Below are 72,089 nucleotides of genomic sequence, written 5' to 3' on the forward strand. Positions count from 1 at the left end.
GACGCCCCGGAGGGGCAGAGCATCGCCCCCTGGTGGGCAGAGCATCGCCCCTGGTGGGCGTGCGGGGTGGATCCCGGTCGGGCATATGCGGGAGTCTGTCTGTCTCTCTCCGTTTCCAGCTTCAGAAAAATACAAAACAAAAACAAAAAAATCCCCTAATTTTTACAAATTGGGGATACTAGTTCATAGATAGGCAATAACTGCAATTTTGTTAGCTGCATCCTAATGTTCTACACACTACTGCTCAAGAAAAGAAAATATAAGAGACTGCCTCATTTTACTGTATTGTCTTCTCTCCTTTCCCATAAATTCTGAAGCTATTTAGTAATAAAGTTTTACCAAGGGATTTTTAATTCCAGAAAACGTGGATGACAGACACCAGGTCTCTAGAACTCAGCACAAACATCTATACATAGAAAGCCATGGTTTAGAAAAATTAAAGAGGAGGGAGAAAAGACTTCTTACCTGGTACAAGTTGCTAATTCACAGCCTGGAACTTTAGTTATTGGGTATCCTGCTTAAATGGTTGAAATAACACAGTTTTTTTCTAGTAGAAAGTGGTTAAAAATAATACAAGAATAAAAGTTCTATTGTTTTCTGCCTTCTTACAAAAAGGTAACTTCATTCAACCCATTCCTATTCCCTCTCTTCTTTCATCCTTATTTATTCTCTTTCTCTCTGTCTCTGTCTCTGTCTCTCTCTCCCTCCCTCTCAGAAAACCAGTTTAGATGCAGAAGGAATGTTCAAAGGAGGCACATTTTCGTATTAACCACTTCCTACAGTATACTAGCATGATGTGATGTGCGTACTGTACAAGATTGCATTAAATAAATATACATATTAGCCAAACCAGAGTTCCAGTCTCTGTCTTTTCTATCACAGAATGAATGAGCTTCCTTTGTAATGAACTGGAGCACTGTTCTCTTACAAAATCTGCTCAGTGTGTTAATAACTACCTTTGTGGAGAAAGAGACATGAAGATATTTTGAATCCATAAAAGCAGATCTTTACTTTTCCTTTTAACCCAGATGTTGGTGTCACAGAAAGATATATATTTTCTACACCTAAATGTTTCTCAAATGTGGCAATAATTTTTGCATGTGAAAAATCACTGACATTTGTGTGGTGTTTATATAAGCTGAATTTCTAACAATAAATCTTATTATTTTTAATAATCATCTCTCATAAAAAGTTTAATTCAGAAAACATCAATGCTCAATTAAGCCTCATGTATAGAAAATACTTATAAGAGTAAGAAGAAAAATAACTTTTTCCTCAAATCTTGGTGAAAATTTAATATGTGCAAAATCTGAAACATTGACATGTAAGTTGAAAAAGCCTTCAAATTCATTCTGATAGTTTTGAACAAGTTCTAGAAAAGAATAACTATCACGATTTTAACTTATGAAACACCTTTGTTTGCTGGTGTTATGGTCTGAATGTTTGTGTTCCCTTACAATTCAGATGTTGAAGCCTTAATCCCCAATGTGACAATATTTGGTGGTAGGAGCTTTGGGAAACAATTAAGTCATGAATGTGAAGCTCTTATGAATTTTATTAGTACACTCCATTTCCACCATTTGAGGACAGAACAAGATGGTTTCTTATGAACCAGGAAGCTCAACCTCACCAGACACTACATCCACAGGTGCCCTAATGGTAGACATTTTAGCCTCCAGTCCTGTGAGAAATAAATGTTGGTTAATTAAACCCAGTCTATGGTATTTTTGTTACAACAGCCCAAATAAACTGAGACAGATGGCATATATTAAACTTTCAGATGTAAAATAAAAGTAATAAATAGTAATGTGTAAAACACATATGATTGAGAGGACAGCCAATATCATACTCCCAATATATTTTAGAAGATATTTAAATATGAATACTATGTCAAACTTGAAATGATGAATTATTAAAAAAGTAAGTACAAAGAATTAATTTAAGCCCTGGCCAGTGACTCAGTGGATAGTGCATCAGCCAGGTGTATGGATGTCTTTGGTTTGATTCCTGATCAGGGTACACAGGAGAAGAAACCATCTGTTTCCCCCCTCCCTACCCCCCTTTTCTTCCTCTTCCACTGCAGAAGCCAGTAACTCAATTGGTTGAATATGGCCCCAAGAGCTGAGGATATGTCCATTGTAACACACCAGCCTCATACACTAAAAAGTACTTGATATTGGAGCATCAGCCCCAGATGGGGTTGCCAAGTGGATCCCAGTGGGGCATATGTGGGAGTCTGCCTTGCTATCTTCCCACTTCTCACCAATAATAATAATAATAATAATAATAATAATAATAATAATAATAATTTACATAGACCAGGCACATAAATGATACACAAAATTATTTGACATATATTTCAGTTATAACTGCACTTAATCTTGATTTTTTTCTAACACAATTTTTGTTACTATTTTTTAAGGATTGTTACTTAAACTTCCATTTTACTCTGAGCTGGCAGGCTAAAACCACTTTTTGACATCTCAGCTGTGATATAGCCAAGAGAACAATTAAATTTATTACTGAAGCAATGTATAAAATAAATAATTATTCCAAAATCCATTTGAAGTTTCTTCATTCTTTTTAAAAGTACTTTTCCAAAGTTAGAAGCGGGGAGGCAGTCAGACAGATTCCAGCATGTGCCTGACTGGAATCCACCCAGCATGCCCACCAAGGGGTTATGCTCTACCCATCTGCGCCGTTGCTCCATTGCTGTAGGAGCTATTCTAGTGCCTGAGGAGGAGGCCATGGAGTTATCCTCATTGGTCGGGCCAACTTTGCTCCAATGGAGCCTTGGCTGTGGGAGGGGAAGAGAGAGACAGAGAAGAATGAGAGGGGGAAGGGTGGAGAAGCAGATGGGTGCTTCTCCTGTGTGCCCTGGGCGGGAATCAAACCTGGGACTTCCACAGGCTGGGCCAACATTCTACCGATGAACCAATGGGCCAGGGCTTAATTTTCTCCATTTTTATATCTATTAAAGCCTTGGAAACTGAGACTTCACCTATAACCAAAAATACAATTTAATTCTATTAACTTGTAAATTTTTGTAGCCAGTTCCCATCATCTATCTTCTCTCAGACTCATACAAAGTAGGGTGTGCGGCAAACACATAAGAATGACATATGTTCAGTTCCTGAACTTTAATAATATTGATATATTTTTAATGTGTTTATTCTTTTATAATGGGCCTGCTTTTCAACTATGACACATCATAGGACAGACAGACACTAATTGAGCATCAGATAGATTTACACTAAAAACATGTAGAATTGGTCCCAACCTAACAATAGTCAACTCATAATTTCCAGAGCCTTAGTGTAGTACTTTCTCTCCAAACTCAATTTATAAACTTTAAAATTTGAAAATGCCTCATAAGATAAAACACTTTCCACTGTAGTGAGAATACAGTCCAATGATGATGATAATATGATAGGACATTCCCAGTTTGAGTCTTACATAAATAAAACCTAACAGTTAGCATTTTCTTTCACTACATATTCTCAGAATGATTGTGTAACCAGTTGATGATTAACACAAGCTACAAATAAAAACAAGGATCTAACCTCTGCATCAATCCTTCAGTGAAGAAAATGATCGTTATTGTTCAGTGGCTAAAGGTTACATCTTAGATTTTTGAAGATTTTATCTATTGATTTTACAGAGAAGAGGTGGGGGACACAAGAAGTAGCTGCCTCACTCTAGCTATTCATTGGCCACTCATTTTATATGCCTTGATCAGGCAAGCCCAGGGCTCAAACCAATGACCTCAGCATTCCAGGTTGATGCTCCATCCACTGAATCACCAAAAGGCAGACCTAGTTTTTCATCTGTTTGTTTTCTGTTGTTTTTGTTTATTTATATTAATGTTACTTCACCAGTGCTCAAAAAAATTTTGCTATAAATAATCAGTAGGTAGCATAAACAACTCCTTTTGTGTTGCTTTTTACCTTTAGAATCACATATTAAATTGAATTCTAGAAAACTGCTGCTGCTAACTTGCAGATATCTCTTGATAATAATTACTTAAGACACTTAAGCTAGTAGAATCAATATTTAGACAAACTGACCTATGTGAGGGTGAAAGGCTTTCTTAATGCCACTATAAACACTACTTTACAGAAAGGTATGTCTCCATTAAGAGTTCTCAGGAGAGAAAAATATATAAATCTGGGTTATTTCTAGAAGCTGCTTTATGTGGAAAGAAAACTTTAACTAACAAAGCTTTAAAAATTGTGTTTTATGCCATGTTTTCAGCAGTAGTTAGTAAAAATGGTAGCAAGACAAAAAAAGGTAAAGAGAGTCTGTTGTACATATTCATGCAACCTGCTATTCTTCAAATTCTATGAGAAGCATACATTTTGAGTGAAAAAGCAGTAACACTTAGCTGCCAAAAAAAAAAACCTTTACAGACATCCATGCCAAAATATGTTATATATTGACATTGAAAATGATGCCAGCTGTGCAAACATCTTTCTTGAACTTTAACTCAGAGCTATGATTGAATTTAAGACTTGTTTAAAGTTGAGTAACAACAGCAGATACAGGGATTCATAGGCTCAATGATTAAAAATCTGGCACTTTTACAACAAGTCTGGAAAGTATCCATTAGAATTGACAAATACAGAAACTTAACTGCAAATTTTATAGCAATTTTTTCTAATTTAATGAAGACAGAGGAAATTTGTTCATTATATCAGACAAATGTATATTTCACAAAATTCCCAGATCAAGTCATCATTATATTTAGATAAGGATAAATGAAAAGGCATTTAAGCTTTTTACTTTACTTAATTAAGATTTATACTCCACTTATTTCCCAATGACTTCATGATGCTCTATCATAATTTACAATGCAATCAGCAATGACAAAAGCATAATTGGAAATCTGAATACAAGACATATAAGAAAGAAGAAAATTAAGAAATACATAGCTTTACTTTATTTTTATTTTTCAGAAAAAACAAAAGCAAGAAAATGACTAGAAAGATAGTTTTTTATTAATTTAATATCTACTTTTATTGAGATATTATTGATATAAAACATAACTTTAGTTTTAAGTGTACACAATAATGATTTTACATATGTAACAATTATAAAATGATTACCACAATAAGTTTAGTTAACATCTATATTATGCAGTTATAATATTTTTGTGTGATGAGAACTTTAATAAATAATCTTTTAGCAACTTTCAAAAAATAATTAACTTATGAAAAATGATCACCATGTTCTGTATTATATTTCCAGGACTTATTTAGACTATAAGTGGAATTTGTGACTTTTTATCATCTTCACTCATTTGGCCCATGCATTCTCTTTCTTTCTGACAATCACCAATCTTTACTCTCTTTCCAGGAGTTCAAGGATTTTTATAGTTTTATATTCCATAAAGAAATGATATTATACAATATTTGTCTTTGTATAATTTATTTCACTCAATGTATTGTCTTTAATGTCTGTCCAGGTTGCTACAATGGCAGGATTTTCTCATTTTTTTATGGCTGAATAATATTCTAGTATATATTGCCATTCACCCATCAATGGATACTTACGATATTTCCATGTCTTGGCTAGTGTAAATGATGCTGTAATGAACATGAGAGTACAGATATCAGACTTCGTGGAAGCTGGATTCTCAAGCAACATTATGCAAATTTACTTCTTTCAGGGAAGAGATGTTTGTTTCTGTGTTTTCCTTCTGCACTGAACCCAGGAGGGATAGCCAATTAAGAATTGCTTGCTAACTGCCATTCAGTTGAACCTGTGAACACAAGTCTCATTGACCAAACTATTAAGGAATATGTTTTCTGGGCAGCAGCCACAAAATTCAAGACACTAGAAAAATGCATAAAATCTTTTCATAAAGACACTAGTGGCCTGGGGTTGTACAGAAGGAGAACTCCAAAACAGCAGCCACTGACCTCACTAGTCTCCAGAGAACATTGCATTAATTTTCTACATGTGTATTAAATAAAAAGGGTAACAAGTCACATATTTTAGCATATGCATCTTTTATGAAAATAAGAACTGAATATTTCAGTCTCCTCTCTCTTCTGGGTCCTGAAGGGTTTATCCATGGTGAGTTCTATGAATCCATTAAGAACTGTCTCTTTGTTTGCTATAGCCATGTTCGGGGGGGGGTGAGTCTCATGAACACACATTCTGTTGGTTTTCAGGGCTAAATATCTTGAGGGCCTGTCTGTTAGGTGGAACACTTAAAAGATGGGATATTAGGTCTGACCTGTGGTGGCGCAGTGGATAAAGGCATCGACCTGGAACACTGAGGTTGCTGGTTCAAAACCCTGCACTTGTCTGGTCAAGGCACATATGGGATTTGAAGCTTCCTGCTCCTCCCCCATTTCTCTCTCTCTCTCTCTCTCTCTCTCTCTCTCTCTCTCTCTCTCACCTCTCTAAAATGCATAAATAAATAAAAAATTTAGAAAAAGATGGGATGCTAGATCTTGGAAAAGCTGTAAATTTCAGTTCTCTCCTAACTGTGTGCTACTGTGACATGGGTGGGTTTTTTGCTGAGACTCTGTCTCAAACTCTTCTACCCAATTCAGTGCATATATTTCATTTCTCACCCATAGTATAAAAGTACTCATCTAGTTTTTTTAAATTTATTTTCAGAAGTAGTTGTTCTGTGTGCAGTTCTAGATTTTGGGTATCCATGAAGCGAGGTTAGTTCAGGAACGTATTTTATCATTATCTTGAACTGGAAACTCACACAATTATTCATTTCTCTTAACTAAACTCAAGGAAAAATTTATTATTTAGGATACTGGATAAGGGTATTCTATAACACTCTGAGTGATAAAAACATCAAGTTAGAATTTTATTAAATTGAAAATGAAAAATATTTTTGAATCATTTACAACTTTATAAAAGTGAGTTATATTTCTTTCTATGTATGCCTGATTTGTGGCTAAAATTTTATTTCAACTATTTTATTGTGTTGCGAATACAACATGAGATTTATTTTCTTAACAAAATTTTAAGTTTACAGAATTATCAAATATAAGCGCTATGTTGTAGAGCAGGCCTCTAGAAGTTATTCATCTTACATAACAGGAACCTTATACCTTTTGAATAGTGTCTCCCAATATGTGCCTACCTTAACCCTTGACATCCACCATTATACTCTCTGTTTCTATGAGTCTGATTATTAAAAATATAGTAGAATCCTTTTATAATAACCACTTTGGTTCCCCATGCATCTGAATTAACAGACAAATAAGAGAGTTTTCGTGTTTGGGATGATTGATCCAAGGAAATTTACCAAGGGACAATTGTACTACAACTTCACAATAAGGATAAAAAAGATTATGTCTGGAACAGAGAAGATGCCTTATGACAGTTTTAATACTACTATGCTATATGATTAAGGTCAATGGAAAACTAAAACAACCCAGTGCAAGCACTGCTAATGGCCCAAACCCATGGGGAATGAAAGTTTGGGTTAGCCTGGCAGGTAAAGAATCATGACAAAATGGTGTGTTTGGTGCAGACTAGTGAAATGAAGACTGCATTGTTGAAGAAGGTATTTAAAATACCAGCTATAACTACATCATTACTTGCAAAAATGACAATTTAAGTATCATAATATTTATTCCCTACTTTTCTATAATGTGTATGTTTTTTCTTAGTTATCTACTTATCATGTAATGAAAAATATATTGTTTATATTATAATATTTAAATATTAATTTTGTTTCATAGCATTTAAGTCATAAATATAAACAAGAAAAAAATATCAATTAAAGTGATGCTGGTAGAAATTGTTAACAAAGGAATACCTATACCAGAATTTTAAAATTCTTTTCTCATGAGGCTCAGTAAAATTTCAGACAAGTTTAAGAATGAGGAAAAGTCAGGGAGAACAAGATGATCAGCCTTTCTTCTTGGAAATAATTAACTCCTTGCATGTGGTTTATACCTTTTATCCAAAGGGACAATTTAGTTTAATCCAAAATTACGTAGTACTGGAAGGAATGACTAAGAGATTGCAGTAGATAATTCAGGTGTTCCATTGCTTTGCTTTTTAAATTGTATGGCTTTTTTTGTTGTTGTTCTTTCAAATTTTTCCTATGCATTCTTTTGAAAAAAATTTATGTTCACTGATTAAAAAAGACTACTGACTACTCAGTTTCCTTATTTTCAGGAAGATAAAATTATCTGATTTCTAAAGTGTTTTTCAGTTCTAAAATACTATAATTATAGGTTGATAGATATATTTTGAATCCACTATTCAGTGTAAATCTTATTATTTCTTAATATCATTTAATCTTTCAGTTAATTCAGTTCACAGAAAAAAAATGTGTGAACAAGAGATACAGTTGACTGGATTTTTCAATTTTCACTTTTCAACAAGATATATTTATATCATGCTGATACACTTAAAAAGAGAAGTGAGTAAAAATAATTATGTTAGATGGGATAATCTTTGCTGAAAAATTATACATATAACTTCATTATAATAATATATAACATTATATATATAATTATATGTGATGTTCTTTGTATTTAATTATATATGACATATATAAAATCCAATTCATTCTTTTTTCTTATCTTTGATGATATCCTTAATGCTAAAATAATTTGGGCTAATGCAAGACAAATTTGAAAATATAGATAAGCAAAAAGAGACTAAGAGGGACTGAAAGAAGAAAACTGTATTTTTTGGGCAGATAAAATATATTATGCTCACTTTGTTAAAGATAGTGCTGCCCACATGGAAGCCCGTAGCCCAGGTTATTGTTTGGGATGGCTGTGATTGTATTAACGTGTGTTGGGGGCAGACTGTGGGCAGGCAGGATCCTTGTAGCCGGGGGCTTGGTTTTAGGACTAAGCCTTTCCCACACTTTTTGATGTGGAGTGGACTTTGTATCAGAGATTCCCTATTTTATATATTGGTTTAAAGGTTTTGATTTCTACACTATAAAGTGGGGCAGACCAGGAGCTTGCTCTCTTGGTTCCTGAGATTAGCATAAGAGAGCAGGTTGGAGAGCACAGTATGGCCATGAGGAGGAGGCCAGGAGAAGGAGCCAAGATGGCAGAGTGTTGAAGGAAAAGCCAGTTTGTGCAGAGTTTGTGCAGAGAGGAGATGAGGAATAGAGGTGAATGAGACTGGTGAGGTTAGAAAGCTTTGATTCTAGGAAACCCGGATAAGTCAGTGGCTTTGTGAGCACTTAATGAGTGGGTTTTGGAGCCCAGTGTGTGCTTTTACTTGCCTGCCAGGTGCAAGCTAGGATTAAAGCTAATGGCTCACCAGTTCTTGGCTCCATTGTTTCATTACCATCAGTCCGAATCCAATGCGAATCTGTATAGGCCAGGCTGCTATGACAGTGGCCGTGCCTTTTGGCCTTACAGTATTTTAATTCCAAATTTCAGAGATAACCATTATTGTTTTATAGTGCATTTTCTCTAATTCTTCTATTTGTTATACTCCCTACCTCTGGATATACTATACATGCAGTTTTTTTTTTTTTTATCTTGGTTAATTATCTCAATACTTTATTATTAAATTTCTCATGGTAATAAAGTGAGATGTCATTCTCATGTTTCTTCTACAAAAGTCCTTTGATTTTATGCACCATTATTTCTTTAATTAATTTTCTATTTTTGATACCTTAGTTTTTCTCATTTTTTTTTGTTCACATAAATACAGCGGTAATGTATTTTTTAAAAGAGCTGAAAAAAGAATTCTGATATTTGTCCCCTGTAAATTACTATTTAAATCTATATAGAATATATTTGGTCATGCCAGGTTGGCTCAGTGATAGAGCATTGGCCCAGCATGTAGAAGTCCCAGTTCAATTTCTGGCCATGGCACACAGGAGAAACGCCCATCTGCTTCTCCACCCCTCCCCCTCTTCTTTATCTCTATCTCTCTTCCCCTCCCCTCCTGCAACCAAGGCTCCATTGGAGAAAAAATGCCTTGGGAGCTGAAGTTAACTCCATATCCTCCGCCTCAGGCACTAGAATGGCTCTGATTGCAGTGGATCAATGCCTTAGATGGGTAGAGCATTGCCCCTTGGTGGGTTTTTTGGGTGGATCCTGGTTGGGCCTCCCTGCTTCTCACTTCAGAAAAATACTCCCCCAAATAAATAAAATTAAAAATCTATATAGAATATATTTAAGTATAAAGTAAACATATAAACATAGTTAAAGAAAAATACATATTTCCTAAATGACTATTAATTCTAACATACCTAACTGAATACTAACCTTTTTTATTAACATTTCAATTTGATATGCTCTATTTATCATATACCCAAATAATTATCTTCTCTCTTTCTTTCTGTAATTGCAGTTTTGTTCAATTAATTTGTATATACATACTTTCACTGGTATTACTCATTTTTTTATTATAGCTTTATGCCAATTGATTTTACATTGTGTAGACAATTGTTATAATTGTTAGTGTATATATTGCAGCAGGAAAAATCAACCATGATAAACAGTTCATATCTATGTTATGTGATAGTGAAGATTGGTAATGTACTGACAGACAAACTGATAACTAGCAAATTTGTTTACTTTAATTCATTTTGATGTGATAGTTTTTACTGAAGATCTCTGTACTGGTGTGTGACTTGGGCTGCTCCTCTCAATTAAGAATGACAAGGAAGAACCGTCTCACTAGATGTAGAAATGCAATTCTTTGGAGATAACTCTGATGGTGAATTAAAGCTCAGTGAGTCAAGAACATGTTTTTTTATTCACTAGTCAAACCATGGATAGCCTGCAAAACAAAAATCTTTAAATATTTTCATATGACTGTTTTTTTTCTGTTCTTGGACTATAATAAATGTTAATATTCTTTAGTTTGGTTCAAATGTATGGCATCAAAGGCACTCAGAGGTATTGGACAGAAGGCATTATTTTCAACCTTGTTATTCTATGATAAATAACAGAAGACTGGGAGATGGATAATAAAAACAGAGACATTATAAAATAATTTCATTATTCCACTAAGCAAAAAGACATAATTACAAACAATTGAAAATTTTCTGTTCCTTGAACATGACAGAAATATAAAAGACTTAATAAGATGTGATCTTAACATATTTGTTCATAGGGAAAATATGAAATATAGTGTGACCCTAATTTTTTTCACTAAAAAAAGAGCTCTTCAGACTAATTACAGCTTATAAATATGACTTAAAATTTATTTTTTGTCCTTTGTAACCCAACAAAAATATCTTTAATGGCAAAAGAGAGAACAAAAGAGAATAATTCAAAAAAAAAAACAAAAAAACAGAGAGGTTACTTTTGTCCTTGAAAAATTGGAGAAATGTAAATAGTGCATTACATTTTACTGGACTGGATGGTAGTATATACAGTTTTACACTAATTTTCTTAAATATAAAATTGTCTGTTATAAGCCATTTTAAATTCATTAGTATTCCACTTAAACATGAATAATTTCTTGGTTCTTACAGCTCATTGGAGATTCAATAAAAGGGCAAATTTTTTTTCAAAAAAGGGTAAAATGTTCAAGGGTTTCATTTGACAAATCAAACAAAGAATAAAATTTAGAAAATATACAAATAATAGGCGTGCTTTTTAAGGATAATGGAAACATTAAATCTATAATAAATAATTTAAGGTAAATAACCATGTTTGAGCTCATAAATGTATACATTAATATTTTTATTATATGTAGCAGAATTTCATAACATATTCCTTTTAAAATACTGTCTTTGGAAGTTTGAGTAACTTCAACTGTTAAGTATTTTTCTTTATTATTAGTTGCTTTATGTTGGTCTCAACCTATGGATAATATTGCTATTGGCTAGGAATATCTGAGGCATTCACCGGGATCCATTCATTTGCAGAATGTTCCACAGACATTTTCTGAACCAGAGCCAATATTGTGGTGGGGCAGACCCTTGTAGTTCTTATTATAATTTCAAGATGCGCATCAACAAAAAACTATCAAGGAACTTTGAAAGAAATAAAGATCTATTACTCACAGTATACATGTCATTCCCAAGGGCCACACAGTGATGTTTAAAGTATCAAATGAGAGAAATCACTGGGACCTGGAGCTTGCCTTTATTGAGTCTTAGAGGAGCAGTGCCTAAGGCTTTAAATGTTTACTTTTTTTTGCTGGCAAATTTAAAACATAAGAGTGTGAATTAAGGTACAAGAAGGGAATAAGCCATGTCACTCAATTGGTTATTTATCTAAGAAGAACTTCATGAGTGGAACAGCTTAGTTTCTTATATAGTTGTTTTACTAGTAGTTGTGTCATACAACTGGCAATGTTTACTTGAGATGGATGTCTTTGAAATGGAGGACTAGGCAATAAAAAGCTTAGTATCTGTCACTTACATTAAATCATAACGGTTAATGTCAGGCACTTACACTACTGAAGTTACACCAATGAGGCAATGCCACCTTTGCAGAAAAGACATTAAAAATAGAGCAAGAGAAGGACATTGGCATTTTCAAGACACACACCATTCTCTCTTCCATTTCATAGTTCTCATTCCCATTGAAATTCTCTCTAAAATCAACTTTAATTATGAACTGTCCGGCTAACTCTCTTTTGTTGGGTCCTGATGCCTAGGTATTAAATTTTAACTCATTGTGATAGCACTCAGCTGATAGTCCAATATAATGAAATATTTTGATTACCTAATAGCTTGTTTAGTTTCATACATTTATGTCATTTTCTAGCTCTTCTGTTTATCAAAAAATGTGTTTTTTTCTTTATCCTTGATGAAATTTAAATTAGGGGCAGATAATATTTTTATTAATATGTCTAGGTTTATTCAATTCCTTTCTGCAGAACTAAAACTGTTACAGTGGGAGCCATGAGACCTTGATTCCTGTCTTTAGATAAAAAACTTCAATTAAGAGACAAAATGCAGCAAGCAAAGTAAGAATATTTTGGTCATGCAGGAAAAAAGTCAGAGAAAATGGGACTTTGGAAGCAGGTTCAGGAGGTTTGCCTGAGATAAGCTTTTACTGCCCACTGCTCCCCTGTTTGCAAGTCTCCTGTGAGAAAAATGTATCTGAAGAAAGAAGGGAGGGGAAAGGAGGATGAGGAAGGATCAGGCATGCTCCAGGCTCCCAGATGAGAGAGAACTATGGGACGTCAGTCTTATGTGATTATAAGGGTGGGGATTTTAGGGGAGGACTCAAGGTAAGATCTCAATAAAATATTTATCAGCTTTTCAGGTATATCTTTTAGGGCCATTATGTTTATTGATTGATCAGTGCCAAGGCAGGAGGATATTAGTTGATACAGCTGGTGCTGAGGTAAAAAATGGTTTTCCTTCACCTGGTTTTGCTGTTTCTCTGGGCCCGGAGCGGAAAAAAAACTGAGGCCTAAATAGTATCTCTAAGGGTTAATGCTTTAACGCTATTCTCCAGTTTTCTTATTTGTTCTTCCTCCTCTAAGGGGGTCTACAACTACATGACTAGTGATATACTAGGGGAAAAAAGGTCAAGAAAGGACCCAAATCCTAAGACCAGCAGTATGAAACCAGGGAGTCTAAACTGCATGACCAGTTAAGGGAGGAAGGATCACCCTGAAGGCAAGGTCTTGTTCTCCCAGTTTTACCCATTCCTAAGCACCTGGGGCTTTCTGCTTTGGTGGTCTTCTGTTCCTGAATTACAGTCCTGGCTCTGCTTATGTCTGTCTAACTGCCTACCAAAAACCCATTTGCTTGTGCTATCATAGTATTGTGTTTATACCTTTAAGTTGAATGCTTCATAATCTAAATTTACTATAATTTGTCACACTCATTTCTGCACTTGCCACTAGATAGTGAGCACATTGGGAAATGGACTATAATGTATACATTTTTGTAACTTGACAAACAAAGTGGATTGTTGTACAAAGAAGTATCATAAGTTTACTAAGTAGACTGTAAAGTTGATAATATAATCAGTTCTCATTATAATATGACAGACTATGATATGGAATAGAATAAGATAATCTTCCACCTAAACCAAGTGTCTTTATTACAAAAGAATCCTTAGTTATCAAAGACCAAGTATTGACATTCTTCATACAAAATTTTAAACTAAAAGCATGTTGTACATCATCTTTATAACATCAACAGGACATAGCACAGGGTTTAGAATATAGTAGATGGCTAATAAATAATTGTTGGTGCCAGACCAGGTAGTGGCACAGTGGATCAAGCATCTGACTTGGAAGCAGAGGACCCAGGTTTGAAATCCCAAGTAAACAAAAAAAGGTCACCAGCTTGTGTGTGAGCTCATCTGAATTGAGCATGGGCTAACCAGTTTGAATGGAGGGCCACTGGCTTGAGCATGGGATCATAGACATGACCCCATGGACCCTGGCTTAAGGCCAAAGGTCTCTGGTTGGAAACCCAAGGCTGCTGGCTTTAACCCAAGTTTGCTGGATTGAGCAAGGGGTCACTTGCTTTGCTGTAGCCCCCTGGTCAAGGCACATATGAGAAAGCAATCAAAGAACAATTAAGATGCCACAACAAAGAATTGATGTTTCTTATCTCTATCCCTATCTGTCTCTCTCTCTGTCTCTTTCTGTCTGTGTCACAAAATACTTTTAATTAAATAATGCTTGATAATTGCATTATTTTCTGTTCAACTTATGGAAAAGTAAAATGAAAAAAAAATGAGTGCATGGACTAAATGAATTGAATAATTCACCTAAATAAAATATAATTAGATCACTATTGTTTTTCAAAAGTAGTCATTCTTTCAAACATTATAATAATTAGAATATATAATATAAACATATATTATGGGATATAAAAATTATACCTGGTATTTTTATTTTTATTTTTTTGTGTGACAGAGACAGAGAATAAGAGAGAGGGACAGAGAGGGACAGACAAACAGAAAGGGAGAGAGATAAGATGAGAAACATCTATCCTTTATTGTGGCTCCTTAGTTGTTCATTGATTGCTTTCTCATATGTATCTTGACAAGGAGGGTACAGCAGACTGAATGATCCCTTGCTCAAGCCAGTGACCTTGTGCTCAAGCTGGTGTGCCCTGCTCAAATCAGATGAGCCCACGCTCAAGGTGGTGACCTTGGGGTCTCGAACCTGGGTCCTCCACATCCCAGACCGATGCTCTATCCACTGTGCCACCGCCTGGTCAGGCTATACCTGGTATTTTTATAAAAAATGATTTAATATAAGGAATTAAGTGCTTAAAACCATTTAAAGTATTGGCAGTTAGTTGTGGAACAACAGTAGGTTTCAGATTCATTATTGCAGTTACAGTCAAGAAAGTGTAAGAAAACAAACTAAAATGGTACACGTTTCCTGCATCTCTGACATATGTGACTTAATGAGGAAAGATAGAGTCTGGCTTATTGTGACAATTAGTCAAGTCTGGCAAACCCAGTTTCAACAATTTCTATCAATTATAATAAAGACAAATTACTTCTATCATCCATCTATTTCTTAAGACTCTCTGAGGTACATCCTATTGGTAGAATTTAAATTGTGCCTAGAAATTTAATGGTAAATATGTAAAAATATTTCTTCAGTGCTCATATCCAGCCCTTGCATAATAATATAGTGGCAACTGTATCAACATTTTCTCATGATGTTTTTGTACTTTAATAATTTTTTTACACTTTTTATTTATTTTAATTTCTTGTGTTAACATGAATTTAAGTGACCCACTCAGTATAATCCCATCACCCTCACACTTTTGTCCCAATTACCCAACCCTCCCTCCTTTTCTTTGTAATGGCAGTATTTCTCAAATACTTAAATAAATATTTAAATAACAGCTTCAGGTCTCTTTTTCTAATTCCTTTCTGCCACTCTCACTTACATATTGTCTTTAATTTTCTTCCTTGACTGACTCATTTGTTAGATAAATATATTTAGATCCTATTTATTGATTTTTTTTAAAACTAGTAACTATGTAAGATTTTTTTTTTACAGTAAAAAAAAAAAACTTTCATGAGAAAAAGTGTCTTTTGCTTTCACCGTTTCAGTAATGAAAATCTACCCCTGGAAATTATTCAGTCAATTCTATTTGTATATTGCATCCTCATAAATCCTATCACAAACTGGGAGATTATTAAGTCACATGAGCATATGATGATTCCCATTGTAGTTGTGTCAAATACATGTAAAATAATTTAATCATTTTAATGTAATTTAAAATTTTTTAAACTTTATTTCCAAAAAGATTCTGTCAGTTATTTTACAATAATGGTATGACAAAATATAGTACTTCTTTTCTTTTATTGTCATAACTTTGGTTGGATTTCAAAAATAAAAGATGAAAAGATAATCACAACATTTGAAGTCAATATTTCTCCAGTTAATTGAATAAAGAGAGCTTGCTTATACTGGGAATTCTATAAGAAATAGAGAAATGAGATATAAGCCACCTTCGTAGGAAAGTTCTAGAGTATCTAATTTCTTCTTATTTGTATGCTTCACAAAATAACTTCCAACGATATTGTGCACATTAAACTAAGACTTTTGTAGTTAAATACTTAAAGACTTATAGAACTTTATTCAAATAGACAGTATTATATTAGTCTTCCTACTTCAGTACACTAAAGAAAACATATTTTCCACAAAACAAAACAAATTTTATTTAAACAGTATTTTTTTGTGACAGAGACAGAGAGAAGGAAAGGTAAGGACAGACAGGAAGGGAGAAGATGAGGAGACTCAATTCTATGTGTGGCACCTTAGTTGTTCAGTGATTGCTCTCCCATATGTGCCTTGACCAAGGAGCTATAGCAGAGCAAGTGACCCCTTGCTCAAGTCAGCTACCTTGGATCCAAGCCAGTGATCTTAGACTTCAGCCTGTGACCTTTGGGCTCAAGCCAGCAACCATCATGTGGTTCATGTCTATAATCTTACTCTCAAGCCAGCATCCCCACGCTCAAGCAGATGATCCCGACTTCAAGCCAGCCACGTTGGGGTTTCAAACCTGGGTCCTCTGTGTCCCAGTCTGACACTCTATCCACTGTACCACTGCCTGGTTAGGCCAAAATTACATTTCTATTATTAACATACTTTACACATTTTGTTGGTTTTATAGTTAGTACAGTATCTAGAGACCAGCAATGTTCATTAAACAACTACTGTAAAAAATATTTGATGACTGAATATAGTAACAAAATATTTCCAACTAGACTGCTTTCATTTATTCCAGGTGATAAAGACAGATGTTCTTAATTCTCTTGAGCAACAATACCTGATTTCATAAAGAAAACATGGACTACAGCATGAGATCATAAGAGTTATTATAAGAATTAGTAGATGGTATTTTTCAAGATTAGAGCAATAAATAAAATTAAACTCTGCAGACACCTTCTTTTAGTTGTTTCTGAGAAAGGGAATCTACTTGACATATTAAACTGAAGCAAACACACACACACACACACATACACACACACAGCTATTCCTGTGTAAATATTTCAAATAAAATTAGTGTTTAACCTGACCAGGCAGTGATGCAGTAGATAGAGCATCAGACTGTGACTCAGAGGACCCAAGTTTGAAAACCCAAGGTCACTGGCTTGAGCTCAAAGGTCACTGGCTTGAAACCCAAAGTCACTGGCTTGAGCACAGGGTTACTGGATTTAGCAAGAGATCACTTGCTTTGCTGTAGTCTCCCAATTAAGGCACATATGAGAAAACATTCAATGAACAACTAAGGTGCTGCAACAAAAAATTGAAGCTTCTCATCTCTCTCGCTTCCTGTCTATCTGTCCCTATCTATCTCTGTCACTGTCTCTCTCTCCATCTCTGTCACAAAAATAATGAAATTATAAAAATTTAGGATAATAAGATAATATCAAGAAGTTAAAAATAAATTCCATTCTCAACTTAGCACACACACACAAAAACACACACATACACACACATCTTTTACTCAAGAAACACAGAAATAAAAGCAATGTCCTAATGTTTAAAAATATATATTTTATGCTTAAGGAAAGAACAGTGAATGAATATAAAGATTAGAAATAGTGCTTGGCCTGACCTGTGGTGGCGCAGTGGATAAAGCATCGACCTGGAAATGCTGAGGTCGACGGTTCAAAAAGCCAATTCAAAACCCTGGCTTGCCTGGTCAAGGCACATATGGAAGTTGATGCCTCCAGCTCCTCCCCCCTGTCTCACTCTCCTCTCTCTCTCTGTCTCTCTCTTTCCCTCTCTCTCTCCTCTCTAAAAATTAATAAATTAAAAAAAGAAATAGTGCTCAATGTTTTACTGTATAATAAAAAAGCCTAGTTCCATCTAAACTGATGAAACTAAAAATGATAAACATTCAACAACTACCACTTTAACAGTAAAGACATAAACAATAAAATCAATAGAAGAAATAGTGTATGAAAATTTTAACCTATTTTATATAACTCACATATGGCCAGGCATTCTTTCAGTGAGATTCAAGATACTTTGTGTCTTTTTCTGACCTGGCCCTGAGCTTGATGCAAGTGGAAGCCATACTTGGCCCAAAGTTCTTATGTGTACTCAAGCTTAACAGAAGAAGACAAAAACAAATTAAACAACTATAACACAGAGAAGGAACCCCAGCTGGGCTCACAAGTGTACCTGAAGGATTGATGCACCAAATGAGCTATAGGAGAAACGAAGAGAAAAAGGGACAAAAGATAAAGTGCATTTGCAGTGCACTTTGGACAGAAGAGGAGACAAATCTAGAATGACTGAGTTTTTTTTTCTTTGCTAGACTATGGAAAGGAAGGAAGCTCAGGCTCTCTGGATGTTGTCTGAGGGATACAAGGTGGAAAACTCAGAGTGACTGGGTCTGTTTCTGCTGGATGGAGCAGTGAAACAGATGGACAGAAGGGGAGATAAACCAAAGCAATCAGAGTTCAGGGTCACAACCAGTGCTCCCATGATCAACTTGCAGCCCACACTCAACAGAGAAAGAGAAAGCTAAAGTGGGGTCCCCCAGCTTCCCAGATCTTGCCTTCTACATTCTTGCAGTTTGGAGAGTGGCAGAGGCGAACTCCACAGCTAGCTCTCAAGAGTCACTCTCTCCCTTGAAGAACAGAGTTGCTCCATGTCTGGTCCCCAAGTCTGTTGAGGCATAGGAAGGAGTGTGCAGAAGCCTCAGATCACCATAGAAAAGTGTTAAACCTGCAAAGCTAAAGCGATAAACCAAAGTCTTAAGGCCAAAGCCAGAAAGCCCTCACAACATACCCTGTCCACCAAAAAGACTGCAGTGTGCCTACATCATTGCGACAGCAACATCTCAGGAATTTCTGAAAGTAAAAAGTTGTAATTCAGAGATACCTACTAAAAAAAGCTTTGGAAACTTAAATCTATTTTTTTTCTTTTTTTCCCATTTTTTTTCTTAATTTTTTTTTCTCTTTCATTTTTGAATTTCATTTTGTTTAATTTTATATTTTTTATTCTTATTTGTTGTAGGGGATTTTTTTGTTTTGTTTTTTTGGGTTTTTTTGTTTGTTTATTTGTTTGTTTTTTGCTTGCTTTTGACATTTTTTTTCCTTTGGTGTTTGTTCTTTATTGCCATAATTTTTTAATTATATTTTTAACATTTTTTAATTTTTTAGTGGGTTTTATGTTAGCGTTCTTAACTATACCACTCTCAAATGTCATCAATTAAGGAAAAAATATAAACACCATGGCTACACAAGACACAGACTTAGTTTAGAAAGAAAATAAGAATTCTCCAGAAAAAAAAATTTGTCACATGGACGTCTTAGAGTTAAATGATAGAGATTTAAACATTGAAGTGCTGACAATACTTAACTAAATGCAAGAAGACACTAATAAGAGATTAAATGAGCTCAGAAAAAAATTAATGAGCAGAAGTAATATCTCACCAGGGAAACTGAAATTTTAAAAACAGAGATGAAGAACTCAATACATGAATTTAGAACTGAGGTAGCAAGTTTAGCTAATAGAATAAACCAGATAGAGTAAAGAGTCAGTGACATCAAAAGCAAGCAACTAGAGATGCTACAGAGAGAAGAGGAGAGAGATTCAAAAATTAAAACAAAACAAAACAGAGAGCTCTACAAGAAATATCTGACTCCATCAGAAAGAGCAATATAAAAATAATGGATATATCAGATGAAGATGAGAGAGAGAAATGGAAAACCTATTTAAATAAATAATTGATGAGAATTTCCCAATTTGAATCTAAGAGAGATTTGAATCTAAGAAGCAAACAGAACACTGAGTTAATGCAACCCAAATAGACCTACTTGAAAGCATATATAATAAAAAATTTCAAAAATCAATGACAAAGAGAATCTTCAAGATATATAGGAAAAAGAAGTACAAAACATATAAAGGAAAGCCAATTAGGTTATTAACATACTTCTCTGCAGAAACTCTACAAGCAAAAAGAGAGTGGATCCATACATTCAGAGTATTGAAAGAGAGGAATTAAGAACCAAGAATACTATATCCATTAAAGCTATCCTTCAAATGTGAAGGAGAAATAAAAACTTTTTGAGATATACAGAAGTTGAAAAATTGTATCACAAGAAAACACCCATGGCAGGAAATAATCAAGGGACTTATTAAAATAGACAGAAAATAGACACAAATACAAAACAAATCAAAACTACAAATAAAGCTCCAACAGGATCACAATAAAAAGAAGGATAATCTGTGACAACAATAACATAAAAGGGGAGAGGATAAAGATATGTAGTAGCAAAGGAAGATGTAGTGCAGAAGCATTCATAAGAGAAAAAAAATTTGTACATATGAATATATATTTTTAAATTAATGGTAACCACCCATGAAAAAGCCTGTAATGAAACACACAGCTTAAAAAAGAAGAAGCAGGGGGAAAATTATAAAATACTACCAAACAAAAACAACTGACATAAATAAAAAACAGAAGAACCAAACAAGTCGTAGACTCACCAGAAAAAACAAACAAACATGAAATTAGTATAAGATTTCCTCAAGAGTCAATACTTATCTTAAATGTAAATGGGCTGAAGTCACCAATAAAGAGTCACAGAGTAGCAGATTGAATCAAAAAGCAAACACCACCATATGCTGACTTCAAGAGACACATCTAAGCTACAAGGACAAAATAGATTCAAAGTGAAATATTGGAAAACAATTCTCTAAACAAATAATATCCAAAGAAAAACAGATATAGCCGTACTTATATCTAACAATGCTGACTTCAAAAACAACCTAGGTGCCTGACCTGTGGTGGCGCAGTGGATAAAGTGTCAACCTGGAAATGCTGAGGTTGCCGGTTCGAAACCCTGGGCTTGCCTGGTCAAGGCACATATGGGAGTTGATGCTTTCTGCTCCTCCCCCCTCCTCTCTCTCTCTCTCTCTCTCTCTCTCTCTCTCTCTCTCCCCCTCTCTATAATGAATAAATAAAATCTTTATAAAAAACAAACAAACAAAAAAAAAAAAACAACCTAGGTAACCAGAGAGAAAAATGTACATTTCATAGTGATAAAGGAGATATTGTATCAAGAAGGCATAACACTTCTTAATATATATGAACCACACCAGAGAGCACCAAAATATATAAGACATCTACTGACTGGTCTAAAAATAGAAGTAGACAACTGCACAATTATACTTGGAGACTTTAACATCCGATTGAAGGCTTTATATCTATATCATTGAAGCAGAAAATCAATAAAAAAATATCGCCATTAAATGACACACTCTGGACCAAATAGAAATAATAAACATTTACAGGACATTTCATCATAAAATATCAGATTATACATTCTTTTTCAGTGTACATGAAACATTAAAAAGAATAGGCCATTATTGTGCCACAAAACTAATTGTTAACAATTCATAGAGATTGAAATTAAACCAAGCATATTTTCAGACCATAAGGCTTTGAAATTAGAATTTAACTGCAAAAAGGAAGGAAAAAAAAATTACAAAAAATGAAGGAATTAAGCAATTACTTTTAAAAGAAGAAATAAAAGCAGAGATCAAAAACATATAATATATAGACAAATAAAATGATAGTACTACATTCCAAATTTCTGCAATGCAGAAAAAAGCAGCAATAAAAAGAAAGTTTATATCATTACAAGCTTATATCAAGAAACAAGAGATATCCCAAATAAACAATTAACATTAAACACCTTAAGGAATGAGAAAAAAAAGAACAAAACCAACCCAAAGTCAGCAGAGGAAAGGAAAGTAAAAATTAGAGCAGAAATAAATGAAAAAGAGAATAAAAAATCATGGAAAACATTAATACAACAAAGGGCTGATTCTAGAAAAAGATTAATAGAGTTGCCAAACCACTGGCTAGACCCACTAAGGAAGAAAGAGGAAGAACTCATATAAACATAAGAAATGTAAAAGAAGAAATTATCACAGACATTACAGATATAGAAAGATCATACAGCTAGTGCTCGACTTACGAACACGACTGGTTCTGACAGACTGGTTGAAACACAATTTGGCCGTAAGTTGAGTAGGCTGTATGTACAGTACTGTGAAATTATGTTATAAAAATCTTTAAGTCAAAGACAAAGAAAATTTCCTCTTGGTAGACATCTTGGGAAGGGTTTGATGAAGAATATCCAAGACACAAAACACAAATTACTGTACCGAGTCTGGGGTAACAGTTGAAATGGTGCATGCAGAGATGGTAGTGCTGCTGGAAGCTGGTCTGCACTGTTGTACGCCAAGCTGGGCAACACTTGCACTGCCAGACATGGAGCAGTCACAGCTAGTGATTGTGGTTGTAAAGTCGAATGGCCATTTCGAATGTAAGTTGCATAGGTCGTAAGTTGATCAATACCTGTAATAGAATATTACGAAAGATTATATGCCACCAAATTCAATAACCTAGAGGAAATGAATAAATTTCTAAAACTACACAATCTTCCTAGACTGAGTAACTAAGTAGTAGGAAACCTAAGTAGATCTATAAGCAGGGAATAAATAGAAACAACTAATTAATCTGCCCCCAAAACAAAAGTCTAGGACAAGAAGTTTACACTAGTGTATTTTACCAATCATTTAAAGAACATTTGGTACTGATCTTTCTTAAAGCCTTCCAAAACATAGAAGACCAAGAAGCAATATTATCCAACACATTTTCTAAGGACAACCTTACACTCATACCCAAAACTGGCAAGAACAACACAAAAGAAGAAAACTACAGACCAATATCTTTAATAAATACAGAAGCAAAAATCCTAAAAACAATACCAGCAAATCAAATAAATAAGATATTTAAAAAATAACACATCATGAGCAAGTGGAATTCATTTTAGGAGCAAAAGGATTGTTCAACATATGGAAATCATTTCAGGTAATACTCCACATAAACAAAACAAAGAACAAAAATAATATGGTTCTATCAATAGATGCAGAAAACAAAATTAACAAGACACAACACTTCTTTATGGTTAAAATATTCAATAAATTTGGAATAGAAGAAATCTAACTCAAAATGATAAAGGTTATATATAACAAACCATCAGCTAATATCATAGTAAATGGTGAACAAAATAAAATCAGAAAAAAAAACATGGCTGACCTCTCTCTCCACTCTTATTTAACATAGTTCTGAAAGTTTTGGCAATAGTGATAGAGGAAGTGTAAGAAAGAAAAGACATTCATTGCAGGAAAAAAGAAGCAAAGGTCTTTTTTTTTTTTTTTGCAGAAGACATGATTCTGTATATAGAAAGCCCCAAAAACTCTACCAAAAACCTCTTAGAAACAATATACCAATACAGCAAAGTCACAGGGTACAAATTCAATATAAAAAGTCTTCTGCGGATGATGTCAGAGTAATGGCAGGGTAGGAAGCGATACTGATAAATCTCCCCCAAAACTCAACAAGATCTTGAACCAGAAACAGAAAAACCTATCCTTGGAGCCTCCAGATGTTTCGAAATACACCCGAAGGTATGGTCGAGCGAAAAATTGGCTAAATATATAACCAAACCCCAAAGGAAATAGGGAGTAAGAAATGCTCCCCTTTCCTCACTAACCTAAAAAGGGCGGCTTTCTCTGGGATTAGTGAATATAGAAACTGAGGCGGGCAAAGGGGGTGAATAGATCCAGGCCGTGGCACAAACGGCCGAACCAGGCTGTGGCACGGAGATCCAAGCCGAGGAAAAACTGATCTTGTGGCAACCGGGTAATACAGCTAACACTCCCGACAAACCCAAACAAAGAAAGACAAGTGGGGCAGCCATTTTACCCGATCTCCTGGTAGGCATGCGCAGATAGTGGGCGAGAGATTTCTTCCTAAGCCCCGGAAGTGGGTGCCCGTGTTACCCCACAGAGAGGCAGAGTCAGAGGCCTTTCTGTGGGCCGAAAGCAGAATCTGTGGGAAGACCCAGCGCCCTGGGAAAGCCGCACAAGGGAGGGACCGAGAAATAATTCCAACGGTGGAACTTTTCCGTGCTGGTATGGGATTCACTCAGAGGAAAACGCGGCCGGCCTCATATCCTGGTCTGCGCGCGCAGATAGTGAGCGAGAGTTTCCTCCAAGCGCCCCGGAAGTGGGCACCCACCTGTGTTACCGGACAGAGTGGCAGAGCCAGAGGTCTTTGAGTGGGCAGAAACCCCGCCTGATTATGCTAGCAGCTCTGACTGACTGAGCCTTACCCAGAGCCCTGTGCTGAGTGGAAATAGAGTGGGGAGTTGCCAGCTCTTTGAGCCTCTTATTATCCAGGCAGAGGCAGCAGCAACCCCATAGCTGGATTATCAGGCTACTAATAGAGGAAGGAAAGACTAGGAGAAAGGCTCCAGGAACATGGAATCTCTCACTGTAGGAGCCTATAAATGCTAATGAGCCTCGACTGCCAACGAGACTAAAGCACAATACATGACATTGCCATAGAGCCTTATCAACTGCAAACCTCTACCTGAGCGTGCCAAAGGGGCAGAACCCAGGGTACAGAGTCACCAACCAGAAAGAGGGAGAGAAAAGAAAAAGCAAAAAAAATAACCTCTCTAAATCAAAAATAATCTGCAGACTTTATAACTTATCCCATCTTATTATATTTGTTCGTTTGTTTCTCTTATCTTCATTCTTGATATATTTTTTCCTCCTCCAATTTGGCCGATTAACTCTCTGCCAGTCTTATTCTCTCCTCTCCTTGAACTACACTACCCATAACTGTTACATCTCCCATTATCTTTTCTCTCCTCTTCCTTTCTCTCTATGAGGGTTGCACTCCAAAACCCTTAACTCTCTCTCTCTCTCCTCTTTTTTCTTTTTTCTTCTTTTAGTGGTTCCCTCTTTTTTTCTTTCTCTCTCTTTCTTTTCTCCCTCTATATTAGTTTCTTCCTTTCTCCTTTACATCTCCTCTCATTCAAACCTCAATAACAAACAAATTATCTTATCTGGGACTCAAACTTATGTTTGTGGCATTTTGGGGGGTTTTTACTTCACCTTTTTAACTCACTAGCAGTACTCCCATCCCTGGCTCTCCATTTTATCTAGTTCTTGTTTGACTAAATACAATAGTAATTTTTGAATTTGTCACCCCATTTTTCTGTTTTCCTCTTATTACTCTCATCATAACTCTTAGTCAACCAACACCTAAAAGCAAATCATTTTATTCTTGACACAAATTTTTTCCTTATTTGCTTTTTGTGGGTCCATACTCCATTCTTTTTTTTTTTCTTTTTTTTTTTTTTTTGCCCCTTTATTACTTTTCCCCAAATCAGGCCCTCCATTACAGGCATTGTTTCTTATAATTCACAGTTCACCACAAGATATTCTCAAGAAAGAGGGGAGAGGAGAGGAGAGGAAAAAAGGAGGGGGGGGGGGAATAATTTCCTTTTTTTAAAATTTTTATTTTATTTTTCTTTATCTCATTATTAATTTTTTTTAAAAAAACAAAACAATTCTTCGATTTTTTATTTTTTTAATATTTATTCTTTATTAAATCTCATTAATACTATCAACAAAACCACCCTCAGATGCCATTAAGGAAGAGAAAATTGAATATCATGGATACAAAAGAAAGAGAGGTAACACAGCTAGATGAGGAAAAATCTATGGAGAAGAAATTTAATATATTGGAAACCTTGGAGGTAAATGACAGAGAATTCAAGATAGAAATCCTAAAAATCCTCCGAGATATACAAGAAAACACAGAAAGGCAATTTAGCGACCTCAGAAAACAACTCAATGAACACAAAGAATATATGTCCAAGGAAATTGAAAGTATAAAAACAAATCAAACAGAAATGAAAAACTCAATTCACGAGCTGAAAAACGAAGTAACAAGCTTAGCTAATAGAACAGGTCAGATAGAAGAGAGGATTAGTGAAATAGAAGACAAGCAACTTGAGGCACAACAGAGAGAAGAAGAAAGAGACTCAAAAATTAAAAAAAATGAGATAGCCCTACAAGAATTATCTGACACCATCAAAAAGAATAACATAAGAATAATAGGTATATCAGAGGGAGAAGAGAGAGAAAATGGATTGGAGAACATACTCAAACAAATAATAGATGAGAACTTCCCAAGCCTGTGGAAAGAACTAAAGCCTCAAGTTCAAGAAGCAAACAGAACTCCGAGTTTTCTTAACCTCAACAAACCTACTCCAAGGCATATCATAATGAAATTGACACAAACCAACAGCAAAGAAAAAAATTCTCAAGACAGCCAGAGAAAAGAAGAATACAACATATAAAGGAAGGCCCATTAGATTATCATCAGATTTCTCAGCAGAAACTCTACAAGCTAGAAGAGAGTGGACCCCAATATTTAAAGTCCTGAAAGAGAGGAACTTTCAGCCATGAATACTATACCAATCAAAGCTATTCTTCAAATATGAAAGAGAAATAAAAACATTCACAGATACAGAAAAGATGAGGGAATTTATCATCAGAAAACCCCCACTCCAGGAATTAATAAAGGGGGTTCTCCAATCAGATACAAAGAACAAAAAAAAACAGAACCACAAGTAAAAGCTCCAAGAAGAACACAATAAAACCAAATTTAAACTGTGACAAAAACAAAAAGAAAGGGGGGGGGGGAGAAGATGGAGATTAACAGTAGCAAAGGACGATGGAGTGCAAAAGTACTAACAAAATAGTTCCCTACAAAGAACAGGGTAGGGACCCTTTTCATTATTCAAAGGTAACGACCATTGAAAAAACCACCACAGAAGCACATGAGATAAAAAAGATAGCAACAGAGGAAAGATGTATGGAATACAACCAAATAAAAAAAAAAAGAGAAGGATCAAACAAGACACAAAACTAACAGAAAGCAATCTATAAAATGGCAATAGGGAACTCACAAGTGTAAATAATTACACTAAATGTAAACGGATTAAACTCACCAATAAAAAGGCACAGAGTAGCAGAATGGATTAAAAAAGAGAATCCAACTGTATGCTGCCTACAGGAAACTCATCTAAGTAACAAGGATAAAAACAAATTCAAAGGGAAAGGCTGAAAAACAATACTCCAAGCAAATAACATCCCTAAAAAAGCAGGTGTAGCAATACTCATATCGGATAATGCTGACTACAAGACAGGAAAAGTACTCAGAGACAAAAATGGCCATTTCATAATGGCTAAGGGGACACTGAATCAAGAAGACATAACAATTCTTAATATATATGCACCAAATCAAGGAACTCCAAAATATATAAGACAGATACTTATTGATCTTAAAACAAAAACTGACAAAAAAGAATCAAATTGGAGAACTCAATACAATGCTGACGGCTCTAGATCGGTCATCCAAACAGAGAATCAACAAAGACATAGTGGCCTTAAACAAAACACCTGGATATGATAGACATCTACAGGACATTTCATCCCAAAGTGACTGAGTATACATTTTTCTCCAGTGTACATGGATCATTCTCAAGAATTGACCATATGTTGGGCCACAAAAACAACATCAGCAAATTCAGAAAAATCAAAGTGGTACCAAGCATATTTTCTGATCATAAAGCCTTGAAACTAGAATTCAACTGCAAAAAAGAGAAAAAAAATCCCACAAAAATGTGGAAACTAAACAACATACTTTTAAAAAATGAATGGGTCAAAGAAGAAATAAGTGCAGAGATCAAAAGATATATACAGACTAATGAAAATGACAATACGACATATCAGAATCTATAGGATGCAGCAAAAGCAGTGATAAGAGGGAAGTTCTATCACTTCAGGCATATATGAACAAACAAGAGAGAGCCCAAGTGAACCACTTAACTTCCAACCTTAAGGAACTAGTAAAAGAAGAACAAAGACAACCCAAAACCAGCCGAAGAAAGGAGATAATAAAAATCAGAGCAGAAATAAATGAATTAAAGAACAGAAAAACTATAGACAAAATTAATAGAACAAGGAGCTGGTTCTTTGAAAAGATCAACAAAATTGACAAACCCTTGGCAAGACTTACCAAGGAAAAAAGAGAAAGAACTCATATAAAAAAAAATCCAAAATGAAAGAGGAAAAATCACCATTTACACCGTAGATATACAAAGAAATATTGTAGAATACTATGAAAAACTTTATGCCACTAAATTGAACAACCTAGAAGAAATGGATAAATTCCTAGTACAATGCAACCTTCCTAGACTGAGTCAAGAAGAAGCAGAAAGCCTAAACAGACCTATTAGTAGAGAAGAAATAGAAAAAAACCATTAAAAACTTCCCCAAAAATTAAAGTCCAGGCCCTGACTGCTATACCAGCAAATTTTATCAAACATTCAAAGAAGACTTGGTTCCTATTCTACTCAAAGTCTTCCAAAAAATTGAAGAAGAAGCAATACTTCCAAACACATTTTATGAGGCCAACATAACCCTCATACCAAAACCAGGCAATGATGGCACAAAAAAACAAAACTAAAGACCAATATCTCTAATGAATACAGATGCTAAAATACTAAACAAAATACTAGCAAATCGAATACAACAACATATTAAAAATCATGATCAAGTGGGATTCATCACAGAATCTCAAGGATGGTTCAACATATGTAAAATGGTTAACGTAATACACCATATCAACAAAACAAAGAACAAAAAGCACATGATCTTATCAATAGACGCAGAAAAAGCTTTCGATAAAATACAACACAATTTTATGTTTAAGACTCTCAACAAAATGGGTATAGAAGGAAAATATCTCACCATGATAAAGACCATATATGATAAACCATCAGCTAACATCATATTAAATGGCACTAAACTGAAGGCTTTTCCCCTTAAATCAGGAACAAGACAGGGTTGTCCACTCTCTCCACTCTTATTTAATGTGGTACTAGAGATTCTAGCCAGAGCAATCAGACAAGACAAAGAAATAAAAGGCATCCATATCGGAAAAGAAGAAGTAAAGGTATCACTTTTTGCAGATGATATGATCCTATACATCAAAAACCCCAAAGAATCCACAAAAAGACTACTAGAAACAATAAGCCAATACAGTAAGGTCGCAGGATACAAAATTAACATACAGAAGTCAATAGCCTTTCTATATGCCAACAGTAAAACATTTGAGAACGAACTCAAAAGAATAATCCCCTTCACGATTGCAACAAAAAAAAAAATAAAATACTTAGGAATAAACATAACAAAGAATGTAAAGGACTTATATAATGAAAACTATAAACCATTGTTAAGGGAAATCGAAAAAGATATAATGAGATGGAAGAATATACCTTGTTCTTGGCTAGGAAGAATAAATATAATCAAGATGGCTATATTACCCAAAGCAATATACAAATTTAATGCAATTCCCATCAAACTTCCAATGACGTTTTTTAAAGAAATAGAACAAAAAATCATCAGATTTATATGGAACTATAAAAAAACCTGAATAGCCAAAGAAATCCTAAAGAAAAAGAATGTAGCTGGGGGCATTACAATACCTGACTTCAAACTATATTATATGGCCACGACAATCAAAACAGCATGGTATTGGCAGAAAAATAGACACTCAGACCAATGGAACAGAATAGAAAGTCCAGAAATAAAACCACATATATATAGCCAAATAATTTTTGATAAAGGGGCCAACAACACACAATGGAGAAAAGAAAGCCTCTTCAATAAATGGTGCTGGGAAAACTGGAAAGCCACATGCAAAAGAATGAAACTGGACTACAGTTTCTCCCCCTGTACAAAAATTAACTCAAAATGGATCAATTATCTAAGCTTAAAACCTGAAACAATTAAGTACATAGAAGAAGACATAGGTACACAACTCATGGACCTGGGTTTTAAAGAGCATTTTATGAAATTGACTCCAATGGCAAGAGAAGTGAAGGCAAAAATTAATGAATGGGACTACATCAGACTAAGAAGTTTTTGCTCAGCAAGAGAAACTGATAACAAAATAAACAGAAAGCCAACTAAATGGGAAATGATATCTTCAAACAACAGCTCAGATAAGGGCCTAATATCCAAAATATACAAAGAACTGATAAAACTCAACAACAACCACTCCAATAAAAAATGGGAAGAGGATATGAACAGACACTTCTCCCAGGAAGAAATACAAATGGCCAACAGATATATGAAAAGATGCTCATCTTCTTTAGCTATTAGAGAAATGCAAATCAAAACTGCAATGAGATACCACTTCACACCTGTTCGATTAGCTATTATTAGCAAGACAGGTAATAGCAAGTGTTGGAGAGGCTGTGGAGAAAAAGGAACCCTCATCCACTGTTGGTGGGAATGTAAAGTAGTACAACCATTATGAAAGCAAGTATGGTGGTTCCTCAAAAAACTGAAAATAGAACTACTTTATGACCCAGCAATCCCTCTACTGGGTATATACCCCAAAAACTCAGAAACATTGATACGTAAAGACACATGCAGCCCCATGTTTATTGCAGCATTGTTCACAGTGGCCAGGACATTGAAACAACCAAAATCCCATCAATAGATGACTTGATAAAGAAGATGTGGCACATATACACTATGGAATACTACTCAGCCATAAGAAATGATGACATCGGATCATTTACTGCAAAATGGTGGGGTCTTGATAACATGATACGAAGCGAAATAAGTAAATCAGAAAAAACCAGGAACTGCATTATTCCATACGTAGGTGGGACATAAAAGTGAAACTAAGAGACATTGATAAGAGTGTGGTGGTTACAGAGGGGAGGGGGGAATGGGAGAGGGAAAGGGGAAGTGGGAGGGGCACAAAGAAAACAAGATAGAAGGTGACAGAGGACAATCTGACTTTGGGTGATGGGTATGCAACATAGTTGAACGACAAGAGAACCTGGACTTGTTATCTTTGAATATATGTATCCTGATTTATTGATGTCACCCCATTAAAAAAATTAAATTATTATATAAAAAAAAGTCTTTAGCTTTTCTGTATGTTAACAACAAATCCTAGAAAAATGAACTCAAAAATACAATTCCTTTTACCATTGCAAAAAAATAAATAAAGTACCTAGGAATAAACTTTACAATAACTTGAAGGATCAATATACCAAAAACTACAAGACATTTTTTTAAAGAAATTGAAAATGACAATGAAATGAAAAAATATTTTACATTCATGGATTGGAAGAATTAACATAGTCCAAATGTCTATATCACCCAAAGAAATATACAAATTTAATGCAATCCAAATCAAAATCCCAATGTCATTTTCTAAAGAAATAGAAAAAAATTACCAGGATTGTATGGAACCATAAAAAACCAAAACACAAGTAGCCAATGTAATCTTGAGGAGAAAAAAAAAAATGAAGCTAGAAGTATCACACTACTTGACTTCAAATTATACTTTAGAGCCACAATAATCAAAACAGCATGTTATTGGCAGAAAACCAGATGTACAACCCAATGGAACAGAATCGAGAGCCCAGAAATAAAACCATATATATATATGGAAAAATCATTTTCGATAAGAGAGCCAAAAACAAACAATGGAGAAGGAAGGCCACTTCAATAAATAGTGCTGGGAAAATAGAAAAACCACATGCAAAAGAATGAAACATGATTGCAAGTAATTTTTTCCTGCACAAAAATGAATTGAAAATGGATCAAAGACCTAAATATATATAAGACCTGTACTATAAATTACATAGAAGAAAACATAGGTACTAAGCTAATGGGCCTTGGCCATAGAGAACAATTTATGAATTTGACCTCACAGGCAAGGGAAGTAAAGATAACAATAAATGAATGAACTATATCAAATTAAAAAGTGTCTGCACAGTAAAAGAAACTGACAACAAAACAAATAGCCCACTCAATGAGATATGCTATTTGTAAGGAACTGCTCTGATAAAGGGTTAATGTACAAAATATATAATTAATTCAAAAAGCACAGCAACAATAAAAAGTGGCAGGAGGACCTGACTAGACACTTTTCTCAAGAGGTCATACAAATGGCCAACAGATATTTGAAAAGATGCTCACCATTTTCAACTATTTGAGACATGCAAATCAAAACTATAATGAGATATGGCCTCACACCTGTTATATCGGCTATTATCAACCAGACAGGTAATAACAAGTGTTAGAGCAGCTGTGCAGAAAACATAATCCTTATTCACTGCTAATGGGAATACAAATTAATACAACCATTCTGGAAGATAGTATTGTGGTTCCTCAAAAAATTAAGAATAGGATTACCATGTGACCCTGTAATCCCTCTAGTTGGTATGTACCTGAAAAACTTGAGAACATTGGCACGTAAAGAAAGATGGATCCCCATGTTCATCGCAGCATTATTTATAATGACCAATAATACATGGAAACAACCAAAGTGTCCCTCAAAAAAGGATTGATTAGTCTGACTGGGCAGTGGCACAATAAATGGAGCATCACACTGGGATGCAGAAGATCCAGGTTCGAAGCCCCAAGATCACCAGCTTGAGCGTGGGCTCATCTGGTTTGAGCACAGAAAACCAGCTTGAATCTAAGGTTGCTGGCTTAAGCAAGGGTCCACTCGCTCTGCTGTAACCTCCTGGTCAAGGCACACATGAGAAAGCAATCAATGAACATCTAAGGTGTCGCAACAAAGAATTGATGCTTCTCATCTCTCTCTCTTCCTGTCTGTCTGTCCCTCTCTCTGCCTCTCTGTCTCTCGCTCTGTCTCTGTTACAAAAAAAGAGAAAATATTGAATAAAGAAGAGGTGTTATGTATATACAATGGAGTACTACTTAGCCATAAGAAATGATTACATAGTGTTAATTATAACAACATGGATGGACCTTGAGACCATTATACTGAGTGAAACAGGTAAATCAGAAAAAGCTAAGAAATATATGATTTCACACACAGGTGGGATATAAAACTGAGACTCATGGATATAGATAACAGTGAAGTGGTTCTTAGGGAGATGAGAATGTGTGGCAGGGGGAAGAGGATGTGGTGGAATGAGGAGTGGGGTGGAGAAGGGTGTAAGAAGGGGAAAATATACGGTGTCAGAAAATGATTTGATTTGGGGTGATGTGTATACCACATAATCAAGAGTAAAATAGAACTGTGTACCTAAAGCCTATGTACTCATTGATAAAAGTCACCCTTGTAAAGTTAATTTCCTAAATAAAATTAAAAAATTGGAACAAAATTTAAAAAATAAACATAAAGGCAAGCAATCTACTAGATACAGAGCTCAAAACAATGGTTAAAAGGATGCTCAAGGAACTTAGGAGAAAAATGGACAAACTCAGCGAGAATGTAAATAGACAGTACACATATAATAGAAAATAGAATCCATAAAATAAGATTCAGTCAGTACTGAAGAATACAATACCTGAAATAAAGAATGCATTATTGGTGAATATATTCTTCCATTTAGTGGTTCATCTTTTAATTTTGTTGATGGTTTCTTTCAGTGTGTAAAATCTGTTTTGTTTGATGTTGTCCCACTTGTTTAGTTGTCCTTTTCTTTCCCTTGTCTAAGTAGATATATAAGAAAAAATATTGCTATGAGAAATATCTAAAATTTTACTGCCTACATTTTTTGTATGATTTTTATGGTTTCAAGTCTAATATGTAAGTATTTAATACATTTTGAGTTTATTCTTATGCATGGTATTCAAAAAAATGGGTTAGTTACATTTTATACTCATATATGACCAATTATCCCAGTGCAATTTTTTAAATAGACAATATTTACTTCATTTTATGTTTTTACCTCCTTTGTCAAATATTAATTGACCAGAAAAATGTGGGTTTATTTCAGTGTTCTCTATTGTTTCATTAATGTATATGTTTGTTTTTATGCCAATGCCATGCTATTTTGTTTTATTGGCCTTATAGTAGAATTTCATCTCAGGTATTATGTTAGGAGTTAATATTCAAAGTTTCTAATGAACTTATAAAACTCAACAAAATAAAAAAAAATTAAAAATTGAGCAGAAAACCTGAAAAAACAATTCTCCAAAGAGAACATACAGATGGTCAATAAACATACAAATAGATATTCAATATCACTGTACATCAGAGAAATGCAAATAAACCACAATGAAATATCATCTCATACCTGTAAGAAAGACTATCATCAACAAACAAGTATTGTTAAGTATGTGGAGAAAATGGTCCCATCATGCACTGTGTATGGGAATACAGATTTGTAGAGCCACCATAGAAATCAGTGTGCAGTTATCACAAGAAAATAAAAATGAAACTGTCATATGACCCAGCAAATCCACTTTTAGAATTTTATTCAAAAATCCCCCAAAACACCTCTTCAAATGTACATATATGTACCCCTATTTTCATTACAGCATTATTTGTAATAGTCAGGGTTTGAAAAGAGCCCAAATATCCATCATTAGATGAGTGGATAAAAAGAATATACTGTGGTACATTTGCACAATAAAATAATATTTGGCCATAAAAAAGAAAAAAGAAAGTTTATCTTTTGAAATAACATTAATGTACCTGGATATTATTATGTTAAGTAAAATAAAGCAGTCAGAGAAAGGTAAGTATCATATAATTTCACTGATATGTAAAATTTAATAAACAAAATAAACTAACAAGAAAAATAGAGCTTCTTAGATAGAGAACAGATTGTTATCTATTAGAGTAGTTTGGGTAGAGGGTTGGAGGGATTGAGCAAAACAGAATAATAAAGAAAACCTAAAAATTAAAGTGAAGAGTGCATTAAGGGGAACCAATAGCAGACTAGAGGAAAAATGACTGATTTAGTGTTTTAGAAAGCAAAGTAGCAAAATAAATAAAATAATTTAAAAAATAAAGATAGTATAAGGGACTTCTAAGACCAGGGGTCCCCAAACTAAGGCCCGCGGGCCACATGCGGCCCCCTGTGGCCATTTTTCTGGCCCCCGCCGCACTTCCAGAAGGGGAACCTCTTTCATTGGTGGTCAGTGAGAGGAGCACAGGATGCGGATGCATAGGACGCTGCAAAGCGCGGTGTCGCTCATGTACAGTACTACTTCCGGTGACGTGGGATGCAAGCATCACTCCGGAAGTGCATCATATGACGCACATCCGGTCTGCGGCTGCGGCGCCCCACATTGAAATACTGGTCAGTTTGTTGATTTAAATTTACTTGTTCTTTATTTTAAATATTGTATTTGTTCTCATTTTGTTTTTTAACTTTAAAATAAGATATGTGCAGTGTGCATAGGGATTTGTTCACAGTTTTTTTTATAGTCTGGCCCTCCAACAGTCTGAGGGACAGTGAACTGCCCCCTGTGTAAAAAGTTTGGGGACCCCTGTCTAAGACCACATAAGACATAACAATATCCATATGCCAGGAGTACCTGAAGAAGACAAAGCAAATAATTGAGAATCTATTTCAAGAAATAATGACTGAAAAATTTTCTAACCAGAGGTAGAAAAAAGACACACAAATCTAAGAAGTACAGAATTTCAAACAAGATAAACTCAGAAAGACCCAAAACAAGGGACATTATAATTAAAATGGCAAAGATAAAAATAAACAGAAAGTTATAAAGCAACAGGTTAAAGAAAATGAGTTAGTTGCAAGAGATTCCCAATCAGAATGTCTCAACAAAATCTTGTCAGGCCAGAAAGGATTGGCATGAAATATTCAAATTAATAAAAAGCAAATACCTACAACCTAGACTAATCTACCCAGGAGGCTAGCATTTAAAATTCAGGGAGGAATAGTGTCCTATACATAAACACACAAAAATGTTGAAGATGTTCATTACCACAAAACCAGTATTACAAGAAATGTTAAAATGACCTATTTAAGAATAAGGAAATAGAGAAGTATGAATAAGTATAATAAAATAATAATAAATATATATCTATTAATAATCACTTTAAACATAAATAGGTGAAATGATCCTATCAAAAACATAAGGGTAGCTGCCTGAATAAGAAAAGAAGGTATGCTGTCCACAAAAGACCTACCTTAAAACAAAAGACACATATAGACTGAAAGTAAAAAGACAGAATATAAAGTTTTTGAAAATGGACATGGACAAAACCTGGAGTAGTAATACAAAATAAACTTTTTTTTTTTAAAAGAAACAGAAGACATTTCAAATGATAAAATAATCAATTCTACAAAAGAATATGACACTTGTAAACATTTATACACTCAGCTTAGAAGCAGCAAAATATATGAAGTAGATATTGATGGACATAAAGGAAGAGAACAACAGTAAATACAATCATAGTTAGTGATTTAAACACCCCATTGACATGAATGGACAGATATTCCAGATAGAAAGTCAGAAAGAAAAGAGCACCCTTAAATGACACGTTAGACCAGATGGATTTAATTGGTATTTTCAAAGCATTTAATCCCAAAACAGCAGATACACATTCTTTTCAAGAGTAAATGGAGCATTTTACAGTGTAGACCACTTATTAGGAGACAAGACCAGTCTCAATGAATGTGAGTAGATTGAAATCATATCAAACATCTTTTCTGACCTCAATGGTAGAAAACTAGAAATAAAATACAAAAAATAAAGCAAACACAAACTTATGGAGTCTAAATAACATGTTACTAAACAATGAATGGGTTAACAATAAAATGAAAAAACAAATCAAAGTATACCTTAAGACAAGTGAAAATAAAAACACAACAGCACAATAACTATGGCAGAGGTCGGGAATCTTTTTGGCTGAGAGAGCCATGAACGTCACATATTTTAAAATGTAATTCTGTGAGAGCCATACAACAACCTGTGTACATTATGCATTATTCAATAAAAATTTGGTGTTGTCTCGGAGCACAGCTATGATTGGCTCCAGCCACCCGCAACCATGAACATGAGAGGTAGGAAATGAGTGGATTGTAATACATGAGAATGTTTTATATTTTTAACACTATTATTTTTTTTTATTAAAGATATGTCTGTGAGCCAGATGCAGCAATCAAAAAAGCTACATCTGGCTCGAGAGCCATAGGTTCCTGACCCCTGATCTATGGGGTACAGTAAAGGTAGACATAAGAAGAAAATTAATAGCAATACAGTCCTACTCCAAAAAAAAAAAACAAAACAAAAAAAAAACCAAAAAAACAACAACAACAAAACACTCTCTAAGAAGTTAACTTACTTGAGACCCCAAGAAACTAGAAAAAGAACAACAAAACCAAAACTGAGTGGAAGAAAAGATATATATAATAAAGAGAATACAAATAAATGGAATGGAGACTTAAAGAAACAATACAAAAGATGAATGAAACCAAGAGCTGGTTTTTTGAAAAGATTAACAAGATTGATAAAAGTCTAACCAGACTGATTAAAAGAAAAAGAAAAAGAGAGAGGACCTGAATAATTAAAATTAGTCATGAAACAGACATAACAATTGACATAACAAACGCAAAGTGTTATAAGAAAACATTTTGAATAACTACATGCTAAAATATTGGAAAATCTGGATGAAATGAATTAATTTCAAGAAACATAACAATCTTCCAAAATCAAATAAAAAGGAAGAAAATCTGAACAGTTGAAATACAACAAACAAAATCAAATCAATAATAATAAAAAAAAATGCCTCAACTAACAAAAGTTCTAAAATTAGATACCTTCACAGTTGAATTTCAACAAATACTCAAAGAAGAATTTTCATTTATCCTTCTAAAACTATTCAAAAACTTCAAAAGGAGGGAGGTCACTCAAGCTCATTTTATGAGGCCACCGTTATCTTAATCCCCAAACCAAATAAAGACACTCAAAAAAGAAAATGTTTTACCAATATTTCTGATGAATTTAGATGCAAAAATCTTTAACAAAATATTAGCAAACTGGACCCAGCAATACATTAAAAAGATTATACTTTATTAACAATTGGTATTAATTCTAGGGAGGCAAAACTGGTACATTATTCACAAATCAATAAATGTGACATATCACATAAACATATGAAGGATAAAAATCACATGATTGTATAGTTAGATATAGAAAATATTTAATATAATTCAGCACCAATTTATGATCAAAACTCTCAACAAAGTGGGAATAAAGGGAATATAGCTCAGCATAAGAAAGGCTATATACATATAACAAACCAACAGCCAACATCATACTTAACAGGCAAAAATTAAAGCAATCTCTTTAAGATCAGAAACAAGACAGAACTGTCCTCTTTCACCAGTCTTATTCAACATAATAATGAAAGTCCTAATCATGGCCAATCAGACAAGAAAAAGAAATAAAGCCACCCAAATTGGAAAGAAAATGTAAAGCTTATTGTTTGCAGATTACATGATACTATATATAGAGAACACTGAAGATTCCACAAAAAAATTACTAGTGCTGATAAATAAATTCATTTAGTTAGCAGGACACAAATAAATACTTATAAATAAATTTCACTTTTATACACAAATAATAAATTATCAGAAAAAAACACTAAAAAACACTCACTTATAATTACCTCTAAAATGCCCAGTAATAAATTTAACCAAGGATATAAAAAAATCTATAGTCAGAAAATTATAAAACACAGATGAAAAAGAGAGAAAAAGGTACAAATAAATGTCAGCATATACTGTGCTCATAATTAGGAAAAATTAACATTAAAACATCGAGTCTACCCAAAGCAATCTATAAATTCAATGTCATTGACTTATTTCACATAACTGGAATAAATAATCCAAATATTTATATGGAAACATAAAACACTCTAAATAGCCATAGTAATCTTGAGAAAGCAAAACAAAGTTGGGGTTATCATGCCACTTGATATCAAACTAGCATGGCACTTTCATTAAAAAAAATGACATATAGATTAATGGAACAGAATAGAGAGCTCATAAATAGTTACACCTATGGGGTCAATTAATATTTGACACAAGAGCAAAAACTTACAATGGGGTAATGACAGTTTATTCAATAAATGTTTTGAGTAAAATTGAACAGATACATGCCAAAAATATAAATAAATCATCTTTTTACACTATGAACAAAAATAAACTCAAAATTAATTAAAGACAAATGTAAGACTTGAAATCATAAAAATGTTTGGAGAAATAATAGACAAAATTTCTGAAATTTCTCTTAATAGAGTATTTTTAATATATTTTCCTAAAATTTTCCAAAACATCATAATAATCTATAATTATTCTAAACCTCATTTTGGAATTTAAGGTCACTATTCCCTATCAAATCCATGTCACCTCTAACGCCCAGTGAACCATCTATTTTAAACCTTTGTTTTGGTTTTTTTAGTATTCCTCAAACTGGTTTTTTTAACTAAAGAACTGCACCATCAATCTGCATTTTTTTTCTCTCATGAGAGTTTCTTCTAAATTGCAAATTAATTATTTTAAAAATTTTGGTTGAAACAAGTTAACATTTTTTCATTATAAATTCTTTCTTAAGTATAATATTTAAAACACCAACCCATTTAAAAATTATTAATTTTAGTTTTTTTGTGTGTTAACATGGATTCAAGTGTCCCACTCAATATAACACCTTCACCTTCCACCTCCGTGTCCTCCATTACACCACCTTAGTCCTCTTCCTTCTAACTCTCTCCCCCATTCCCTCTGGGATTTTCTGTCCTGTAAATTTATAGTATTTTATTTCTCATATACTTATAATACTTTTCATTTCCTGCCTAAAATTACATACCACAAACAAACATATATTCAAACACTACATGACATATGTACAATAATATCCACTCCTACTTAAATATATTATATTTGATTTTATTTGATATAACATATGCTATATAATATATATTTATAAAATATAATGTGTCACAATATATTATATATAAATATATTAGTTCTCTGTGACTGTACTCACGCTATACCTCTTTTACATTCCTTTTGAAATTTCCAAAATCATTTAAAGTTCATCTAAAGTGTGTAACTTATGAAGTCTTTACTTAATACCCTAGGTTGAGTTGTTGCTTTTTCCAAAAAAGTGTTTTCATAAGTTGTTTTAGCCTAATAATATATTTTTTAGTTATGTACATATTTATTTTCTACCTTTTTTAGCCTAATAGGTTTTTCTGAGAAGAAATACTATCTTCTATTTCACTTTGTGCTCAGAATAGTAAATTTCACATAGAAATAATTCAACTGTATTTTTAAAAAGTATGCTAATTTAATATTATGAAAAATATTCAATCGTTTTTGAAACAATAAATGAATCAGAAAATTAATTTTTAAATAATATTGCTACTTCTTTCATCTTAATAGACTGGTTATTTTGAATGTTATTTTTTTCTTTTTTATATTCTACACCTATAACTGCTCAAAAACCTTCTCTGAAGTCTCTGAAACACAAGTTTAGTCATTTATCATCCATGGTTTATAAAAAAGATGTATAACTGTACCTATAAATTTTATTTTTTACTATTTCCTAAAATTAGCTGAGTCTTAGATCTCCGTGCCACAGCCATTATGGAAGAAAGTATGGTGGTTCCTAAAAAAACTGAAAATAGAACTACCTTATGACCCAGCAATCCCTCTACTGGGTATATACCCCAAAAACTCAGAAACATTGATACGTAAAGACACATGCAGCCCCATGTTCATTGCAGCATTGTTCACAGTGGCCAGGACATGGAAACAACCAAAAAGCCCGTCAATAGACGACTGGATAAAGAAGATGTGGCACATATACACTATGGAATACTACTCAGCCATAAGAAATGATGACATCGGATCATTTACAGCAAAATGGTGGGATCTTGATAACATTATACGAAGTGAAATAAGTAAATCAGAAAAAACCAGGAACTGCATTATTCCATACGTAGGTGGGACATAAAAGTGAAACTAAGAGACATTGATAAGAGTGTGGTGGTTACGGGGGGAGGGGGGAAAGGGAGAGGGAAAGGGGGAGGAGAAGGGGCTCAAAGAAAACTAGATAGAAGGTGACAGAGGACAATCTGACTTTGGGTGATGGGTATGCAACATAATTGAAAGACAAGATAACCTGGACTTGTTGATCTTTGAATATATGTAACCTGATTTATTGATGTCACCCCATTAAAAAAATAAAATTATAATTAAAAAAAAATTAGCTGAGTCATCATAAGTCTAACTGAATTGTCATAAAAAATCTTAATTTACACAGTTCCAAATGTTTTACCTAATTTTATTTTGTACAATGTTCCATTAGACATCTTGCTATTCATATATGGTACTTGAATGGTAAAAAATCTTAGAAAATTTCATATCTGTGTTTAAATTGGTAGGATTACAGCATCTTCTATCTTTTCCTTTTATGATTAAAAATATATTTTTCTCTTTTTAAAAACAAGGAAGCATATTTAAGCTTGAGAAATTTTTTAGCAGGCTAATAGTGTGACATCTGCAATAAAATAAGGATAAGAATTTTTGTTAAATTCAAAACATTATACTGAGTTTTTAATGAGGTTTTTAATTCTAACCCAAGTTACCATCATTTATATCATGCATTTTTGGTACTAAACTGCTTAAAATGGTCACTGATGTATCTTTTTGTATTTAAGTCTTCATCACTCTATTAAGTTCAAAGGATCATATTAAAATGTTAGTATAAAGGTAAATAACAGTTTGTTTAAATAAAGTCTACATTATTTGCTTATATTCACCTAGAATTTAATTATTATATTCTCATAGTACAAATTCAAGCAATAGTAATTTTTACATATAAGTAAGTACATTAAATTTAAGCTTTTCCCCACTCTGCTACTATCATTTACTATTAATTGTTCACATTCTTCTCAGGAGATAATTTTTTTTTAATTTCTCTTTTTAATAAGGTTCTTGGATTAGTCAGAGGAATGTTAAACGTGATATATATATTTTTTTTAATAAATTTTTATTAATGTTAATGGGATGACATTAATAAATCAGGGTACATATATTCAAAGAAAACATGTCTAGGTTATCTTGTCATTAAATTATGTTGCATACCCCTCACCCATAGTCAGATTGTCCTCCATCACCTTCTATCTAGTTCTCTGTGCCCCTCCCCCTCCCCCCAACTCTCTCCCTCCCTCCCTCCCTCCTATGTCCTCCCTCCCCCCACCCCTGGTAACCACCACACTCTTGTCCATGTCTCTTAGTCTCATTTTTATGTTCCACCAATGAATGGAATCATGTAGTTCTTGTTTTTTTCTGATTTACTTCTTTCACTCCGTATAATGTTATCAAGATCCCACCATTTTGCTGTAAATGATCTGATGTCATCATTTCTTATGGCTGAGTAGTATTCCATAGTGTATATGTGCCACATCTTCTTTATCCAGTCTTCTATTGAAGGGCTTTTTGGTTGTTTCCATGTCTTGGCCACTGTGAACAGTGCTGCAATGAACATGGGGCTACATGTGTCTTTACGTATCAATGTTTCTGAGTTTTTGGGGTATATACCCAGTAGAGGGATTGCTGGGTCATAAGGTAGTTCTATTTTCAGTTTTTTGAGGAACCACCATACTTTCCTCCATAATGGCTGTACTACTTTACAGTCCCACCAACAGTGGATGAGAGTTCCCTTTTCTCCGCAGCCTCTCCAACATTTGCTATTACCCGTCTTGTTGATAATAGCTAATCTAACAGGGGTGAGGTGGTATCTCATTGTAGTTTTGATTTGCATTTCTCTAATAACTAATGAAGCTGAGCATCTTTTCATATATCTGTTGGCCATTTGTATCTCTTCCTGGGAGAAGTGTCTGTTCATGTCCTCTTCCCATTTTTTTATTGGATTGTTTGTTTGTTTGTTGTTGAGTTTTATGAGTTCTTTGTAAATTTTGGATATTAGGCCCTTATCTGAGCTGTTGTTTGAAAATAACATTTCCCATTTAGTTGGCTGTCTGTTTATTTTGATATCAGTTTCTCTTGCTGAGCAAAAACTTTTTATTCTGATGTAGTCCCATTCATTTATCTTTGCCTTCACTTCTCTTGCCATTGGAGTCAAGTTCATAAAATGTTCTTTAAAACCCAGTTCCATGATTTTAATACCTATGTCTTCTTCTATGTACTTTATTGTTTCAGGTCTTATATTTAGGTCTTTGATCCATTTTGAATTAATTTTAGTACATGGGGACAGGCTGTAGTCGAGTTTCATTCTTTTGCATGTGGCTTTCCAGTTTTCCCAACACCATTTGTTGAAGAGGCTTTCTTTTCTCCATTGTGTGTTGTTGGCCCCTTTATCAAAGATTATTTGACCATATATATGTGGTTTTATTTCTAGGCTTTCTATTCTGTTCCATTGGTCTGAGTGTCTATTTTTCTGCCAATACCATGCTGTTTTGATTATCGTGGCCCTGTAATATAGTTTAAAGTCAGGTATTGTAATGCCCCCAGCTTCATTCTTTTTCCTTAGGATTGTTTTGGCTATTCAGGGTTTTTTATAGTTCCATATAAATCTGATGATTTTTTGTTCCATTTCTTTAAAAAATCTCATAGGAATTTTGATGGGAATTGCATTAAATTTATATATTGCTTTGGGTAATATGGCCATTTTAATTATATTTATTCTTCCTATCCAAGAACAAGGAATATTTTTCCATCTCATTGTGTCTTTTTCTATTTCTCTTAATAATGCCTTGTAGTTTTCATTATATAGGTCCTTTACATTCTTTGTTATGTTTATTCCTAGGTATTTTATTTTTTTTTGTTGCAATCGTGAAGGGGATTATTTTTTTGAGTTCGTTTTCTAATATTTCATTGTTGGCATATAGAAAGGCTATGGACTTTTGTATGTTAATTTTGTATCCTGCGACCTTACTGTATTGGTTTATTGTTTCTAATAATCTTTTTGTGGAGTCCTTCGGGTTTTCGATGTATAGGATCATATCATCAGCAAAAAGTGATATCAGGAGATAATTTTTGTCAATATTCTGGTTTTCATTTTTCTGTATCTTTTCTGCATATTCACATACATATGATTGTGTTTGTGTGTGTTTGTATCCATAAACTGTAGTTTTTAACATACAGACAATAGTTTGTAATTGTTTTTCTTATTAAAATGTATTTTAAAGACCACACATGTTACATATAGGTTAATATTTTTATTTTAATAACAAGATGACAGTATATGGAAAGACAATATAACAGAGATTAAGAGTGTGAATTGTGAAATCCTAATGTTTATGTTAGAATATTTGCTAACCACTCACTTATTGTCTAAAACATGGCAAGTTACACAGCTCACACAAATTAAGAGATCAGGGAATTTGCAGATATGCCAGTACGTTCAGAATTTTGTATAGTGCATTTTCACCAATGAAAGAAAAGTTGGTTTTGCATCTCATTTGCATAATCAAACAACTTTTTTTGACTTGTCATTTGCTTTTCTGATTTTCTTCTTTAATAAAAAAATGAAATGCTTTTTTTATCACTTCATATCTATTTTGAAATATCTTAATTTTTGTGAACAGTATATTTTACATCATTGATACTGTTTTCTATACATTGAAGAATATAATAAATTTTTTCATATTGATAGTCATAAACACTAAATTAATGAATTAATAAATATAAAACATTTATTTGAATCTCATGCTTATCATAAATACTAATTAAATTTTAGCTATTATAATGTGATGGTAGGGATATACCATAATTTACTTAATCATTTTTCATAAGTTTCACTATATGTGTATTGGTATAAACACTATTATAGTGAACATATTTAATAACATAACCTTAGCATTATAAAATATTACTAGAAGTTGAATTGTGAATTCAAAGCATATTTGCATTTTAAATTTTATGTATATTTTTAAATTTTCTTCTAAAATATTATTTTTCATTAATTTTTAGAAACCATTTATATTCTCTGAATAAAAGCTATCTTTACCTTTTATTAAATTTATATTAATAGTATTTGTTTTTATTTCGAGACTTTTAACTAGGTTTTTATTTTCATTTATCAAACAGAAATTTACATGTCTGATTCATTCAAATTGCTTTATTTTTTTAATCACTGAATTTTGACATTATATGTTGCTTATGAGAAGAATCAGGAAATTTTTTAAAATTTTTATTTATTCATTTTAGAGAGGAGAGAGAGAGAGGAGAGAGAGAAGGAGTGGAGGAGCTGGAAGCATCAACTCTCATATGTGCCTTGACCAGGTAAGCCCAGGGTTTCAAACCAGCAACCTCAGCATTTCCAGGTCGACACTTTATCCACTGCGCCACCACAGGTCAGGAATAGAATCAGGAAATTTTTTAAGTCAGATATTAAATATATAAGATTTTGCATGTCACATATAGGTTTTTTTGTTTTGTTTTGTTTTTAATAAATCATTAAAATATAAAAATCATTCTTGGCAGCCTGGATTTAACCTACCACCAGAATTAACCTGTGGGCCATAATTTGCAGAACCTGTGTAAGAATATTATAATACTGTTCTAGTAGAATTTATAGTGGTTTGAAGGTCAGTTTCAAAGAAATATATATTAATCTAGATATAAGACAAAATACCTGATGCTTCACTCCTCATAAAAAATGTAATTTGTAAAATAAGGTTTTCTCATATTGATATTTGATATGAAGATATACCACACATGAAGTATCATAAATCTATATCCAATAAATAATGATTAGTTTTGATTGATAATAGCATAGAGTGATACATAGAAAAAACTTAAAGGAATAGACCCAGAGCAAAAGGTGCTCTTAATTCCCACAATGTAAGGTTACTCATATATGAAAAAGCACAATCAAAAGTTTGAAAAATATAAAACACAAAAGAAAACAGTTCAACATAAGCAAGAGTTAACAAAAGCAATAAACAGTGGAATGCTAAATAGGCTGTTGGTTTTTTATATTACAAAAAAATAACAACAACAAAATGATTTCAAGTATTTTAAGAAATAATAGAAAAAATTGAAAACAAAATAAGTTCTTCTGAAAATAGGCAAGTACCAGTAATAGAACAGAGAACAAAGTGATGAAAATATAAACTCAATATGATTTCCATTCAGAGCAATAGTTTGAAATGTCATCATTCTAAACAACATGCACAAAATGCAAGTCTTTGATGTCTTGATTTTATCTGACCACAGAAATCTTAGGGAAACAAACCAACCTTATCTCTGGAGTAAGGCAGGTACTTTCAGAGAGGAACATGAGTTAAGCATTTGCTTATAATAGACAAAAGCCTCTGAACTCCAAATAAACTAGTAAGTAGGAAGACTCAGTTAGATGTTTTTAATACATTCTTAAAGCTGGGTATGGGCAGAGAAATAGAGATATTTGCACCTTCTTGTATACTTTTCTTGTAAGTAATCCATTAGATTTTCACTGAGAAGATGGAAATAATCTTGAGAAAATTTCCCTAAGGTATAGGATTGAAGAGAAAACATGAGCTTTGACCAAAACTAAACATAACTACCAATATACTGTTACCTTTATGGAAAAATCATTAAAATATAAGAAGGTCAACAAAGAGTATATTTTGAGGGCACAAAGGAATTTTAATGAAGCTTGGAGAATGTACCAAAAAACAAATTGTGCTGTCTCTGGGAAGGAAATAAAAACATTTACATTGGTGCCTGACCAGGTGATGGTACAGTGAAGAGAGCATTGGCTTAGGATGCAGAGAACTCAGGTTCGAAAGCCCAATTTTGCTTCCTTGAAGTCTAAGGTCGCTGGCTTGAGCCCGAGGTCACTGTCTATAGCAAAGAGTCATTGGCATAGCTGGAGCCCACCAGGTTAAGGCACATATGAAAAAGCAATCAGTGAACAATTAAGGTGCTGCAAGGAAATATTGATGCTTCTCATCTCTCTCTTCCTGTCTGTCTGTCCCTATCTGTCCCTGTCTCTTTCTCTCTCTCTCTAAAAAAAGAACTTATGCTACCTATTATCTAAGATCCAGTCTCAGTTCCTAGCTTCTACCTACATTATTATTCCTTGCTACACTATTCACAATGTGGAAGTTTACTTCTTCAAAAGAAGTATTAGTGTCTCTTTCATTGTGTTTCTTAGGATAGATGGTATACATTTTAAGAGCTATTTTTTGATAAAGTCAGGAAAACTTGAGAAAATTCCCTTTTTAAATTTTATTTAGAAAATTATATTTAACAGGGTTACACTATAATGAGTACATAAGTTTCAGGAAAACATTTCAATAACATTTGAACAGTTGATTATTTAGCATACACATCACCCAAAGTCAAATAATTTTCTGTCACCTTATATTGTCTCCCTTTACACCCTTCTCTTCACCCCTAAAAATAGTCTACTGAGTTAGTGGTTTTTAATTTTTTTTTAATTTTATTTATTGGTTTTTAGAGGGAGGAGAGAAAAAAGAAAAAGGGAGGAGAAGCAGGGATCATCAGTTTATAGTAGTTGCTTCCTCTCTGGGCCTTGAACAAGCTAGCCCATGGTTTTGAACCAGCAGCCTCAGCATTCCAGTTTGATGTTTTATCCACTGCACCACCACAGGTCTGGCTAAAAGTTGTCTTTTAATTAACTGGAAATTTAGTGATTTTATTATATCCTCATAATGCCATTATTTTCACCAAATAAGGTAACCTAATCACAATAGTAAAATCCTGTCAAACAGAATTTAAAAAAATAGTTGTCACAGCTCATTAACACTAGCAGAATTCAAATGAGAGGACTAGACTATAATCCTCAGCCAGCTGTAATGAAGTCACTCCAAATATTGAAATAATGGTGTCAGACAAGGCTTTGTAGTCAGCCAGGACTTCATCCTTGCAAAGCCTTTATGATGTTTCCTGCTTTGTGGTATTAGTGAATACCACTTGAGGAAGACGTATTTCTACTCCTACTTAGCAGTAAGGAGACATCACAACTTCTTCTCCACTAAAGTGGGTTTGGAAGAGGTCTAGAAGAATATAAGAAGTTTAATCATTTCTCTTGAGTAATGAGACATCTTTCTCATGCAATACAATTAGAGGTCACATAAGAAATAATAATGATCCACTCTTACAACTTCTAGCCAAGAAAAGTTAGTAATTGTAAGGAAGGTTAGAAGTTGTTGGGGCTTAATCATGAGCCAGTATTCTCACTCTTGCCCAACAGTAAAGAAGACTCCTCTTTTGGGTGTAATCAGCAGCCAATTGTACAACCTTGAATTTTATCTCTGCCTGACAAAAATAAGGCAGAATAGCTGCAACCTGATAATAATGTTATCACTTACCTTATCTAAAGCAGTGCTAGAGGAAACCAGCTAACACAGAAAATTTTAAAGAAAATTCAGTCTTATAATGCCTAAAACTTCTAGGTTTCTATAGAAAAACCATCCATTATACCAAGAACCAAAAGAATCTAAAACTGAATAAGGAAAGGCAATCAAGACATTGCAGCACCGTTGACAAAGATCTTAGAATTATGTGATAAAGAATATAAACAACCATAATATCATGCTTCTATGAACAATTATAAAGAAGTATAAAACAAATGAGAGAAAGGAGTTTTAGGAGAGAAATAGAAGTCTCAACAAAAAAATAGAAAATATTTAGAAAAATAAAATAAAAATTTTAAATGGAAAAAATAAGTGACATAAGAATCTAAATAGATGGGCTCAACAGCAGAATGGAAGAACAGAAGAATTGATTAGTAATCTAGAAGACAGAAGAGTAGAAACTACGCAATTTAAAATATAGAGACACAATAGACTCAAAAAGTATGAACAGAGAGTCAAGAAACTGTAGTATTATAACAAAATATATAACACTTAGGTCAGTGAGGTTTTTATAAGAAATGGAATAAGAAGTTAGGTTTGAAAAATGTACTCAAAGAAATAATGTATGAAAATTTTCTGTTTCGCAAAAGGTATAAAACTACAGATTCTAGAACCTGGGTATACACTAGTAAAGAAAAATTAATAAAATCTTCAACACAATGTGTCATAGTAAAATTCCTGAAGAGTAAGGACCAAAAAAACAAAACAAAAAACCAAAAAACAAAACAAAAAAAGAAAACAATAAAAGTACTTGGACAAAAACAATTCATATGACAATTGATTTCTGATCAGAAATTATGGACACTAGAAAGAAGTGGTTTATGATTTTTCAAGTGCTAAAAGAAAGAGATATTGTAGAATCATTTTTTTTTTACGGAGACAGAGAGTGAGAGTCAGAGAGAGGGACAGATAGGAACAGACAGACAGTAAGGGAGAGAGATAAAAAGCATAAATTCTTTGTTGCGGCATCTCAGTTGTTCATTGATTGCTTTCTCATATGTGCCTTGACCAGGGGACTACAGCAGAACGAGTGACCCCTTGCTCAAACCAGCAAATTTAGGTCAAGACAGCAACCTTGGGCTTCAAGCCAGTGACTGTTTGGCTCAAGTCAGAGACCATGGAGTCATGTCCATGATCCCATGATCAAGCTGTTGAGTTCATGCTCAAGCTGATGAGCTCACGCTCAAGGGTGATAAGTCCATGTTCAAGCTCAAAACCTTGGGGTTTTGAACCTAGGTTCTCTGTATTCCAGTCCAACACTTTATCCATTGCATCACTGACTGGTCAGGCAATTATCCAGAATCTTATATCAATTAAAAATCTCCTAAAGAAATTAAAGGGAAATCAAGTCATTTTTAGATAAAGAAAAAATAATATTGTATTCTGTTTATTTTTAAAAAATGGCAAAATAAAATTTTATAAATAAAAAGTAAATGAAAGAAATATAAACCTATCTGAAAAGAAGAAAAAACATAATATTTAAAAATATGGGTATATACAATATACTTTCTTTCTCTCTAATCTTTTAGTTATATTTGACAGTTGAAGAAAAATTGAAGACCCTGTCTGATGTGACTGTAAATGAATGTGAAGTATATATGTAAAAAATTATAATATAAAGAAGAGTAAAAGAAGTTAAGATTACTGTACTTCACACAAAACAAAATAAATATACCAGTAGACTTTATGTCATGTACACATAATGTAAAGCATACAACAAACAAACAAAAAACACGAGAGGGCTACGAAAGAGTTTAAACTCAAGAACAATAGAGGTCTGGGCTGGATGGGTCAGTGGTTAAAGCATTATCACCAGGCACAGAAGATGGTTTGTTCCCCAGGAACAGATAAATATTCCTCTCTCTCTCTCTCTCTCTCTCTCTCTCTCTCTCTCTCTCTCTCTCATCCTGTCTAATTAAAGTCAATAAGTAGAAATGAAAAAAAAATAAAATAAATTTATCAGAATAATAGAAAAGAATAAAAATGGAACTCTGAAAAATACTTAGGTAATTCACAGGTAAAATGGCTTTTAAAATTTTTTTTAAATAGTAAAAATTTATTTCCAAAATAAGCAAATGAAAAGATAATCCACATCATTTGTATACCGGGAAATGCAAATTAAAACAAGAGTCAGATACTACCATATACCTATTAAAATGGTCAAAAACTAGAATTCTGACATCAAATACTGGTGATGGAGTAGTGCAAGAGGAATTCTTTTTAATTGCTGGTGTAAATGCAAAATATTACAGCTACTTTGGGAAAGAGTTTGGCCATTTCTTAAAAATCGAAACATACTTTACCAACTGATCCAGCAATCAGTCTCATTGCTATTTACGCAAAGGAGTCAAAAACATGTTTACACAGATGTTTATAGCAGTTGTGTTGATAATTGTGAAACCTAGAAACAACAAAGATGCTTTTTGTTTTTTTCTTCTGGAAGTATATGTAAATAAACTATAGTATATCCAGACAATAAAATATCATTCTGTGCTAAAACAGAATAAGCTATCAAGGCATGAAAAAACATAGAGGAATTTTAAAATGGATATTACTAAGTGAAAGAAGCTAATCTGAAAAAGTTACACCTTGGAGGACTGATTAATACATTTATATTTTCACATTTCATTATTTTTTCACTTATAATTTTTAATATATAATCTAATTTACATTACATGAACATTTACATTTGCATTTTTTAAAATATCAGGATTTTGTTCCTACAGCTTTGCCATTCCTGCTTCAATGAGACAAAAAACATTAGCTAACTCTTCTGTAGAAAATGTTTTCAGTTCTGGAGTTTCTAGGTCACTATCATGCTCTAGTTTCATAAGATCTTCACTGGTTAGTCCTTTGCCGTGGGATTTAAGTAACTCTATGATATCATTTTGACTGATCTTCAACTGCAGTTGATGACCAATAGCCTTTATGGTGCTCTTTCAGCAAATTTGAGTTGTACATTAAGTTAAAGGATTGTAATCCTGGGACTTCCTGTACCCTCTTCCACTCCCCACCCAACACACACCCTGGCAATCACACACTGTTGTCTGTGTCCATGAGTTTTCTTCTTCTTTTTTTTTTTTTTTTTTTTTTTTGCTTAATCCCTTTAATCACTCACCCAACCACCCAGCTGTGCACTTGCTTTCTTTGTATGAGTCTGTCTCTATTTTGCATGTTAGTCAATTTTGTTTAATATTATTTCACAGTGGGTGAAATTATATCAAGCAAATGAAAGGAAGCTATAGTTCATAATTACTCACACACAAAGATGCAAAGCCTAGCTTCTCAATCAAGCAAAATTGTTGCCTTAAAGGATATTCTGAGTAATACTTGCCTTTTAACTCCCTTCCTGTATTGGAAGTGCAATGCATTTTTTAACTATTCTTTACTAATACTCATCATATTTCGAAGCATAGACAAAGATCACAAACAGAAAAAGAAAGCTGTACTAAATCAATTTTTAATGTATAATGTGTCAAAGAATATTAAAATCAGACGATTTTTATTCCTTTTGGACAAACTTAAAGAACAAAATAGAAAAGCATAGTTTATCCTTAACTTGTTAGAATGCACAAATAAATGAGAACAAAGCAATGAATGAGAACAAAATTTGGTCATGTGACATTAAGAAAGATGGCATACTGGCCTGACCAGGCGGTGGTACAGTGGATGGAGCATCGGACTGGGATGCGGACGACTTGGGTTCGAGACCCCGAGGTCACCAGCTTGAGAGTGGGCTCATCTGACTTGAGCAAAAAGTTCATCAGCTTGGACCCAAGGTTGCTGGCTTTAGCAAGGGGTTACTTGGTTTGCTGTAGCCCCCCGGTGAAGGCACATATGAGAAAGCTATCAATGAACAACTAAGGTATCGCAACGAAAAACTAATGATTGATGCTTCTCATCTCTCTTCATTTCTGTCTGTCTGTCCATATCTGTCCCTCTCTCTGACTCTATCTCTGTCCTTCCTTGTATAAAAAAATATGGCATACTTGAAAATGATAAAAACTAAAAACTAAAAAAGGAAATCTCCTGATAATATTTCTCAGACAAATTCCATATAAATCTCTACATTTTTAGAAGGGTGACTATGACTTGATTAGAAAATTCTGAAAGAATAAAATCAAACAATATTTACTTTGAGAAACATTTCTCTTTTCTATATTTATTTTGGAATTTCTCTTGTGGTTTTAAGGTTCTTTGAGATGATTTGGATATGGAGTAATGGTGCAGACTAAGGAGAATAAGAGATATTGCATGTACAATTTGCTCTAACTTAAAACTGTAGAATGCTTTAGAATAATTAAGTTATAAATCAATACAATTTTTGGTGTATTTGGGGAGGGAGAATGCCCACTTTCCCTGAGCTGTATTTTAAGTATATCTTTCACAGTAATATGCATAGAAAGTATGTTGGGTAGATAAGAATTAGTTAACATTTGAATAAAACATCAAAGGAACCTTTGTATCTCCCTTTTTTTGATCATGAACTCCTGTTATGCACTCCCCCACCACACAAACACACTGCTCTTGAGGTTGAGTTCTTTAAGATTTAACTATTTTAACAAAGTACCAATGAGGAGACTATTGATTAAATTGGTTTAAATCAGTTCCTTTTCAATCAGTCACTCTCTGAGGTTGATTACACATAATTAATTTCAAAGGATTCTTCAGAAACTCCTGCAAATAAGAAATTATATATATTTTTTTCTATCCAAATATAGAATGACCTTTAGTGTACTTAACATTAAAATAAATTTGGAAAGGTCTCACAAATATCAGCTAGTTCTCTACATACACTGTTTAATTTCAGAGGATTGATAAAATTCCAGATCTTTGAATTTACACTAGAAAAGGGACAGTTTTTCAACATAAACTTATTTGATGACCAATTGTCTTGTTTTTCTCAGGACTGTCCTAGTTTTAGAACTAAAAGTTCGGCATCCCAGAAAACTCCTGACTTTTGAGCAAATGAGATAGTTGATCTTCTTGTGGTTGGCCAAAATAGAGAGATAAAGGCTGAATAATAATAAAAATGCATGGATTTATCACTTTAAAGCTACTGAAGTACTTTATGATTTATGATTTCATCATTCACTTGTATGCAGTTATTGTATACATACCGATCAGAAATACATGAAGTATTTATGTTGATGGAAGAATAATTTAAATATAAAAATGATAGCTAAAATATTAGATCAAGATTCTTAAATAGCCTGACCTGTGGTGGCACAGTGGATAAAGCTTTGACTTGGAAATGCTGAGGTCGCCGGTTCAAAACCCTGGGCTTGCCTGGTCAAGGCACATATGGGAGTTGATGCTTCCAGCTTCTCCCCCTTTCTCTCCCTCTGTCTTTCTCTCCTCTCTCTTCCTCTCTGTCTCCCTCTCCCTCTCTCTCTCCTCTCTAAAAAAATGAATAAATAAATAAAAATAAATAAATAAATAAAAAACTTAAAAAAAAAGATTCTTAAATATTCTTCCTTAATCTATTGATATTTTGTAATGGAACATTAATATAAAATTTAAAAAAAAAATAAAAGTTCCACAATAAGATTTTTTGTGTGTGACAGATATATATAGAGAGAGAGACAGAGAGGGAAAGAAAGGGACAGACATACAGGAAGGGAGAGACATAAGAAGCATCAATTACTCATTGAGGCACCTTAGTTGTTTATTGATTGCTTTCTCATATGTGCATTGACCAGGATGCTATAGCAGAGCGAGTGACCCTTTGCTCAAGCCAGCAAATTTAGGCTTAATCTGGTGAGCCTTGATCAAATCAGATGAGCCTGTGCTTAAGTTGGCAAACTTGGAGTTTCGAACCTGGGTCCTCCACATTTCAGTCTAATACTACCTGGTCAGGCAAAAGTTCCACAATGAGATTATTAATAAGTATATTGCAGATTAAGAATTACCAGTGTTCCCACTTCATGCAGAAATATTCTCACTTTTCTTGTAAATTGGTCAAATGTCCTTGAACTCAGTTAATTTGCATGGCCATTGGCATGTCTGGTTCTGTTATAAAGGAATAAAGTTTGCACAATAAGCATAAATTAGTTACAAAACCTTAGTTACCATATGGAATACATTTCTAAGAAAAAAATAGTGTTTGTCAATTTTTTTCCCACCTGGTGACATACTGTCCTAAATCCTTTGGAGAAGTGGTACTGTGAGTGGAGAGGCTCTACATAAAATTTGAAAAAGTTATTTCTAAAGCACTTTATAAAAAATAGATTACAAGGTGTTAGCTGTCAGGGTAAATACAGCACACAAATAGATTTTTTCTGGCTCATATTTTTTTTTTTTTTACCAATTATGGCGATGCTTTTTTTTTTTGCAAATCTTGTCCTGACAAGAAGACACTCTTGAAGACTATAGACTTAGAAGAATGATCAGAGGTGATATATAACATTCCTGTAAGAGCAAAGTGGTCTAACTAATTTTAATTATTTTCTAAACATTAAAAATTATTGGCATAAATAAAGCTTATATTAACAGATTTATATAGCATTTCCCCATATTCCAAAAAATTACCCATATCCCAAATAATTCAGTTTTCTCAGAAACCATGTAAAATTTCACTCTACAGTAGAGTCAGTCTCTAAAGTCTTAGAGACATATAACTGGAGCATTATTTACAACTTAAAAACATGTCATGAATATTGTTATTTTTTTATAATAAGATGATAGAATATATATTTTTACTAATTGGTTGAATGAACAAAAAGGAAGCTTTACAGTTGATGATGGAAGACTGTATTTTTATTGTGGAGGTGGTTACATGAACATACATGTGAGGAAATTACTTTGAACTATAAAAACACATATATACACATATACAAATTAGGTCATGTAGAAATGGTAAAATGTAAATAAGCTTTGTGAATTTTATTAGTGTATGTTTGCAGCTTTTAATATTGTATTATAACTATGCAAAATGTCACCATCAAGAGAACTGGATGAATATTACATAAGGCCTCTTTGCACAGTTTTTAGTACTTTCTGTAAGACTATAATTATTTCTTTTCTTTTTTAAAATTATTTTTAATTATTCATTTTAGAGAAGAGAGACAGAGAGCGAGAGATAGAGAGAGAAAAAGGGAGGAGCAGAAAGCATCAACTCCCATATTTGCCTTGACCAGACAAACCCAGTGTTTTGAACAGGTGACCTCAGTATTCCAGGTTGATGCTTGATCCACCGTACCACCACAGGTCAGGCAACACTATAATTATTTCAAAATTAAAAAAAATAAGTTAAAGTTCATCTTGAAAAAAAATAATTGAAATAGGACTTGGAGTACTACCTCTAATCACCTGGTTATTAAATTTTTCCATTGTGTCAAATAGGTCTCTCAGCCTCCACCAAAACCCCCACAGTGAGAAGTGAACAAACCACAAACCACCACAACAACAAACAATTGCAACTATTAACTTCAAAATACACTGGGCTAAATGAGAGAATCAATATGCACTTTTATAGAATACATTCTCCCCATTGAAAACTAGATAATCAACATTATAAGCTTAGTGGAAGAATCATATGGCCAAGAAAATCTGAGACCCAAGCAGAATAAACTTCAACTAATCAAATAATTTTAGTGGGCCTTATCTGGGAACCACATAGAAATGGACCTATTGCCCTATTATCTTAATTCTTTATTTATTACTCTCTGTTAAGGAATCACTATCAAAGAGACCAGAACAGGAGCTATGTCTTTTTTCCCCCTTTATTATTGCTTAATCTCTTTATTTTAAATGAAAAAAACAAACAAACAAAAAACCTCTTTGTGGATATAGCTGTTTCTGCAACCTAGGGCTCAATAACTCTGTAAAACAGATATTTAAGGCTCTTTAAAAGACATTGGTGAGGTGAAAAAAAGGGAAAGCTTTAAGATTTCCAAAGTGAACCCTTATCAAGTGTATCTAGAACAGGAGTCGGAAACCTATGGCTCACGAGCCAGATGTGGCTCTTTTGATGGCTGCATCTGGCTCAAAGACAAATCTTTAATAAAAAAAATAATAACAAAAAATATAAAACATTCTCATGTACTAAAATCCATTCATTTCCTACTGCTCATGTTCATGGTTGCAGTTGGCTGGAGCCAATCACAGCTGTCCTCCGGGACAACACCAAATCTTTATTGGTAATGCATAATGCACATGAGTCGTTGTGAGGTCAGGAAGTAAACTTCCCTCCTTTTAATCAAGTTGTCAGCTAGCTAATTGCAGGAACCATTTTGACGAAGAAGATGGCTAAAAGAAAAAAAAAAGAGGAGTATCGTACTTTTCAGCAGGAATGGACAGAGGAATTTGCCTTTGTGGAGAGAGCAGGTTCTGCAGTGTGTCTAATATGCAATGATAAAATTGTATCGATGAAACGGTCAAATATAACGTGGCACTTCGACACACGCCATACTATATTTGCATCAAAATATCCAGCGGGAGACAGCAGGAAGAAAGCATGTCAAGAGCTACTGTGCAGAGTGCAAGCTAAGTCAGCAGCAACTCTGTATTTGGACCCAACAAGGTGACTGGAATTCAGCTAGCTTAGCTGGTGCTTTAGCAATTGTGAGAAATGGAAAGCCATTCACAGATGGGGAGTATGCCAAAACATTCATGCTTGATGTTGCCAATGAACTTTTTGATGACTTTTGGATAAAGGTAAGACAATCAAATGAATAAAAGACATGCCTCTGTCAGCAAGAACTGTTCACGATTGTACCATTATGATGGCAAATCAAATTGAGGCAACACAAGTGAAGGACATAAATGCAGCACCATTCTATTCTTGCTTTGGATGAGTCAACAGACATAAGGCATTTATCCCAGTTCAGCGTGATTGCAAGGTATGCTGTCAGTGACACACTACATGAGGAAAGTCTTGCTGTTTTGCCTATGAAAGAGACAAGAGGGGAGGATTTATTCAAATCTTTCACTGAGTTCACTAAAGAAAAAAATCTTCTGATGGATAAACTTATTTCGGTGTGTACTGATGGTACTCCATGCATGGTGGGGAAAAAAAGGAGGATTCGTAGTGCTTCTTCGTGAACATGAAAAGAGACCCATCCTAAGTTTTCACTGCATCCTACATCAGGAGGCGCTTTGTGCTCAGATGTGTGGCATGCAGCTTGGTGAGGTAATGTCGCTGGTCCTTCGGGTGGTCAACTTTATTGTTGCCCGAGCTTTAAATGATTGCCAGTTTAAAACACTGTGCTGGATGAAGTTGGGAATAATTATCCTGGTCTGCTTCTGTATAGCAACGTACATTGGTTGTCAAGAGGGAAGGTGATCAGACGTTTTGTGGCTAGTCTTAGAAAAATACAGACTTTTCTTGAAATGAAAAATGTTGAGCATCCTGAGTTAGCTAACACTGAGTGGCTCCTGAAGTTCTACTATCTCATGAACATGACTGAACATCTGAACCAGCTCAATGTGAAAATGCAAGGCATTGGAAATACAGTCTTATCCTTTCAACAAGCACTGTTTGCATTTGAAAACAAGCTGGAACTCTTCATCGTGGACATTGAAAACAGGTCATTTACTACACTTTGAGAAACTAGGGGAGTTTAAAGATGCATGTACAGCAAGTGATCCTGCTCAACATCTTGATCTCCAGCAGCTAGCAGGCTTCACATCTAACCTCCTACAGTCATTCACAGTGCACTTTGGAGAATTTTGTGAGCAAACTTGTCTTTTTAAGGTCATCACCCATCCACACGAGTGTGCAGTGGACAATGCCAACCTGAGTTACATCCCTGGTGTCTCTTTCAGAGATTTTGAGCTACAAGCTGCTGACCTGAAGGCCTCAGACATGTGCATGAATAAGTTAAAGTCACTGAATGAAGATTTGGAAAGACTTGCATGACAGCAAGCAGAGTTGGTGAGCAAACACAAGTGGGGAGAAATGAAAAAATTTCAACCTGCAGACCAGCTGATTGTCAAAACTTGGAACTTGCTTCCCATCATACATTACACACTGCAACATGTGAGTATTGCTTTACTGACAATGTTTGGCTCTACGTATGCACGTGAGCAGTCTTTCTCACATCTAAAGAACGTTAAGACCAACCTACGATCACGTTTAATGGATGGAAGTCTCAACGCCTTCATGAAGCTTAACCTCACCACGTATCAACCAGACTACAAAGCCATCAGCAAAACCATGCAGCACCAGAAGTCGCATTAATGGTAAGAAGTACTTTATTTATCATTGGTTAGCAACACCATAACAACGTTATTAAAAAGAATTCAGAGACTTATTGTACTTTAAAAGTGTTGGTCTTATATAAAATGCACACATTTACATTGTATTTAGTGTTAAGTGTATTGTATGGCTCTCATGGAACTACATTTTAAAATATGTGGCGTTCATGTCTCTCTCAGCCAAAAAGGTTCCTGACCCCTGATCTAGAATAAAACTCACTTTAAAAACTTTCACTGTCCCTTTACAACTCTGCAACATACCACACTGCTTACACTCAAGGTTTTAAAATTTTACTAATACTTTTAATAAATATTTGTTTATTGACTGTCATCTTTCAGACACTGTTCTAAGCATAGGCAATAATCCTTGCTCTTATGAAGCTTATATTCTAATGCACAAGCATGTGTGTGTGTGTGTGTGTGTGTGTGTGTGTGTGTTCGCGCGTGCACGCGCGCATGTGTGGTGCGGATGGGAGGATTGGTAGATTTAATAATCAAATAAGTAAAGTACATGTTATTTTAGATCATGATGAATGTTGTTGAAAAAAATAAAACAGTGAAAACTGCAGAAATCATTTGAAGCCTGGTAAAGAGGCAAGTTTAATTTTATACACTTTCTTAGTAAAATGATCTGGATAGGCCTTATGTTTTAAGAAAAAAAAAATTGCATAAAAAAGGTGAAAGGATGAGACATGTTAATATCTATAAGAAAGACATTCTACATACAGATGCCTAGAACTGTGATTTGTCTGGTGTTCTGTATGAACCAAAAGGAAACCACTGTGGTGCTATCAAAGTAATGAAAGGGACAGTATTAGAAGGTAGAGTCAGAGAGATAATGGGGAATTTGTGAAGTTAATTGTATCTATTCAAACTCTGCTTCCAGAAGAGAAAAAAATATCCCTAAATATGTACCACTTGGAGAATTCAGTTGCCAACTCCCAGAAAAACCGGAGAAATAGTCTTAGCTTTCTATCTTATTTTATACATTTTTCAATAGGGCCAAATGACTAGAATAACAGGATCTTCTCCAGTCATATAGTTTTAATTATTTTCAGATCTAGTAGTTTTAATTTATTCTATAATGTAGCCAACAACCAGCTTCTTCATATAGACATATATTGAGTTGACTGATTTAAGATAAATTGCTTCCCTGAAAAAATTCTACTACATCTGTGTTTCCAGATTTTAGAAATAAGTGAAATATATAAAATTTACACAAAAGCAAAGATTTTGCCTTGTTGTCCAGATTGAAAATAAGTAAATTGTCTTTATTTGCAGATGATGTGATCTTGTACATGGAAACCTCTAAAAATACACAAAAATTTTTTTATGTTATAAATGAGTTCACCAAGACTGCAGAGTATAAGAGCAATGTACAAAATCAACTGCATGTCAATACAATAGTAAATAACAATCCAAAAATAACTTCTAATACAATGTATAGTACTACTGATGAAAGTCAATGTCCTCTTTGTTCATGATCTTATGGGGAAATTTTCCAGTATTTTAGCATTAAGTGTACAGTTAGTTGTGATTTTGTTTCACTGTCTTAGGTGCACTGTACACTTTCTTGTGGTAAATTTATGCCATGATGAAGCCATTGCTGCGGTTCAGTCCCACAGTGTTCCCTGGTGCTGCCTGTGGTCAGTCCCTGCTCCCTCTTCCAGTCCTCCATCTTGTGGTCTCAATAGATTTGCCTTCTCTAGGTGTCATTTTACATTTTTTGTCAAGGTGTCAATGCATAACTAAGAATGGTGCCTTTTTGGAACAGTGACTCCTAGCTGGGGTGATCTGGCAAGTTGTGGGTGCCCAGCCTGCGCTGTGAACCTAATCATCCCTGCTTTCTACTATGCACCCTCTTCAGACAGTTTCGCTATCCCTTCTCCCATGGGTTGCTCTCTTGCCCCTGTTGCAATAGTGAAGCCTCTAAGCTACTGGAATTAGATTAAGAAGTGGTCCTCTTGGCACTCACAGGCATTCTGCTTTTGTGCAGCTGCCTCAGGGTACCAACCATGAAATGCTGGCCTGAGATCCTTCTGTGTGCAGTGGGCCATCAAGGACACTGGGACAGTGGTCTTCTTAGGGATAACACCATGCACTTAACTTGTCTGCCACAGGCAACTTCAAACAGATTGGAAAGATGAATTTTTTAAAATGCCAAAAGACAGAGGAATTCATTTTGGGAAAATGGAGAGTTCCAGAAGTAGATGTGGTGATGGCTATAACACAATATGATGTGTTTAGTGCTCTTAATTGTGCATTTAAAAATCATTAAGGTAGTAAGTTTTCTGTTATGTTTATTTTACCATGATAAAAATTTTTTTTTTTGTATTTTTCTGAAGCTGGAAACGGGGAGAGTCAGTCAGACAGACTCCCGCATGTGCCCGACCGGGATCCACCCGGCACGCCCACCTGGGGCGACGCTTTGCCCACCAGGGGTCGATGCTCTACCCCTCTGGGGCATCACTCTGCTGCGACCAGAGCCACTCTAGTTCCTGGGGCAGAGGCCAAGGAGCCATCCCCAACGCCCGGGCCATGTTTGCTCCAATGGAGCCTTGGCTGCGGGAGGGAAAGAGAGAGACAGAGAGGAAGGAGGGGTGGGGGTGGAGAAGTAAATGGGCGCTTCTCCTGTGTGCCCTGGCGGTGAATCGAACCCGGATCCCCCGCACACCAGGCCAACGCTCTACCGCTGAGCCAACCGGTCAGGGCTGATAAAAAATATTTTTATGAAAAAATATGGAGTGAAAAGGACCTCACAAAGGAATAGAATTTGTTTTGTAGAATCTTGTGCAGTTAATCCAGTTGTGATTTTTTTTTTTTTTTTTTTTTTTGCTTTTGCACTTTTCTGAAGCTGGAAACAGGGAGAGACAGTCAGACAGACTCCCGCATGCGCCCAACCGGGATCCACCCGGCACGCCCACCAGGGGCGATGCTCTGTCCACCAGGGGGCGATGCTCTGCCCATCCTGGGCGTCTCCATGTTGCGACCCTCCTGGGCGTCGCCATGTTGCCACCAGAGCCACTCTAGCACCTGGGGCAGAGGCCACAGAGCCATCCCCAGCGCCTGGGCCATCCCTGCTCCAATGGAGCCTCGGCTGCGGGAGGGGAAGAGAGAGACAGAGAGGAAGGCGCGGCGGAGGGGTGGAGAAGCAAATGGGCGCTTCTCCTATGTGCCCTGGCCGGGAATCGAACCCGGGTCCTCCGCACGCTAGGCCGACGCTCTACCGCTGAGCCAACCGGCCAGGGCCTCCAGTTGTGATTTTTTAATAAACAATACATATTCTATGTCAGATTGAGAAAACTTCTTTTATGCCTAGCTTGTGTAATTTTATCATGAAATAGTTTAGTATTTTAAAATACTTTTTTTTTCTATCTATTGAGATTGTTGATGTGGTTAATCACTTTTACTTTATTAATAAGGTATATTATGTTGATTATTTGTTCAACTAAGCTTTCATATCTGAAATAAATCCAATTTGGTTATTAGTGTAATCATTTTTTTATGTTACTGAATTAAATATGTTAAAATTTTCTTGAGGAATTTTATACCTAAATTCATAATATATATTTATCTGTAGTTTTCTTCTTTTTTTCTATTATGTCTTTGTCTGGCTTAAACTTCATAAAAGAATTTGAGAAGTCTTTACTTTTAATTTTGGAAGGGTTTGTGAAGTATCAGTGTTAAATCTTCTTTGTACATTTGTACATTAGTAAATTTACCTATGAAGCCATTGCACTGGGCCAGAGATGGGTTGCGGTGGATAGCTGTTGTATTAAATTAAAAATATGCAATTATACCCTGCTGAATGAGGAGGCACAAGCAACCATATGTGGTTGGCAGATAGCTTCCTCAGCATCCCAACCTCCATTTTAATGAAGTAAGAACACTGGGGTCATTTTGATTGAACACACTGTTTCAATGCACTCACATATAAGCAGAAAAGTCACAAGATTTATTACAGATCCCAGAACAGGAGAGAAGAGGCATAATGAAACAGGACGAACAAACCTCCATTTTAAGAGTGAACAAGAGATAGAGAAAAAGATATTAAACACCTATTACTTATAGAGTGATTAGAGTAAATGTCATTAACTTTTCAAAGGCTTAATGCTAGGTGGTTACTCTAAAAAGTGCCCAAAGGAAAGCAAAGCAGGAACTTTTGGTGAGATTTTAAACTCAGGTTCTTATCCAAATGTTCAGACTATGGATGTGAGCAGGGATATTTCATTGTAAAATGCTTAGCCAGCAACTCAAAATAGCTGATCGCTAATGACAGTTGTTTGCTCCTGATAATTTTTTTATGGGATTCAAGAAAAAAACTAATTTAATCTCTGTTTTCATGTATCTTTTCTTATCTTTTCTACTTCTGTGTCAGTTTGAGCAGTTTGTGTCTTTATCATAATTTTTTATTTCATTTAAATAATCTAAATGTTTGGAATGCAGTTGTTTATAATATCCCCTTATGATACCTTCATATTTTTAAGATCACTACAGTAATGATATCCCCTTTTTCAAACTTGATTTTAATAAGTTAGCAATTTTGGTACTTCTTTTTTAGGCAGTCTACATAAAGTGGGTTAATTTTGTTAATCTGTTTAATACATCAACATCTGCTTTTATTGATTTTCTCTATTTTCCATTTTATATTTCCCACTCTAAATATTTATTATTTCTTATCTTCTGCTTGATTTTGGTTGAGTTTGATTTCCTTTTTTTCTTTTTTAAGATGGAAGTTTAGGATGTTTATTTGACATTTTTTCCTCTTTTTTACATGTTAACAACTATAAATGTCTATGCACTTTTTTAGATAGATAACTTAAGTTTGGGGGTTTTGTGTCTTTGTTTTTATTTATCTGAAAGTATCTTCTAATTTTTCTTGGACTTATTTTTTTGACTAGTTATTTAATAATAGTCTTTTAAATTTCTACTTATTTGTTACTTCACCTATATTTTTGTTGTTGTTGTTAAATTATAATTTACTTTCATTACGATTGGAGACCATATTTCTTTTGTTTCAAATAATTTTAATATTTTAGGTCTTATTTATGACCCAGCATATGTCTATTCTGAAGAAAGGCTCATGTGGCCTTGAGAAGTATTTGTATACTGCTATTACTCGATGAAACGTTCTATAAACATCTATTAGGATCAGATGATTTATAATGTTGTTTAAGTCTACAATTAACTTTTGTGTCAACCTAGTTCTTCTATTCCTTATTGTAAGTGGATTATTGAAGTCTTCAACTATTATTGTTAAAGGTTTATTTAATCCTTTATTTTTGTCAATTTTTGCTTTATGTATTGTGGGCTCTGTTGTTAGGTACATATACGTTTATAATCATTATATATATTTTTTCTGGTGGATTGATTATCTTATTATTCTATAATGTCCTTTTTATTTCTACAACAAAAATTTTTGTTGTAAAGTCTACAGTGTCTGGTATTAGGTTACCCACTTTAAATGACTAAAAGCTGAATGGTATATATATTTTATTATTTTTCTTTCATTTATTTATTTTTTAATATTTTTCTTTTTATTCTCATATACTTGATTTATTTTTGTTCATCCATTTGATCAATATCTGTTTTAATTGGAGTGAATATTCAACTTACATTTAATATAATTACTGGTAAGGTAGAATTTATCTGTGCCAAATTCAGTGTTTTCTTTGTCTTATAACTGTTTGTTTTTCCATTCTTGTATTCTTTAATGTTTTCTTTTACAGAAATAATTTCTACTTTAATTTTAATTTCTCTGATCTGAATTCTTTTCATTTCTGTACTTTTATTGTACTGTGAATTATATATACATATAATAAATCTATTGATGCATTTTATAATTATTTTGTGAAAATTTTCAAGACAGATTAGAGAATAAAAGTATTATAAACAAAACCTACATAAATGCTGTCTTTTATATGTACCTATGTATTTACATATGTTCTTTCTTTATAGGAATCTGAGTTACTGCTTATGGTCTTCTCATGCAGCCTGAATAATTCATTTTAATATAGCTCATAAGGTAACTTTGCTAGTAACTAATTCTCTTAGTTTTTGTTTACCTGGTACTATCTTAACTTCTCTTTTATCTTTGAAGGATTGTTTAGTTAGAGAATTCTTAATTAACAGTTTGTTTTTTCTTAAAACTTTGAATGTCCCCTCACTGTCTTTTGGCCCTGTGTTTTCTAATGAATAAGCACCTGTTAATCCTATTAAAGGAACTCTTTTACATGATAGTATTTTTTTCTCTTGCCACTTTCTAGATTTTTCTGTTTATGATTTTTATTAATTTGATTGTGATGTGAATCTTTGAGTTTTTCCTACTTAACGATTTTTAAGCTTCTGAAATGTATAACTTAATGTGTTTTATAAATTAATTTTTATTCATTTTAGAGAGGAGAGAGAGAGAGAAAGAAAGAGAAGGAGGGAGGAGCAGGAAGTATCAACTCCCATATGTGCCTTGACTACGCAAACCCGGTTTCAAACTAGTGACTTAAGCATTCCAGGATGACACTTTATTCATTGATCCACCAGAGGTCAGGCCAACTTAATGTTTCATTAAAAAATAAAGACATTTTATACATTATTTCTTCTAGTAGATTTTCTTGTCATGTGTAATTTAATTTTCCTTCTGGGACTCACTTATTATAATACTTGAACATAATAGATGGTATCCTATAGGTCTCTGAAGTTCTCTTCCTTTACCTTATTTTTTTCTTTTTCCTCTTTGACCATTGGACTACATAATCTCTACTATCCAAATTTCAAGTTTGATATATCTTTTTCAAAAAAGGTTTTACTTATTGATTTTTAGAGAGAGAAGAGAGAGGAAAATGGGGGTGGGAGAAGGAGATAGAAGCATCAACTTGTAGCAGTTGCTTCCTGTATGTGCCTTGATCAGGCAAGCCCAGGGTTTAAAACTGGCAACCTGAGCATTCCAGGTTGGTGCTCTAACCAATGTACCATCATTTTTCAGGCAAGTTTGATATTTCTTTCTCTGCCAGCTAACTCATTCTTGTTTTTCAGTCCCTCTAATAAATGTTTCATTTCAACTCCAGAATTTCTCTTTAATTCTTTCATTTATGATCTCTCTCTCTATATATATATTATTAATTTGGTAACATCTTGTTCCTATACTTTCCTTAAATTCTTTAAACATGATTCCTTCAGTTTTCTGAAAATATTTATAATAGTTAACAAAATATTTTTTATTCATTTCAAATATGGATCCCTTTGGGCATTTTACTACTCATTATCTTTATTCCCTTTGTATGTAACATACTTTCTTGTTTCATCAAATGTCTCCTAATTATTGTTTAAAAACAAGATATTTTAGATAATATATTGTTACAGGTCTGTTGTTGGATTCTTCCACCTACATAGAATTTGTTTGTTGTTGCTAGTTTTTTCTTACTTTGTACTTCTTTGTAGTGCTTATTAACTTGGACTAATAAAATATTTTTTTTTTGTATTCCTAGCAGTGCATAACCACTGAGGACTCTGCCAGGATTTGTTGTTGTTGTTCTTAAATTATTGTTTTATTTTTAAGCCTGGACTTAGACATCACAACTCTGTTAATATAATTTAATAAGTAGTCAAGGATTCTTCAGAAGGCCTCCTTTATACTCTTTTTTTATATCTCAACTTTTTCTGAGGGGAAACGTGAAAAAGAACACTTTCAAACTTCAGGAAGTTTACAAGACATTTTTAGATTTTACTTTCTGCTTGCACAGGGTATCAAGATCATCCAGAGGTGACTAACTGGGAACCATTCCCTAGTAAGTATTTACTGAGCATGTGAACATTCTTCTGCATGACTGAATCCTATTAAATTGCCAGAAATGTGTCAGAACCTTCCACAGTTCTCTATTATCATGTAGTTTCTCAATATATTATTCTCAGTTTTTGGCCAGACTTTAGTTTGTTGCGTCTAAAATCACAGTCAGGCAGCTGTGTTGTTCACAGAGTTTGCTATAGTTTAAATAACAACCTAATAAAGTAGCAACAATACTTTGCGAATACTGATTTACCAGGGCCAAATAAGTTTGCTTAAAATATTTATTGTGCTAGAAGGATGGGCCTTTAAAAGGACTGCAATGAAGTCATATCTATCCATTGTCTGTAGTTTTTGGCTGTTCTACCACACATAGTGTGAAGTAAATGTGATAAGAATAGACCCAAATTAAAATGCCAGCTCTTGATATCTTACTGAGATTCAGGAGTTTGTCTTGGATAGACAATGTTCAGTTTATTTGATGGCTTTGGCAAACTGTCAGAGTTCAGAAATAGATTTTTTTCATATATTTTATACATATTTTATTTTTTAAAGGAGAAAATATATAGTAACATGTTTACTCCACTATTTTGCAAGTTATTCTATATGGAAATTTATTTTAAACTGAGTTAGATGTTTGAATAGAAGACCATTCTTCTATCTTTTAACTCTGATATTTTACGCTTTGGTGACTTTATACTCTGCTGAAAATAAATCCTATAATCTACAGAAAACCTCCTTCCATAAAAAATAAGTCTGGGAATTTGTTAGCATTGCTTTATGAAAGAACGAATTTAAATGGTATCAATTTTTGGAGAAAGTGATTTTTGTATTTTGGAGCAGAAAATCTCTATTTAATTTAATTTAATTTTTATTACCATAATGATTCTTCCAGCATGATGTTTGATGCTTTGAAGAAGTTAATTAACCATTGCACATTATACTAAATTTAGAATAATAAAAATAAAATATTAAATCATGTCTGTGTATAAAAGACAGAAAGGAAATTCACACACTACAACTTTCTGAAGGGTCAACAGGAAGCCATAGCCAATAATATTCCCTGAGTTTCAACCTTTTTTTACTTCTATTTAAAATATGAAAGTATATTTCTTACTTAGTGATATAGTATGGTTTCAATTTAATGTAAATATAGTAAGTTTACCCATCCAAAAATGTAAAAGCATAAAAGATTATAAAGTTAATATTTTTGGTTCAACATTTATCATTTGTTATATAGAATCTACTTGCAACAAAATTCACACTTACCAGTAATTTGCATAAAATCAGTCAATTTTAGGTATGTAGTTGTACTTTCTTCAAAGTTAAATATAACAAATAATTCATAAGTCTCATAACTGGAAAATGAAGCATGTTATGTGTTGTACATCTAAAATTGCTAGAAGCTCATCATCTAAAACTGGATACTGGGAGGCAGTCTATTTATTTACATAATTATTCTATTATGATGTCAAAATATGCTTCACAAATCCAAAAATATCTTAAATAAAGTTAAAAGTTAGAGTGATAAGGCCTTTTATTTAGTTGAGTGGGTTTCTTACAATGTGAGTTGACAAAACAAACAAAACAAAATCTTAAATCCAGTTAGTATAAGAATGTCATCCTGAACAGATGTTTTTCTAAATATTGTACAAATCCTGTACACGCATGGAATTTTTCACATTGCAGAAGATGATAAAATATTCCCCAAAAGGACTAAATATTTTCAAGTCTACTGCAATATACTTCCCTCAACATCATTTGAAACATTGTAGAGTTTATTCAGAATCTTTTTTTTTTTTTTTGCCTCATAGATATTTTGTTGGAAAATAGTGTGGTCATTTGTGTGTATATGTGTATTTATAATAGTCCTTATAATATAGTGACTTCAATACAGTCAGATAATAATCCACTCAAGAGTTTATGTGATACTACTCCACTGAATTACATAAGCTACTTTAGCACATGGATAGCAACTAAGATATTTTCTGAAGATACAGAAAATTTGTACAACACTGCATTCAATAAAGAAACCTGCTGTCACCTGGTGTTTTTATAAAGTAAATCTTTAGTAGATTTATACTTACATTTTTTCAGTAATAAATCCAAAATGGAAGAAAACATAGTACCTCACAGGTTCTCATACTCCAAGAGCAGATGTGATATAAAGTTACAGAATTATGATCATATGTGTCAGCACCAGAAACAATTGTTATTTTCTTTAACCTTTTATATTATTGAAATAAATGTTTGTCTCACATGTTAAATATATTTTATATTTTCAATTCACTTAAACCAATAGTGTATCTCACATATAATTTTAGTAAAATAGGCCACCATTATAACAGGTGGGACAAGAAGGTCATGATTTTGTTTTGACAAACCAGTATTTCATTTCTACCAAATTATTCAAGAATGATTTTAGTTAAGCAATGACACCTATAATTAAAATAATTTTTAAATTATCTCAAAAATAATCCTGGGTTTTTTAAATGAAAACCATTGCCTGTGACCTCTGGAATATAAAGAAGCTTTTCACATATCTTAAGAAAAAAAAGAAAAGACATTCTATGCTCATGAATTGAATAACTTAATGTTGTTAAGAAGTCAATGCTACTCAAAGCAATCTGCATAATCAATGCAATTTGTACTAAAATCACAACAATAATTTTGCACTTCAATACTACAATGAGAAACCACCTCATACCTGTTAGAATGGTTATTATCAAAAAGACGGTAATAGCAAATGTTGGACAGAATGTAGGGAAAAAGGAACCCTCAGTCATTGCTGATGGGAATACAAATTAAAATTAGTACCACTGCTATGGAAAAAATATGGTGGTTCTTCAAAAAATAATTATAGAACTACCATATGACCATACAACCCTTCTACTGGGTATCTACCTCAAAAACTAAAAAAACATTGGTACCTAAATATACATGCATCTTCATGTTCATCACAGCAGTATTCATAGTGGTCAACCCATGAAAAGAACCAAAGTACCACTCAATAGAAGATTGGATAAAGAAGATATGGTACATATATACAACAGAAACTACTCAGCCATAAGAAATGATGACACATTGACATTTATGACCATACGAATGGACCTTGAGAACATTATACTAAGTAAAATAAGTAAATCAGAAAGAGCTAAGAAGTCTATTTAAAAAACTCATAGACAAACAACAGTATGGTGATTATCGGAGGAAAATGGGGGTGGGGTGGAAAGAGGTACAAAAGGACAAAGGGAAAGATAAATGGTGATGGAAGAGTTGACTTTGGTTGGTGAACACGCAGTACAGTATACAGATGATGTATTATTATAGGCTTGTAACCCTGAAACCTATATAATTTAATGAACCCATGTCATCCCAATAAATTCCATAAAAACAAAACAAAATAGAAAATAATAGGTTATGATAAAGATATGGATAAGTAGAAATTTTCTCTTCTGCTTGTGGAAATGTAATATAGTACATCAATTGTGAAAAACTATCACAGTTCTTTAACAAATTAAACATAAAGTTACCATGTAATCTAGCTATTCTATTTCCAAGTTTATACTCAGACTTGAATATATATCTGTACATTAATGTTAATAGCAGCATTATTTATAATAGACAAAAAGTGAAAATGATGTGCATGTCCATTGATAAGTAAATGGATTAACAACTTGCAGTATACATACAATGAAATATTATTCAGCCTTAAATAAAAGAATGAAATTCTGAAATAATGCTACAATATTGATGAAACTTGAAATTAAAATAAGCCAGTCCCAAATGGACAAATATTATACAATTTTTCTTAAACATAATACATAGGGTAGTCTAATTTATATACAATTAGTAGAATGGTATTTTTCAGTGATTGGGTGGAAGAATGTGTGAGGAGTTAATGTTTAATGAATACAGTAGAAAGATGATAATGTTTAAGAATGATAATTATAATAATATGGTTGCATAACAATGTAAAAATACTAAATGCCACAGAACTGCAAACTTAAAATGGTTAAAATAGGAAATGCTTGTATATATTTTTAACATAATAAAAACCTTATAAAAATGTGCTTTTATGCCTGAACAGGCAGTGACGCAGTGGATAGAGTATCGGACTGGGAGGAGGAGGACCCAGGTCTGAAACTCTAAGGTTGCCAGTGTGAGCATGGACTAACTAACCTTGAGAACAGGATCATCAGCTTGAGTGCAGGGTCCCTGGCTTGAGCATGGGATTATAGACATAACCCCATGGTCACTGGCTTGAACCCAAGGTCACTGGATTGAGCAAGGGGAGACTCACTCTGCTGAAGTCCTCCACCCTCATCAAAGCACATATGAGAAAGCACTCAATGAACAACTAAGGTGCCATAATGAAGAATTGATGTTTCTCATCTCTTTCCCTTCCTATCTATCTGTCACTATCTGTCCCTTTCTTATTCTCTCTATGTCTGTCAAAAAAAAAAGTGAGGTACATATGGAATACTACTAAACCATAAAAATGACAGTGCAATTTATGATAACATGGTTATACCTTGAGCACATTATACCGAGTGAAAGAAGTAAATCAGAAAAAGCTAAGAAGTGTATGATTTCACACATAGGTGGGATATAAAAATAAGAATCATCGACATAGATAAAAATGAAGTGGTTATCATAGGGATGGGGATGTGGGGGAAGGATGGGAGGAAGTGTGTAAAAGAGAGACAAATATACAGTCACAGAAAATGATTTGACTTTGGATGATGGGTATACAACACAACCAACAGTTCAAATGCTATAGAAACATTTACCTGAAACTTATATACTCTTTTTGATCAATGTCGCCCTGTTAAAATTAATTTTATAAATAAAATAATTTAGTTGTCATTACTAGTGTATTTACTATTGCTACTATTACCACTACTATGACTCTCTATTATTTGATCAATTTTTAGATATTTGTTTATTACACAATTCAACTTATCTGAAATCTCTCCTCTCAACCACGGAGTTTGATTTCTTAAAACTATATGTCTCCCCAGGCCTTCAACCATCACTGATTTGATTGGAAGTAAACAGATACTGCAATCTGGGCCAAATAAGTTCTCACTCCCAAGAATGAAGAAGAGTATCAGAGATGTTTGAGACATAAATATTCTTTCTTGCAGATGACGAAGCAGAGAAAAATGACCTACATTGAGAAAAAAATTCTTGAAATCTTATTACATTTCTTCTCTTAGGTGTATAGTATCCCTATTTTTCTACATCTCTATAGATACAAATATATATCTGTATCTATATCTTTAAAATTAGACCTCTTTCCATGTCTGTTACTTGAAACTATAAACCAACAAGTTAATATAAAAAAGATAACACCTTTTAGAATAACAATGTAATTGTGTGTGAAAGGAATATCTTATGAGGATACTCCTGCTGAGGATATTTGACTAATTTCTTATAAATTTTCTTTTTTGAAAAGTTTATTTTATTGATTTTTAGAGAGAGGAGGGGACAGAGAGGGAAAGACAGAAACAGTAATGTGTTCCTCTATGTGGCCTGACCGGGGATTGGACCGTCAACTTCTGTACTTTGGAATGGCGCTCTAACCAACCAAGCTCTCCTACTGTTTTTGCCAACATCATA

This window comes from Saccopteryx leptura, chromosome X (genome assembly GCF_036850995.1).
Source record: "Saccopteryx leptura isolate mSacLep1 chromosome X, mSacLep1_pri_phased_curated, whole genome shotgun sequence".
Taxonomy (NCBI): Eukaryota; Metazoa; Chordata; class Mammalia; order Chiroptera; family Emballonuridae; genus Saccopteryx; species Saccopteryx leptura.